At 33.9% G+C, this 72,089-nt stretch overlaps 1 protein-coding gene and 1 long non-coding RNA gene across 2 annotated transcripts; both read left to right on the plus strand.

The window, feature by feature from the left end:
* Positions 1-6,917: 6,917 nt before the first annotated feature.
* On the plus strand, positions 6,918-7,848 carry LOC131613781 (uncharacterized). Its single transcript, XR_009287621.1, has 3 exons — positions 6,918-7,374; positions 7,468-7,560; positions 7,797-7,848. It is a non-coding gene; the product is annotated as an uncharacterized LOC131613781 (long non-coding RNA).
* Positions 7,849-28,127: 20,279 nt separating this feature from the next.
* Positions 28,128-31,599, plus strand: LOC131650640 (uncharacterized). The gene is made up of 3 exons (XM_058920348.1): positions 28,128-28,417; positions 28,697-29,800; positions 30,924-31,599. Exons 1-3 carry the CDS (start codon positions 28,128-28,130, stop codon positions 31,597-31,599), a joined length of 2,070 nt encoding a protein of 689 aa, XP_058776331.1.
* Positions 31,600-72,089: the final 40,490 nt, after the last annotated feature.

Raw genomic sequence — 72,089 nt, forward strand, 5'->3', positions numbered from 1 at the left:
GGTTTACTCTAGTACATCATCTTAGATTTATCCTGGTCTAGTTATCAATAATAAAAACCTAACTAATGAATATATAATGTTCAAACGCAAGAGCATGAACAATAAAATAAGATGTTAATTTATAGAGAACCAATACATCTTTAAATATGTAAATAAATGTTATTTAGGAGAATATGAAATTAAAATCACTATTGTTTTTTAGGCAAGAATCATCTTATTATTAAAAGATTTAACAATATTTGTAGTGGTTTTAGAATTTATTGATTATCTTTTTTACTTATTCTTTATTTTTTTATCGCAAAAAAATTATATTCTTTTAATTTTAAAAATCTATAAATACTTTACAATCTTAAAAATTTGTATTATAAATTTTTTGAAATCCAAATAATTTTTTTGATAATAAATATTAATTTTTAAAACATAAAAGTCAATATACCTCTACAAAAAAATCATAAAAATAATCCTTTAAAATCACAATTCAATACACTCTATTTTAATTATTCAAAAAATATAATTTATTATTTTAGTTATGCCAAAATGATTCAAACAATGCGTTTGGTCGAGAACAAACCCTTTTCCCCTCAAATTTACCACAATGTTCCCCCATTCAATTGGCATGAAACAACAATCCTTTGTGAGTTGTACTCTTGATGTACACAACTTGTAACTATATCATTATTACATTGCCGAAAGGTGGTATTAAAGGTCCCCACAAAAAATAACAAAATGTACCAACAATAGCATTAATTAAAACAAAACCACCATAGTAACAAATTGAACCATCAAATTTAGCTAACTACCCTTTCACAATCTAATGGGAATGGCAAAGAATATCATAGAGTAAAACTTCACTAGCTAAAAAGAAGAAGCTACAACAACAAGTACTACTACCTATTGAGTAAAAAAGAAAAGAAGATCCAAAGGAAAAAAGACTAGAAAAATTAGGAGGAAGGACCACTCTTAATTAAATCATAAAAAGCTAAGCAATTAAAGCCAAAGCAAACATAGCTTTGGTGCTTTTCATTGCGGGCCTAAGCTAGCATGACAAGTCTTTGTCTACTCTACTCTTTTGCCTTCAACTTCTTTAGCCACTCTTTCTATTGAGGATAAGCTATTCTAGCTAGCTAGCAGCAACGAGGTAGTACTAAATTAGGCTCACAAACACATGCAAAGATCCTAAAAAATGTCACATACAATAGTTGTGTGTTAACTTAAATGTTTAATAATTAGTAAAGTATATACAAAAGGAACCATCTTAATTAGCCTCCTTAAATTAACTCACCTATAAAGGTTGCATTTTTTTTTTTGTGAGGTATAAAGGTTGCATATTTAGTATGCAATAACTAGGTTTTGTTTCTTAGTCCAAATCTGTTTTTTCAATGATTAAAAATGAGCGTAAATGCTAACTTTAACTTGAATTTTCAAATTATAAGTGTTTATTTGGCTCTTTTATGATAAAAACTAGTTTTGTAAAATTGGTTTGAATTAAAGTTGAGTTGAATGTGTTTGGCAACACATTTAGCCATTGGGTCCAATATAAAAAGCGTTTCACTTGTAATACATAGTGTATGTTTGGATTGGCTTCTACAAGTCCCAAAAGCACTTCTAGCCCACTTTAACTTGAAAATTGATTATTTTTCTTGTTTGGATACTTTTCCAAAATCAATTCTCCTCCTCCAAAAGTAATTCTACTAGAAGCTACAATTCCTAGCTTTTGAGTTTAGTAGAATCAATTCTATATTTATTATATATTATTTATCACCACTCTTTTAAATTTTCCTTCTTTACCCTCTTTAATTTTCATCAATTACTTCTTTTCTTTTTAATTTGTATTAGAATCTATTACCATTTTAGTAATTATACAATTCAAAATCAATTTTGCTAAAACTATCCAAACAACATTAATCGATAACAATCACTTCTATATCATTGTATCCAAACATAAATCAATTCTTCTAAACTCAATTCTATTAAAATCAATTCTATCAAACTCAATTCTCTCAGAATCAATTCTGTCCACCGCCAATCCAAACACACATGGTAAATACAAAGACATTTGAGATACTGGGATGCGAGTCCAAGTTTACGATTTCTCACTTTTAAATGATTTATGTTTGAATACATATATTAGTAAAAATGAATAAAACAATAAATTTGAGTGTGCAAATTAAAGTTGAGATTGTTTACACTTAAAAACAATTAAGTTGTTAGTTGAGAACCACAAGCAGTAACATTTAGTCGAATGAAGAGTTGTTAAATATAAAATAATTGAATACGTAATAGATTAGTCTTTCTCAAGTCTTAAGATTCATGAAGGTCATGGGAGTGTCAGAAGTAGTCAAAGACATGTGAAACTAGATAATTCATCATTTTTGCCCGGATTTCTTGTTTATAGTGTCACCAATTAAAGAAGATATCTTCATGGAGACACATTCTCAGGAAAGATTGCTGGTATAAATAAGAAAAATAAAAAATCCACGAAAGTAAGAGAAATAGGTTAAACTTGAGACACTAAATACACCTAGCAACGAGAAGAAATACATAATATATGTGACAATGGTTGAAAAGTGCCGAATTTTATAGACCACGATCTTTTTGAGTTGTAGGATTGGCTTTGTCTATCAATATTAGACGTGTATATTTCATGAAACACGCTATTAATCAAAATTAAATTATTTTTATAAATTTATCTTTTATATTTTTCCTCTAATTTTTACTGATACATTTCTTGATTTAGTAGCCTGAAAAAAACTTAACTCCATAATTAACACTCTTGGGAGGAGTTAAAGAATTCGTAGTTAAGAATTCACCCTATAAATATTTAAAAAAATTAAAAAATTATAGCTTTTGATTAGACATTATTTTTCTGTTTAGTCCATTTTATCATCTCAAATTTATTTAGTCAAACTAAATCGCACAATTATTTAAAACAAGTAATTAAAAATTTAACTATTAATTATATTAACAATATTTTTTTGTACATAAATATGTATTAGTCAAAAAAGAATATGCTTTTCTTTTAAAACAATATTTAAAGAAATTCAAACATTCCTTTAATATCCCAAAAATTTTAATTTTTTGAGATTTTTTCAGATATGCATATCCGAATTAATCAAAATCCCAATTTTTTCGGAGATGCATCTCCGAAAACACCCATTTTATTTTCGGAAATGCATCTTCCAAATTTGGGAAAATTTGAAGAAAAAAATACTCGGAGATGCATCTCCGAAGCAGGATAATTTAGGGTTTTCAGCGGAGGTGCTCCCCATAGAGAGGTCTACAAAGAAATTCTCTATTTTATGGCTATATATATATATATATATATATATATATATATATATATATATATATATATATATATATATATATATATTTATATATATATATATATATATATATATATATATATATATTTTTTTTCTTTTTTCTTTTATGGGTTTGTGATTGAAGTAACGATTTATTTTAGCAAAAAAAATTGTGGCTTCAAAATATATTTGAATTTTTTAGATTTGAGGAATAAGATGGATAGATGAAAAACACTAATTAAAAAATATTTTTGTCGCTAAATTAGTCATAAAATGGACCTAAGTCACGTGGCATTTCACGTCAGTGCCATATAGTCTTATATTAACTTTAACTATTGGAATTGACGGAAAAGACTGACATGATTCAGTTCGCAGAGTTAAGACATCAAATAGTTTTTTTAAGTTGAAAAAACAAATAGGACTCGAGTTAATGGTACGGGACGGAAAAAGATATTTAACCATTAAATACTATAAAATTTGTTATAAAAAAAATCATATTATCTTAATTGAATACTATGAATTTATTTAATAAATTTGAACAATTTAATCGAATACCACACAATTATTTCTTAGTGAAATTGTTTTAAAAAATTCTTCAAAATCCTAATGGCATAAATCCCTTAAACTCTTTTAGCCTCTCAAATCATGTCATAAGGCTTGCTACACCTTCGAGAAGATTTACTAAAAATTTCGTGTATGATCTTGTTACATGAGAATAAAAATTGAATCGATTAAAAGTATAAATAGTTAAAATAGTTATGATTTGTTTATATTTTAAATAACAAATATGATATTTTTTCTGCTTTTAAGTATACAAAAGTGGAGTATTTATTTAAGTAAACGAACTAGGCCCAACTGTTTCCAGATAAAATGGGCTTAGCCTTGTCTGGCCCATATTCTTCAACAACATAATCGACTGATCGATTCAAAATATGTCAATTTTAGATTTTTAGGCATCATGTAGGCTTTTAAAAATATTTTTCTGCTTCCGGAGATACACATCAGAAAATACTCTTTTTTTTTTTTACTAAAATAGCGTATTTTCGGAGAAACACCTTAAAAAAAAAAATTAAGTTTTAACCAAAAAATAGTGTTTCATAATGTGTATCTCCGAAAAATAAGGAGCATAAATAAAATTGCGCTAAATGCTTAAGAATATCGTGTGAATTGGGATATTACCCAATTTTATCCCTTTTCTCACTTATCTTTATTCTACTATATTTTTTATTTTCTCTTTCAATATTTCCAGACTTACCACTCTCATATAACATTTCAATGTATAAAAGTTTTTTGGAAATTATGTGGTTATCTTTGAAAAACCTAGCTAAGGTTTTGATAGCATACTATAAAGTTTTTTAGAAAACCTTTAAAAAAACGTATATTAATTTTTTTGATTTGTTACTTTTCTATATTAATATTTTGTATTTTTTTAATAGATATCAAATGGTGTGTTACACACATCCACTATGTTTAGACACTAGTAGTAATGTATTTTAAATTGATCATATATTTGATATACAATAAGCAATATTATAGGCTCTTTTATTCTAGATTTTAAAATAATTTTTAAAAAGATGTATTACAAAGAATTTTTAAAAAAATTTAAATGAAAATTTTATTTAAATAGTTTCTTTACAGAATATTATTTTAGCTTTTTTCTAAAGATAAAAATTATATTATAAAAGAAAAAATACAAAATATCAGGGTTAGATCCAGAGCTGGCAAAATGGGTCGGGCCTTTCAGGTTGGACCAAAAAAATAAAGGATTTGAACAAAAATTTAGAATCTATTTATCATCCGAGCTTTTTTAACCTGGCCTATTGAAGCCCGAACTCTAACCGGTTTAGTCCGACCGAGTTGAGGGTAGCCCATTTATTTTATAAAAATTAAAAGAGAAAATAAAAATTCTAAACACAAATATCTGTTAATCTGTCAATTTAAAAATATAATATAAATAGTAAATTAATAAGAGATTTTCTTTACAGACCCCCCTATGGGAAGAACCTCCAGCGAAAATCCAAAAATACGCCTACTTCGGAAATGCATTTCCGAAGTAATTTTTTTTCATATTTTCCCAGAATTCGGAGATGCATCTCTACAGAAAATTGGGATTTTGATTATTTCGGAGATGCATCTCCGAAACACCAAAAAAATTGGGATTAATTCGAAATGCATATCCGAAAAAACCCCTCAAAAAATGGTCAGAGGTTTTTTTGGATATGCATATCCGAAAATATTCCAAAATTAAAATTTTTAGGATATTGATTAATTCATATATTATAAAATTGATATAATTTATAAGTTATAAATAATAATAATGATAATTATACGGATGATATTTCTATTCTAATTTCAATTAAAATTAATAAATAATTTCATATTAATAATTATTAAAACTATAACTGATACACAGTAATTATGATTATATAAAAAATAAATACATTAATAATTTTTCAGCAAAATTTTAAAATAAAAGAGATCAAATAAGAATAAAATTATTTACTATTTTATTCATATTTTAATATAAATTTCAAATTACATAGTTTTTCAAAATAATAAATAAAAATAAAAAATATAAAAATTATTTTAATAATTAATTATGATAAAAAAATCATTTTTCATTTAGTTTAAAAAAATTAAAAGAAAATTTTGTCTTAATTTTATTTAAGGAATAAATAAATTATATATTTAATTCTATATAATTCAAAATTTACTGTTTTAATTTATATAAGTTAGTAAAATAATTTTTAACTTTAAAATTGTTTAGGAAATTTTGTTTATAAAATTATTTTTTATAACTATAAAATTATTTTTGAAAATTAGTTTATAAAATAATTTCTTTTATGTATCATAAAAAAATAGAAAATAAATATCTTTATTATTATTATTATTAATTTTTTATATAAAAATAAAATGTTAATTTAAATATTTATTAGGTTAATATTATTATTATTATTATATCTTGATTATAATGATATATATTTTATAATATATTTTAATTAATACAATTAATTATACAATGAATTGTATTGATTCACATTTATTTTAATTTTTTAATAATTATTAAATTTTTTCGGAAATGCATATCCGAAACATTCCAAGACCAAAAAATAGAATATTTCGGATATGCATCTCCGAAGGCATCCCTCTCTAAAAAAAAAGTTGATTTTTGAAATGCATCTCCAAAAACACATTTTTTGGGTAGTTTCATAAATACATCTCCCAAAACACATTTTTTTTGGTATTTTCTGAAGTGCACTTCAGAAATCAACTTTTTTTAAGACAAAAAATAATTTCGGAGATGCATCTCCGAAATATAGAGGCATTTTAAAAATTTTGCCGCGAATTTTCAAGAAGGTAGGGGTCTTTAAAGAAATTCTCAATTAATAAACTTTAGGGGAGGACATCTACTTTTAATATAATAAAGTACAATACATATGAAATTCTTTCAATATCCCTCTAATCTTTCAATTTGAGGGTGATAATCGGGGACACAACGGTAATTGGATCTCCTTTAATATTTTAATTAAAAATATATATTCCTTAATCATTGCATACCCTTTCAATTGTCCATCTTATTTTCCATCATTAATACTAACGTGAGGAAAGGTATTGGAATTGTGCAAATCTTCTTGGTTACAGCAAAACCAATTCAACACTTTTTCAATTTTTACACGTTTCTTCATTCCAATACACACATTTTTCATCTCTTTCCCTCTCCCTCTCTCTCTCTCTCAGACAAAACTTAACCCTTCTTTCTTTCTTTCTTTCTTTCTTTCTTCCATTTTCACTCCTCTCTCTTTTTCCTTCAAACCCTTGAACCACCGCCTGTTTACGGCCACCACACATCCGCCAACACTGTCACTCCGCTGCGCGGGACCAAACAACAACCACCACTTTCAGATTATACGCGATTATTTCTCTTTTCCTTTCACTCTATTGATTTCAGGGTTTGTGCTTCTAATCCTCATTGTTTTGATTTTCGATTTTAGGTTTTGCCATCAAAAAACATGTCTTATTGCTTATTTCTGACCACTGTGAATCGTATCCCTTGCAAGCTTATTATAAGGTATGTTTCTATCATGGTTTGTAACGACTTGATTTCGTTTTTACATTTTGCATCATTTTTTGTTCATTTTTGTTGTTTCTCTGTGTGATGTAGAGTATTTGAAAGAAGAAAACACTCAGATCCTGCAACAACAAACAAATTACATGAGTTTCAATTTTTCAATCTCTTCTTATTGTTGATTTAAGGGTATCTCATCACATACCTTACTGATTTTTCAATTTCTTATTATTTATTTTTATTTTTCTATTTCATTATTTAATTGTTCTTCCATTTTTGTAGTTGTCTTTGGCTCTACTGTGAAATTTCTCCATCTTTGGCTCTACAAATTTAGTTTGTGAAAATATTATAGATGTATGCTTGAAAATTGATATGAAGAGAAAGCAAATTAAAAGATATCTCATTCATGTTTTTTAACTTCATAGATTGCAATCATGGTGTTTGGAACAAACTTCATAGGTAAAGCAAACTGGAAGCTGTGAATACAAGATTACTCTCTAAGATGTTTTTGATTTATGGCAAACTCAAATGAGCATCCAAACAACAAGGAGGAATCGGAAAAGCAAAGCATTTAATCACTCATGAAAGCACAGGATGATCTACTATGCATAAAGGTTGACTCAACACAAGCTGAACAAGGAAAATGCAGAAAATCAGCAGTTAGGTCAACCTACTGTCAACCCAGGTCGACCTAAAATGAAGAAAAATACATATACTGCTGCTAGGTCGACCTACATAACAACTAGGTCGACCTAATCTAAGAAAATGTTCCCAAAACGCATCAGAAGAGGATTCTGGTCGACCTACTCCTTCAACAGGTCGACCTAACTGGGAGCAAACTTCAGCAAGCACTGCTAGGTCGACCTAAGCACTACAAGTGGTCGACCTAATTGATCAAGAAAGTTCAAAAATCAGTTTTTCTTGGTTCTAACTGTTATGCAATCATATATATTGTGCAAGGGTAATTATTCAAGTAACACCAACGACTGAAAGATACACAAATGCTTCTCATCTTCGTTCTTCATCATCTCCAACACAATTACACATAATCATTCTTGCGTTGCGGTTTAGTGATGAGTTCGATAACGTCCATGGAACGGAATTGAAGATTCCTAGTGGGTGAAGGTTTGTGGGGTTTGTTGGTGAATAAAATCTGCGGGTTTTGTCCTCCACGACGGGTGGTTCTTGGGGGTTTTTATCAAGAGGCGTTCATTGAGGATTCGGCTGAGTGTAACGATTGAGGAACGGGGAGTTCAAGGAATCAAGACACTGCAGAAGGGAATCGAAGTGAAGCTCTTGGATAACCTTGATCTTGGTCAAGATTAAGGGGGAAGAAGATTCAAAGGATCGACATAATTGGTTTATCGTTTATCGCTTTGTTATCTTCTTTGTATATACTACTTTCAACATTAATGAAAGATTACCCAATTTCAATTTGGAATTGGGGGCAGACGTAGTCGTAGCGAGGACGGTCGACGAACTGCCTAAACAAATATTGAAATTCTGGTAAGACAAAACCCGGATGTCATATACGATGTCGTGACATCTGGTCTGTCATCAGTTTAGCTGAGGCAGTACATACAGATCCCTCAATTATTTATTACTTCTAACATCCAGAAGTCTGGAAGTGTTGGAATCACAGAGATTCTGTGTTAGCACAGTCATTAAATCACACACTGATGTCAGGCACGATGTTATGACATCCAAACTGAACTTACAAATAAACAATGCAGAAACATAAACAACACAACAGAATTGTTCACCCAGTTCGGTTCAATCAACCTACTCTGGGGGCATACCAAGCCAGGGATGAAGTCCACTATTAGCAGTATCAATTCAGAGCTAAACTCCCAGTTTACAACTCCTCACTTAATCACTACCCAATGACCCCTCTACCTAGGTTCTCCCTAGATATGGAATATCTCCATTCCACTCCCAATCATACCAATGATGTCTAGCAGTCAACACCTCAGCCACTGCATCGACGGCTTAATTACCAACATTCAAAACACACAAATAAACATATCTTAGAGTTGCTTCAAAGCTTCCTCCAAGCACACAACTCCACTCATTGCTTTACAACTTCTGAGTGAATAAAACAAACCTCTTACCTACAGGCTTCGAGGCACAAATCAGTGACCTTCCCACAAACCGGGAGGTTCACCTACACGGCTAACCCTAATAGTTACATCTTTCTAAACGCCGGCTAGCTTACCAAACTAGGTTACAAAGTTTCCTATTTATAACCTATTCCCAACTGGACTTGGGCTTAAAATCGCAGCACTCCATGCTGTTACAAATCAGCAGATTTCTTCTGCTACAAACAAGGCCTTTTAATCATAAGTTACCTAATTTATCTCCTAAATTAGTAACTTCTTAATCTTCAATCTTCAGATTTGATTACACAATATTCTGACTTGATTCCTTGACCTTTAAATCTGCGCCACATAGGATTACATAATATTCACATAGAATATTCTGTATCTTTTAAAACCAAACTGAATCTTCCTTCCTCAGTTCTGCAGGCGCGATGTCATGGTTGAAGTCATGACATTCCTTGTAACATCTTGATGTTGTACCTGTTCTGCATAAATCACAGCAAGCAGTATTCTTCACTTCAATTCTCTGCTTCTCACATATCAGGGTGCCAAAAAGCCAGCCCATGATTTGTTCTATTACTGATGTACAATCAGCACAATCTTTAGTTTCCCAAAATAAAGACTGAGATAAATAAGGAAACATAATAGAAACAGAACAGAAAACATAAGAGCTACTGCTGTCAAACACTGATGTCATGACGTCGAGCATGACATCCAACTCACAGCATGTATTAGCTTACACAACCAGAACCTGCATAACCTTTAACACTACACACCACATGTCATGACCTTAGTCAAGACAACAGAATACACATGAATGTTTTACCACAAAATGCAGCCAATCAAAACATCTACAATCTCCCCCTTTGGCAAATTTTTGGCTAAAACATTCTGTCACCACAGCAGCACAAAAACAACTAGCAAACTACCAGTTATGCAAAGCACATCAAAACATCAGTCTTGCTGAACAAGTTCCACAAGCTACTACATAACATGAACAGATCCATCTTGTTCAATATGATCTGGGGTGACACTCTCTTCTCCCCCTGTTTGGCCATAAATGTTGCCAAAGCAACGAACATCTCCCCCTTAAAAGTTACTCTTCATGACATGACCACCTTGAGACAGTAAATTGCAACTGTGAAGAGCCTTACAACACTTGTTGACATGCAGCCACTAGACGAGTTCAAGATTTGTGGATACCAGACGCACATGATTAGATTCAACCATTCCCAGAAAAGCTGACTGTAATGATACATCTTGTTAAATAAACCTTTTCATAAGAAACTTCCTCTAACTAAGTTAAAGAAGCTCCTGCTGACTTGGACCACCTTCATTATGATGATAGAGTATAACAGACCAAGATAATTTTCTAGAATTATATCTTGAACTAAGAAGACACTCCCCCTATCTGAGATAATTTGTGCTTCATACAGGAAAACTTGTAATAATGAATGGAAAATATAAGACGCATCTTCATATCTTCAAGAGCGCACCCTCTGCCCAACTAACTAGCTGACACACTTCACTATTACAAAGTAACTCCTTTACAAAAGATACTCACATCAGAATTTAGATGTTATAACATCTTGTATAACATTAAGATACAGATGAATAGTTCAGTACATTCAACTAACTCCACTTCTCTTTCTTCAACAGATTCAAGTCTACCACCTTATCTCCACCTGAAATAATCAACAAATAACCCTTTGACACTTGATGCTTCCATAGAAAGGTTGCCACAGACTCAACATAAAGAACTGCCACTTCTTCCACTTGTTGATCATAACCCTACCAAGTTGCACTCTGATCATGGTCTGCCAAGATAATTTGAAATCCTCCTTGATATGATGTTTCTCATAATGATTAACATACTCTCGAATTAGAATTAGAAGAATCCTTTTTATCTACAGCTATGTTGATCATCTCACCAAACTTCTGTCTTCATAGTCATACTCACTATTGAAGTCTTCATCATGAAAGTAAACACGAATTGCCAGAACATGTTACCATCACCTACACTGATTGATGTCTTGTCATACTTCATACCCCCCCTGAGAATTACAACATAAGGAAGTTTTGAATAATTGTCCTTAACCTGAAGCATTCTTCATTTGGAACTGCCACACTTTCCAAATTTGGAATCCTTAGTTTGCTTGCTACACAAGATCCAGACTGCCACTTCATGTACCTTGAAGTAGAAGAAACTTCTAAATAGCTCTTGAACATGTCTTCAACAGATAGGTCTGAACCTAATCTTTACTGGTTTCTTCAAGTGTTGTGATGTAACATACAAAACAAAGCATCACATACATCTTCTTCTTCTTCTTCCACATAGTTGATGTAAATATCCAGCTCCCATCAAGATACTCACCATCTCCTATATGTTTCTTCTTCTTGAATCAACTCACCAGCCAACCATTGCCTTTCTTAATGCTTAATTGAAGATAACACAGAACTATAATTGATGCATAGTTCAAATCAGACCATGGACACTTCATACACATACTTAGCTCCCGACAGAGTATATGAATCTGTATTCAGGTTGTACATCCAATAAGTACTAAGTCTCCCGTCAAAGCACCTATTAGTCACTCAAATAGAATTTGCTGCTCACACCAGGTCCTTCTAAATGATCTCTTCTTCATACATGAAAGCATTCTTCTTGACAATGATGTTACAACATCTGTTATGACATCATTCATTTAGACTCTTTGGATTTTTTCATTCAACATCTCCTGTATGACACTTGGGGGAAGACAAAGAAAGCACGACCAACATCATCAACTCAGCTACACATCAGTCATGATTAAGGGATAATATATGCCATATCTCAATAAACTTTTCTTCAGACTTCTCTTCTGACTTTGAGATAATGGATGCCACAATCTGTACCTCATGAGGAGATTCCCTCAACAAGGTTTCTGGAACAGATTCACGTATGACATAACTTCTGAAAATACCTCAGATTACACACAGTAATCTGACTCCCTTGAATCATCACACAATATTCAAAACCATATTTCACTATGCACGATACACAGTATTCAGTTTTCAACACTAACTGTTCTATGGTTAAGAAAACAATTCACACATCTGGTTCCTTTGATCAAAAGAACATACCAGATATAAGCTCATCTTGTATTTTCATAGAGGTCTTGAAAAGAAAACCTGAATGAATCCTTTCACTTACACTGAGCTCTTCTTCCAACTCCCATAAGCTTATGCCTGAAAAAAACTGACATTTGGGATGGAAGGTTCAGTTGATTGTATTCTGACCAATCAACACAAAAAGCAGATGTCTCCTCTTCCAGATCAGGAGTAGGTTCCAAACAAATGTACTCACACTACATAAGTTCAGCACCAGAACATCTGTTCTTCAACTGGTAGCTGCATACCAGTATGCCATCAGTTCCTTCTTCTTGGAACACACAATTCTTGACAATCTTGAGGATTATCAAACAACTTTGCAGATGAGTATGAGGAACACTGATCATATGAACCTCTTCTACCTCAATAACCATGCCTTTATGAGTGGACTTGAGAAAAAAATCTCAAGTATCTTTGACACTTGTACTAAAGTTGAAAACAATCTGCTACAAATTCTGTTGAAAACCATATAACCCTAGAGATCTTCTTTCAAAGATAGGATTATGCATCAGATGCTATGCAGCAGAAAATAGCCATATATCAACAGAGATTACACAATGCTTACTCCCAGAACCAGTTGTAAGCATGACCTCCTAGAATTGCAGCTGAACAATCCAACAATATGCTTTCTTCTTCTTCAAGTAACACAACAAGACCTAACCAATATTCTTGCTATATGCTGAATAAAACATCCCAAATTCTTCACTCCCGCATGAATCATTTGGATATCAGTAACACCATCTTCCCTTGCCAAGAGAATACACCTGTTATGGTCAGTTTGGTCCAGTCTTCCACACATAGGTCCATCCTCCACTTCTAGGGACCATTCAATATGAACATGAATGTTCAAACAATCAACTACCTCCAACAACCAGAAAGTATCTCCCATGGATCTCATCCAGAAACAGACAGGATGCCTGCTCTGATACCAATTGAAATTCTGGTAAGACAAAACCCGGATGTCATATACGATGTCGTGACATCTGGTCTGTCATCAGTTTAGCTGAGGCAGTACATACAGATCCCTCAATTATTTATTACTTCTAACATCCAGAAGTCTGGAAGTGTTGGAATCACAGAGATTCTGTGTTAGCACAGTCATTAAATCACACACCGATGTCAGGCACGATGTTATGACATCCAAACTGAACTTACAAATAAACAATGCAGAAACATAAACAACACAACAGAATTGTTCACCCAGTTCGGTTCAATCAACCTACTCTGGGGGCATACCAAGCCAGGGATGAAGTCCACTATTAGCAGTATCAATTCAGAGCTAAACTCCCAGTTTACAACTCCTCACTTAATCACTACCCAATGACCCCTCTACCTAGGTTCTCCCTAGATATGGAATATCTCCATTCCACTCCCAATCATACCAATGATGTCTAGCAGTCAACACCTCAGCCACTGCATCGACGGCTTAATTACCAACATTCAAAACACACAAATAAACATATCTTAGAGTTGCTTCAAAGCTTCCTCCAAGCACACAACTCCACTCATTGCTTTACAACTTCTGAGTGAATAAAACAAACCTCTTACCTACAGGCTTCGAGGCACAAATCAGTGACCTTCCCACAAACCGGGAGGTTCACCTACACGGCTAACCCTAATAGTTACATCTTTCTAAACGCCGGCTAGCTTACCAAACTAGGTTACAAAGTTTCCTATTTATAACCTATTCCCAACTGGACTTGGGCTTAAAATCGCAGCACTCCATGCTGTTACAAATCAGCAGATTTCTTCTGCTACAAACAAGGCCTTTTAATCATAAGTTACCTAATTTATCTCCTAAATTAGTAACTTCTTAATCTTCAATCTTCAGATTTGATTACACAATATTCTGACTTGATTCCTTGACCTTTAAATCTGCGCCACATAGGATTACATAATATTCACATAGAATATTCTGTATCTTTTAAAACCAAACTGAATCTTCCTTCCTCAGTTCTGCAGGCGCGATGTCATGGTTGAAGTCATGACATTCCTTGTAACATCTTGATGTTGTACCTGTTCTGCATAAATCACAGCAAGCAGTATTCTTCACTTCAATTCTCTGCTTCTCACATATCAGGGTGCCAAAAAGCCAGCCCATGATTTGTTCTATTACTGATGTACAATCAGCACAATCTTTAGTTTCCCAAAATAAAGACTGAGATAAATAAGGAAACATAATAGAAACAGAACAGAAAACATAAGAGCTACTGCTGTCAAACACTGATGTCATGACGTCGAGCATGACATCCAACTCACAGCATGTATTAGCTTACACAACCAGAACCTGCATAACCTTTAACACTACACACCACATGTCATGACCTTAGTCAAGACAACAGAATACACATGAATGTTTTACCACAAAATGCAGCCAATCAAAACATCTACAAATATCGTGTTCTTATCGCTTTTATCTTTTTCTTTTTATTCTGCTCATAATTGGTATAATTGCTAAATTGATCAATGATTCAAGTGTTAAAATTGTGAATTAAAAGTTCTGCATAAACATCACAATTCACCACATCTTGAATTAGCATCAATTTGAATATTGTCACCAAGTGTTTGTCTATTTGCTTAATCCACCTTACTGCATTGTAAATCAAAGTTTGTCAATCTAGAAGTTAATTGATATTCAGTTGTGACACGTATTGATTCGATAGCATATCTCCTTATCCGGAATTTCGAATATCTTGTGGTTTTGTAACACATATAACCCTTTGCAATAGCGGTCCGGAATAGACGCAAGTCGATTCAGAACCGCTTTCGCTATAGTCTGTAAAAATCCCGGAAAAACTGTGTTGGATCTATTCACCCCCCCTCTAGATCCTTAGGCCAGCGTCTAACAAGTGGCATCAAGAGCTCTGGTTTATTCCGTGCTACGTGAAACACTTATTGGAAAGATGGCTTCCGGACCTAAAGGGGCTCATAATAGAGCTCCAGTTTTCAACGGCGAAAACTACGGCTATTGGAAGGATTGTATGTGTGTCCATATCAATGCAATTGATAGGAACATCTGGACAGCTATTGTCAATGGTCCATTCCAGATCACCATGACAAATGCAGCTGGTGCAGTTGTTCCAAAACCAGAAGATACTTGGAATGCTGAAGATGAAAAGAAATATGCATACGATTGGAAAGCGAGAAACATTCTAATCTCAGCTCTAGGAGTTGATGAATACTATCGCGTTTCCCATTGTAGATCAGCTAAAGCTATGTGGGACACATTGCAAGTTGCCCACGAGGGAACGGATGATGTCAAACTAGCTAGGATCAATACGCTAACTCAAGAGTTCGAACTTTTTCACATGGAAGATGGTGAAACCATCGAAAGTATGCAGAAAAGATTCGTTCACCTGAAAAATCGATTAAATTCTCTTGATAGACCTGTTTCCAATGCAGTTGCTACTAACAAAATCTTAAGGTGTTTGAACAGGGAATGGCAACCCAAAGTTACAGCAATTAAGGAAGCAAATGATCTCAACACTTTAGACATTACCACTCTTTTTGGTAAACTAGAGGAACATGAACAGCATCTTAAATGCCTTGACATGCATGAGAAGAGGACAAAGAAAGAAAAGAACATGGAGAAAGAGGTAGAGAAGAAGTCAATAGCTCTAAAAGCTTCGAGCTCCAATACCTCAAAACGAGAGCCAAAGGATAGTGACACAAGTGATGACGAAGACTCCGATGATGAGGAAATGGGACTGTTTGTGCGAAGATACAACAAATATCTAAAGAAAAATGGAGCAAAACATTCCGACAAAGGCTTGATCAACTATAGAAAGCAATCAAACATGTTCAAACAAGATGACGACAACAAAGGAAAGATCAAAGGTCTTTGCTTCAATTGTGGGAAAGCCGGCCACTACAAACCGGATTGTCCATATCTTAAGAAAGAAAAGGAGAAGAACCAAAGCAAAGGTCATAACAAATCTAAAAGAGCTTACATAGCATGGGAAAGTGATTCATCTAGTGAAAGCCCATCAAGCGATGAAGAAGAATCAGCAAACCTATGTTTCATGGCTTATCAAAACAAGAAAAAGAAAGCTGTAAGTCATCTTAAACCTGAACTTGTAGATAAGGTATCTCATTCTCAACTAAAACTTGCTTTTGAAGAATTACATAGAGATGCAATTAAAGCTTTCAAACTTTTGGCCTCAAATAAGAAAATATTTTCATATCTTGAATCAAAAATTGAGAAAACCGAAAAGGATATGGAAGCTTTAAAACAATCTATGCTAGACATTCAAAAGGACAAAGTTGAAATAGATACCACATCATGGTTTGGTTGTGAGACATGTCACATTTGGCAAAAAGAAGTGAGAGATCTAAAAGCCAAGTTAGACAAGGCTCTACAACCAAAAGTGACTTTTGCGGTTGATCCAAACAAGTTCAAAAGATCGTATACTCCTTTATATAGTAAATACACTTTTGTACCAAAAGTATCAACTAGCAAAACTCCATATTCTCATCATATTACCTGTCATTATTGTTGCAAAAAGGGACATACCATTGAAAAATGTAAATTTAGGAGAATTTTAGTTCCTAAAGGAGTATTTCAATGGTTGCCTAAGTGCAACAAATTGTGTACTCACCATCCAGGACCCAATGAAGATTGGGGACCTTCCACTCTAATTTAATCTCGCAGGAAAAAGTGTCTTGACATCGCCGAACGGTGGTGGTTCCTTGACAGCTGGTGCTCAAGACACATAAAGGAAGACATACCAATCTTGGTATGTCATCTATAAAGACAGACTGAAGAACCATACTTGGCAAAGGAGATGTAGGTGACCTGGCCATCACAAATGTATAAGATACATCACAAATACAAGTTAACCCGAAAAACACAAAAGACTCATTACTCGATGTGCAATTGGCAAATTGCATCACAAGAAGATTTAAACCTATTCTAAGCAGAATAATGTTTGGGACCCTGTCCCGCATCCGGGAGAACATCAAGTAATCGAGACTAGATGAGTTTTTCGCAAAGTCAAGCAATCAGTTATGAAACATTGTATCAAGACAAAGTATCATCAAATCTAGGAGTGTGGCACACTGACAAGAGGATTCCACACAATGATGACAAAACACCTACATATTGAGAAAGCGGTAACATGTTTACTGTTCACTTCCAAAAATTTTATTGATGCTATAATATGCTATCAATTAACATGCTTATAGTGACTTCATGTGTTCTTATCTACTCTTCTCAATTAACAATGCTATAATATGTTATTGTATGTGTGTTCATCATTTTCATTCATAACATACAATGTTTGAGCATTCAAGCAAATGACAAAGCAAAAATACATCATATAGAAACATTTCTAAGGCATTTTCATCATTTAAGGGAACTTAGGTCGACCTACTCTGTATTTGAGTCGACCTACAGAAGAATTTTCTTTACAGAAATTAAAAAGGTCCAGTTGCGTCGACCTACTCCTAATTTAGGTCGACCTAAATTGGTCATTTTTCATGTTACTTCTGTTAGGTCGACCCAACCACACTTTAGGTCGACCTACTGCGTTAAGTTTTCCAAATTTGGGCCTGTTAGGTCGACCCGACCCACTCTCATTCATTCAAAACATTCCATCTTTTCATCCCCTCTCATTCTCTTCACTTTTGGTACGGCTAACCCTAACTCCTCAATCTCAAATCTGTTCAAAATCATCCTTCTCATACAAAATCATCAACAACTATGCCTCCAAAATCAAGAAAGGGAAAGGAAGTTGCATCTGGATCATCCTCACAACCGGTAAGTGCTGTAGCCCTTGTTCATCCTGATTGTAGAGATAATTTTGAAAAATGGCAAATGAAAAGGAAGGTAGTGAAGCAGTATATTTTCAACCAACATGTTGCTAAAAATATGCATATTCCTGAAGTTGTGAGTCTTATCGAGCATCAAAATGTTCATCCCCTTTTGGAATGTGCCACACCATACTGTGAGAACACTGTTAGGGCATTCTATGCAGGGTTCACAAGAGAGGCAGGCTGTAATTTTAGGTTTAAGATGGGGTCAAGATCTCATATCGTTGACAAACGTGCTTGGATTAGTATCTTTGGTCTCAACATTGTAGGCGATGAATTACGTATAGAAGATGGGGACGTACCGGGAATCTATGATCATGTGGCCTACATGAAGTCCATCCTCAAAGATCCTTCCGTCTTTGACAAACCTAATGAAACATTAACAGCCGGTCACCTGAAGAGAGATCCTAGGCTTCTAAATTGGGTCATCTCAAGAGTCATTCGACCACGAGCAGGTGGATTTTCCAGAATTGAAAGGAATGAAATTGTGTTGATGTACTTGATCCAAAACAGAACACGTGTGCACTGGCCACACTTTCTAACTGCTAAGTTTGAGGAAGTAAAGCAGAAGACTATTGCTCTTTGCTATGGCTCAATCATACAAACAATTGTGAACCATTTCGGCCTGAAGCTCGATGGATTATCATACATTAACATGAAACAGAACCAGGACTTTTCCCAAACAACCTTAACCCTCATGGGATATCATTGGGATCCGAATAGGGGAACCTATTATCTCATTCAAAAGGGGACCGGAAGAGTCATCTACAACTATGATGATCCTACAGAATTTGGTCACACTGCAGAAAATGAAGAAGAAGGAAATGATCAAGAGATAGCAAATGATGATGATCATACCATGGAAGACGCAGCTCAAGACATGGATGCAAATTGGAGATATGTTCCGCCACAACAAGAGGATATCCCTTGGGGATACACAGCTCCACCTCCTCCTGATCAATCCAACATAATTTCTATGCTTGAAGCTATGAAACTCCAACAACAACAGAACTTTGAAACTCAACAGCTTCAATTTCAAACAATGCAGCAGCTTCAACAAGATAGATATGAGGAACAACAACGTCAATATCAATCGTTGTACGGCTTGGTTCAGGAACAAAAGAACGATTTTGAGACATTTGCATCCAACTCCGTATTGAGGCAGAATCAGTTTGAGGAAACGGCATTGCATCGCCATGCTAACATAAGCCAAAGCTTCAACACTCTTAACATGTCTGTGCTGGATTTGTTGGAACAGGTTGAAGAAGATCGACCTCATACATTTCAAAGAGGAAGAGGAAGAAGGGGCAGGCGTTAGGACATATTGTCTATCATATCATCATTTCATTGCATTTCATGTCATTAAGTTTTTTTTTTGTTAAAAACAGTATATGATGTAGTACTCTCTGTTTTCTGTTATTAATCTCTTGAACTACTATGTATGTTGTTGGTTCTCTTTAAAATATGTTTAGCTCTTATGATTTCACCATTTACATGTTGTCTATCTCTATGACTACCGGTATTCTTTATTTCTCTTGTTACTCTCCTACTCTGTTTTCTTTGTTTCTCTCTTTTTGATGTTGTCAAAGGGGGAGATAGATACAATAGATGCTGAGATATAGATGCAATAGATGCTGAGTGTACGGGGGAGCTTTGTGAAGAGATTGCTTGGTTGAGAGATTGCTTGGTTGAGAGATAGATGCTGGATGTACGGGGGAGCCTTGTTGAGTCTTTATCATTTACTACCAAAGCTTTTGACTATTGGTTTGCCATCATCAAAAAGGGGGAGTATGTGAATACAAGATTACTCTCTAAGATGTTTTTGATTTATGGCAAACTCAAATGAGCATCCAAACAACAAGGAGGAATCGGAAAAGCAAAGCATTTAATCACTCATGAAAGCACAGGATGATCTACTATGCATAAAGGTTGACTCAACACAAGCTGAACAAGGAAAATGCAGAAAATCAGCAGTTAGGTCGACCTACTGTCAACCCAGGTCGACCTAAAATGAAGAAAAATACATATACTGCTGCTAGGTCGACCTACATAACAACTAGGTCGACCTAATCTAAGAAAATGTTCCCAGAACGCATCAGAAGAGGATTCTGGTCGACCTACTCCTTCAACAGGTCGACCTAACTGGGAGCAAACTTCAGCAAGCACTGCTAGGTCGACCTAAGCACTACAAGTGGTCGACCTAATTGATCAAGAAAGTTCAAAAATCAGTTTTTCTTGGTTCTAACTGTTATGCAATCATATATATTGTGCAAGGGTAATTATTCAAGTAACACCAACGACTGAAAGATACACAAATGCTTCTCATCTTCGTTCTTCATCATCTCCAACACAATTACACATAATCATTCTTGCGTTGCGGGTTAGTGATGAGTTCGATAACGTCCATGGAACGGAATTGAAGATTCCTAGTGGGTGAAGGTTTGTGGGGTTTGTTGGTGAATAAAATCTGCGGGTTTTGTCCTCCACGACGGGTGGTTCTTGGGGGTTTTTATCAAGAGGCGTTCATTGAGGATTCGGCTGAGTGTAACGATTGAGGAATGGGGAGTTCAAGGAATCAAGACACTGCAGAAGGGAATCGAAGTGAAGCTCTTGGATAACCTTGATCTTGGTCAAGATTAAGGGGGAAGAAGATTCAAAGGATCGACATAATTGGTTTATCGTTTATCGCTTTGTTATCTTCTTTGTATATACTACTTTCAACATTAATGAAAGATTACCCAATTTCAATTTGGAATTGGGGGCAGACGTAGTCGTAGCGAGGACGGTCGACGAACTGCCTAAACAAATATCGTGTTCTTATCGCTTTTATCTTTTTTCTTTTTATTCTGCTCATAATTGGTATAATTGCTAAATTGATCAATGATTCAAGTGTTAAAATTGTGAATTAAAAGTTCTGCATAAACATCACAATTCACCACATCTTGAATTAGCATCAATTTGAATATTGTCACCAAGTGTTTGTCTATTTGCTTAATCCACCTTACTGCATTGTAAATCAAAGTTTGTCAATCTAGAAGTTAATTGATATTCAGTTGTGACACGTATTGATTCGATAGCATATCTCCTTATCCGGAATTTCGAATATCTTGTGGTTTTGTAACACATATAACCCTTTGCAATAGCGGTCCGGAATAGACGCAAGTCGATTCAGAACCGCTTTCGCTATAGTCTGTAAAAATCCCGGAAAAACTGTGTTGGATCTATTCACCCCCCCTCTAGATCCTTAGGCCAGCGTCTAACAGAAGCCCTTACTTTCGGTAAAGCCTTTCCATCATTGGTGTTTATTTGTCTTAAATATCTTAACCACTTTTGTATTTGTCTAAAAACTTCATCTAACTTGGCTACACAAGAAGGTCCCTATGTGACATATATTGGCATCCCTTAAAGTAATGACATAATACATGAATGAACAAGAAGTGATTTTGGATATGGCTTCACTACAAACTTTTTGATTTTTTTCCTTACCTTTTCTTTTCCAGGTCAACAAAATGATGCAAACACTCTAACATTTTCTCAATATGATGCAATTGTTGCTGAACCTGAACAAGAACCAAAATCATATGGAAACTCACCACTTCCCTTAGCTGTAGATAGAACAAGAAGAAAAGATCCTTTAGATGGCTTCATTGTATACACTAATGAATGGAATATAAGTGACCACCATTATTGTGTTGTAAGTAACTTCATTCAACCCTTACTCTTTTTGTTCTTTTTTAGTTTCATGTTTTGTAGTATGAACATAGTTAGGTTTTTTTAAAGTGATTTTGGTTTTCTTCACTCAAACTTGAACTTTTTTATATTTGGTCTTATGTTGAACAAACTTGAACTCTTTGAAACTTCAATTAAGTTCTTTCTCCATTCATTTGTTCATAAATATTGAAATATCTAAGTCCTTCTAATTTACTTTAGCATAGTTAATCTTAACCTTTTTAGACCCTCACTAACACACCTCAATTTGAATATTTATATATCATACTTCAACTAATATATATATGTTTGTGCCAACCATCTATAAGTTTTGATTTTCAATACTCCTACCTCATTCCGTTGTCAAACTAAAAAATGTTATATTTGCAGTTCTTTTTGGCACTGAGTTGAATTACATGAGCTGAACTTAAGAATATTTGCAGTTCTTTTTGCCACATTTAGTAAATCCTTTCAAATCTTTTCAAAGTATTTTTATATATTTAAATGATTATGGAGACCAGAATTTTAATTCAAATTCAAAAATTTTGATTCAGAATGTTTTTTATATGTTACTTTATTGATTGTGTTTTGAGTTTGTTTTATTGGTTTTTGTTGAAGGGGATTTGAAGAAAATGTTGTCAGGACCAATTGGATTACATAATCAAGATCAAAAGTTGTTTTACAAAGACAAATAAAGAGATTCAAAGGCTTTTTTTGACATAGTTGGTGTAAAGAGATTCCAATTAAATTAAGCTTGATGCGACTATTGACAATATATTTACCACTTGAAGGACATCTTGCAGAATGTAGTTTGTTGCTGTTAGTTAAATCCTTTCCCTTTATCAAAGTACACAAATATTTGGAAAAGTAAGCTGAAGATGGTTTAACTATATTAAAAATAATATATGCGGTTGGTTTACACTATAAACTATGTTAAAAATGTATTTCGTTTAATGTATTTAACAACTGCAGTTGAGATACTTTCATTTCATGCAGCATGTTGTTTTAATTTTAACTAAAAAATTATAAGAATCCTAATTGAATACTTAGCTAAAGTAATGCAACTGCTGCAACACCACAATGAAAAAATGATACATATAAATATATGAATGCGTTTAAATGGACTGATTTTAATATCACTGGCAATACATCACAATGAAACAAACTCAACATTCAAAGTGACGAACCATATGCACTCAAGTGATGTTCTATGAAAAGCAGCTTTAGCTTACTTTACCTGCAACAGTCCCTATAACATTAAATTCATGTCACTGTCAAGAAGACAAGCTGGAATGGCAGCATTGCCATATTTTCCATCTTTCATGTTTTTAGCATAGAAAAAAGTATATTGGAGTGTAATAGAGTCAAAAATCAATCACTTTCAATGGTTAAAAAAGCGGTTCCCCAGGTCAACTATACTACATAGGTCTGCTAAACCCACCAGACCTGTTAAAAAAGCGGTTCCCCAGGTTAAAAATTAGTCACTTTCACTTGGAGATGGAGAAGGTAGAAGCTATCTATGCACACAACTTTTTGACAATTTCGGTTTGATACCTTCAAAAAGCTACACGACATTCTAGCTAATCAATTTCAAACTTCACACTAACCAAGCCATTTCCTAACATGGATGTATTGATGGGAAGCAACTTTCTACTTCAGAAGAATGTTGCTTTTTATTGTTCAAACGTGAAATATTAAACTAATTTACTTAGCAACACTTTAAAATTGCTCTTTCTTTTTAAATAAAATAAGAAATTGCTTCTTCTTAGCCAAGATATCAACAACCAATTATTTGGTCACCCTTTCTCTTAGCATCAACATACACTTTTATTTGTGATTAAGTTTCATAAAACTTTTAATACCACTACAATAGGAAGGAAAATTATAGTAATAAGCTAAAATTAAAACAATAGTTATATATATATATATATATATATATATATATATATATATATATTTATATATTAATCCGTCCAATTTGAGTTTAACTACATAAACTTACTTTTGATTCTATATATTATAGAAATAAAAAATTGTATTTCTTATAAAAAATCAAAACATATACGTTTTTTTCTTATCCGTGTGTATAAGCAATCTTCATTTCCCGTGCTTTCACTATTTTTCTTCTACTTCATTATTTTTTATTTCAATTTTCAACTCCATCTTTTCTCCACAATCAATTCATTGTAACCTGTACTTAATTATTTTTATAGTAATTTAAATTAACTTATGATTTTTTATAGGATCACTATAAATAATGGTTAATTGGATTTATCATTCTCTTTAATATTTTTTTTTTATAAATGATGTTTTATCAAAATTTATATCATTAAAATAATATTTTATGATCATTATGGATTTATATCATTAAATCATTGATCACAAAAAATTTATATCATTAATTTATACCATTAAAATATGTCATACGATCACTTTGAATTTGGTAGTATATTTATCAACATTCATTTTTTATTATTCTGTTTATCTCATAAAAAATGTCATATTTTGTATCATACAGTTCATCTGTAAATGAGCACCTTTTGTTGGTTGGATTTATCAGAAAAGTAGTTTTGCTTTTATTTTTATTGTACTAAAAAATATTAATACTTTTTATTTTTTAGAAGGATTTAGTATTATTTTGTGCCTTTTATATTTATTTATTGTTTCATTCCATATATGGTAACCTTTCAACTATCCATTTTTTTCCATCATTATTACACGCCAAAAACTTTTTTTGGAATTGTGCAATCTTCTTTGGAATACTGCAAAACCTCTTCCACGCTTCTTCTATATAATTATAACTATACATGATGTGATATCTAATGGTTTATTAAAAAATATTACAATGCAGACATCTAAATTGTGTTCATATGATAGATGTTTTTTTAATCTTATTATAAAAAAATTACTTTTTTATAATTATATATATATATTTCTAAAATTTAAGAGATTCAAAAAATTTTAAGATTATAAAATCGTATCATTTGAATCATTAAAAATGTGTAAAATCAGATTAAATAATAATAAATGTTCTAAATTTTTCTACCAATTTATTTTTAAAATTGAAAAAATCAAATGAATCAATAATAAATCTCCATATAAATATATAAAAAAATTTATGTGTGTTTATATTAAGGGATAATAGTGCATATTTTAAAACCGTATTCTTAATTCTAAAATAATTATCTTATTTGTGAAAGTATCTCTTCACATTTGAATTGGTCCCTTAAACTGACTTATCCCATAATTTATATTTTAAAATAATTCATTTAACAATATTATTATTTTTTATAAGATAATGAATTAATTATTGAATATTTACTGTCATGATGTTTTGCCCAATTTATTATCTCAAAATACTCCTTTTGTAGTCTAATTTGTTAATATCTTTCGTTTTTAATTGTCCAATCTTGGGTAATAATGATAAAATTAAATTGCATAAGAAAATAGGTTGCAATAAATTCTTCTTTTTTCATTGCAAGTTATTCCACCCAGCCATTATCTATAGTAATGATGGCTATTCATAATAATGATGGCCTATAGCATGCATGTGTCACTAGCGTGTAGTAAACTTTTCATACAATGTTTAACTCTTGGTTTTTCTTCCCATTAAATAAAACTATTTCTTTGTTTATTTTATTTTATATAAAAAACTTCTCTAAATATAATTTGAGTTGAGTATGTGGGGTAAACCGCCCTGTTTAACTCGGTCCACGTAAATCCATAAATTAATCGAATTTAGCTTTATTTATCTGCAATTATTAACATTTTCTAAGTAGAAATTTAAAAAATAGGAGAAATTTGCATATAACGCAACACAAAATATTTATTCTACTTCTCTAACTATAATGGGTTAATTATGATAAAATGTTAACATTTATACTAAAGAAATTGCTACTAATATTTATTTTTTTATAATAAAAAAACATGATAAAATTATGATTGATAAATACATAAATTTCTTATGCAAAACATACATTTTCGACGGGCTGAAACTTCTTATAAAATTACATTTATGAGACAAGTATGATTGATGAATACACAATTTCTTATATTTATTTATTATTTATAACATTGTGCTATCCGTGCGAACGCACGGGTAGATACTACTCAGGATAGATTTATACGATATTGTATGATGCATGCGAACGCACGGATAAATGACTATTTTATTTTTTATTTTTTTACTAAAGTATATAACTCTAAGTAGATTAAATTAATATTTATATGACAATTATAATTTCAAATGTTTTTTCACTTTAATTTGCGTATCTTTTATATATATTTATTAACAATCGTTATATATTTATTTATTGCTTCATTAATCTAAACTACTAACAATAACACTATATAATTATACTAAATATAGTTTTATGTATAAATATTATTTATTTTTTTATGTTATTTTTTAAAATATATATAATATATTAATTATAATTAAAGATACTATTAAAGTATAATAAAAGATATTATAAACTTCCATTATCAAAAAAATGTTAGCAATTTTTTATGATAAAATTTAACATTTATACTAAAAAATTGCTATTAATATATTTTTTTTTACAAAAATAATATGATACAATTATGATTTATAAATACATAGATTTCTTATGAAAAACATACCTTTTTCGATTGACAGAAACTATTTGTAAAATTACATTTAACATGAGACAATTATGATTGATGAATACATAATTTCTTATATAAAAAAATTGTAATTCTTTTTGTATTTTATATACATTTTTAACCATCACTATTATATTAATTTACTATTTATAATGACATTGTATGAACCGTGTGAACGCACGGGTAAATGATTTCTTAATTATTTTCTTTATTTTTCTACTCAAATATACATTTTTCGACGGGACAAAGCTACTTAATGTGTATATATTTTATTTACATTTTTAACCATCATTATATTATATTTATTTACAACTGTGATAGATAAATGCTTAATTATTTCCTTTATTTTTTATATGTACATATTAACCTATAACTGATATTTTTGGAAAAATAAATCTATTAAATATATTGAAATTTTTATTTAAAATAAGTAAAAAGATTTCAAATGCTTATAATAAGATAGGGGTATGAGTGACAATAAACAAAATTTGGACAAAAAAGTTTGGTACCTGTTACCAAATCAAATAAATATAATCACATATATTATATTTATTTATTATTTATAATATTGTGCAATACGTGCGAACGCACGGGTAGATGACTACTCACGATAGATTATAGCTATATTGTATAATGTGTGCGAACGCACGGGTAGATGACTACTTAATTATTTTATTTATTTTTTCTACTAAACTATATATTTCTAACTAGATTAAATTAATATTTATTTGACAATTATAATTTCAATTGTTTTTTATTTTTAATTTGTGTATCTTTTATATATATATATATATATATATATATATATTTATTAACCATCGTTATATATTTATTTATTGTTTATATCGACTTTACGTGACCCGTGCGGGCGCACGGGTCCTTTACTAGTTATACATTAAAGGCTTGGAGCCCAATCCACTCTCTAATATCCATTCATTCACCACCACATATAAAAAAATAATAAAATAAATAAATACACAATCTATTGTACATTACACGATAGTTTCAGTGATAATCTTGAAGCTGACAAACTTCTCAAGGTAATGATTATTATGTTATATGAGAATTTGTGTTCTAAACAATGTTTATAATTTGTTTGGTTTGTGTTTGAGATATTTTCCCAATAAATGGAAAAATGAATTTGTGTCTGAAAAAATAATTTGCTAATACATGGGAAAATGAATGTGTTTGATAAAGGAATTTGTTGATACATGGGAAAATGAATTTCCTAATATAAGTTGTTGTTTTAGGATATTTGTTCAAATTGTGTTTAGTATATATGTAAGTTTTAACTCTCATTTTACATAGCTATAGTAATGTGTTTGTCATTGAAGTGGGTGCTTAATATGACATTAGAACAGAATGAAAGAATTGCGTCCTATTTCCTTGTGTAATGTAGCTTACAAGTTGGTTTCTAAGTTGTTAGCTAACAGAATGAAGTGTTGTTTGGCTAAATGTGTTTTTAAGGAACAATCTGCGTTTGTTAAAAATCGGTCTATTTTAGACAATGCAATGATGGCCATTGAGATTATTCATGCTCTCAAAAGGAAGACTTCGGGGAATAAATCTTATATGGCTCTGAAGATTGATATTAGTAAAGCCTACGATAGAGTGGATTGGGGTTTCTTGAGGGGTATGTTAAGAAGATTGGGGTTTGCGGATAGGTGGATCCATTGGGTGATGATGTGTGTGACTTCAGTTAATTACACGGTTCTTGTTAATACTGATAGAGTTTGACCAATTCAGCCAGGAAGAGGATTGAGACAAGGGGACCCACTGTCTCCTTATCTTTTTATTCTTATTGCAGAGGGCCTCTCAGCTCTTATTAAGGGAGCTGTTTCTCGTGGGGACATTCATGGAGTCCAGATTTGCAGAGGGGCACCTAGTGTGTCCCATCTGCTTTTTGCTGACGATTATTTTTTATTTTGCAGGGCTAATATTGCGGAGGTCGCTCACCTAATGGAGTTACTTAAGACATATGCCACTGCGTCAGGTCAAGAAATTAATCTGGCAAAGTCGGAAGTCTTTTTCAGTCGCAATCTTAGTGTTCCAGCTCAGGAGGATATTGCAAAAATTATGGGTGTCCGTCATGTTCTTGGAACAGGTTCATACTTGGGTTTGCCTTCGATGATTGGTCGTAGTAAGAAGGAAACTTTTGCTTTTATCAAGGATCGCATTTGGAAAAGAATCAATTCTTGGAGTGGTAGAGCCTTGTCTAAAGCAGGTAAAGAAGTGATGATAAAATCGGTTTTGCAATCTATTCCGGCATATATTATGAGTGTGTATATTATCCCGGATGAGGTGGTTGATGACATAGAGAAGATGTTGAATTCTTTTTGGTGGGGTGGTGGTAATAATAACAAAGGGATTCAGTGGTTGGCGTGGGAGAAGCTCTCTTATTCTAAGAGGGATGGAGGTTTGGGGTTCAAGGATTTTCGAGCTTTCAACTTGGCTATGGTGGCTAAACAAGGGTGGAATTTTTTAACCAAGCCCCACTCTTTAGTTTCTAAGATCTTCAAGGCACGGTATTTTCCTAATTCCTCTTTCTTGGATGCTAATGTGGGTTCTAACCCGAGCTTTTTGTGGAGAAGCCTTTGGAAAGCTAAAGATGTTTTGCGGTTGGGATGTAGGTGGAGTATTGGAGACGGAAGCCAGATTAGGGTCGTAAATGAGCCGTGGATTCGAGGTTGTAAAAATGCTTGCTTAGGAGGTCCGTATACTCAAGGTGTGTACAATCTTTATGTTCAGGATCTTCTTTTGCCTAATACTAAACAGTGGAATATTCTGGTTGTCGAATCTTTGTTTGATAATGTGGTTGCAAAAGAGATTTTGAGTGTTCCGTTGGTTGAGGATGTGGTAGTCAATGGGCTGGTTTGGAGTGCAGAAAATAGTGAAAATTATAGTGTTCGATCAGGTTATAGGCTCTGGAGGAATTCTATCGCTTCTCGCTCAAATTGTAAAGTTGTTGGTAATTGGGAGGATTTGTGGAACATCATGGCTCCTCCTAGAGTCAAACTAGGGGTGTTCGCGGTGCGGTTTGGGTGGTTTTGAAGAAAAAAATCATCCGAACCGCAAGAGAAAAAATCGTGCGGTTTGGTTTGGTTCGGTTGGCTTTTTAAAAAAATCCGAACCAAACCAAACCAAACTAATTCGGTTTGGTTCGGTTCGGTTGGTTCGGTTTTTTACAAATATTTTATTGAGCCATAATACACATATAGATGACAACATAATTTTGTATTTAGACATTCATACACTATCAAATAACAACAAAACTCGTCATATTTTGACAACAATTTTCCATTTAATATGTAAAAATTAAATTAGAAAAAAGTAGAATATTAAATATAAAATAATAACATACAAAAATATAAAAAATATTATAATGAAACAAAATAATATAAGAGACAAAAGATTAGTGAAGGTGAAATAGAAAAAAAATGTGTTGAGAGATTAGAGAAGAAAATGTGCGATAAAAACGAAACTGAAATACAGAACATTTACATAAAAATAGAAGGTGAAAAAGAAAGAATACAAGAGAGTAGAGATTATAGAAGAAGAAGGAAGATATATGTGGCAAAGAAGGTGTGATAATGTTATTAGAGATTTGAGAAGATCGGGATTAAAATTATATGTGTAAGGATGAGAAAATTGTTGGTAATCATAAGGCTAAGGTATAATAGGTTTAATTTTTGGTTGGATGTGAGTTAAGTAAAATTTAGGTTGTAACATAATGCGGTTTGATTCGGTTTGGTTCGGTTTACAAAATACAAACCGCAAACCGAACAAAACCGTGCGGTTTTGTTAAAAGATGACCCAAACTAATCCGGACCAAATGCGGTTTTTTGCGGTTTCGGTTTGGTTTGGTTTGGTTTGCGGTTTTCTATTGGGTTGGTTTGGTTTTGATCACCCCTAAGTCAAACACCTTTTGTGGAGAATTTGTAGAGGTTGCTTACCGTCGCGGATTAGGCTCCGACAACACTATGTCCAATGTACATCGGAGTGCCCAGTTTGCGAAGATATGGACGAAGAGGATTGGCATGTGTTTTTTGGGTGCTCCACCATTATCCAATGTTGGCGGGCAGTAGGTTTGTCGTCTATCATAGAGCCTCGTCTTCAACATTTTAGTGATGCTAAATCACTTATTCTTGATGTTTGTAGTAGAGAAGACCGTAGGGATGCCGGTCGTTTTGCTATGATGGTAGAAGTGATTTGGAAGAACCGTAATAATATAGTTTGGAATAATGAAAGGGAGGGCATGGCTCGTTTAGGCTTGCAAGCCTATGTTAATTGGCAGGATTGGTTTACAACCCAGATTGCTCAGGAAAGGAGCAACAGTAATCACCTCCCTGTAGTGTGGTCTCCTCCGGCTGATAATTGGGTCAAGTGTAATGTTGATGCCGACTTCAATAAGTCTTATCGTTCCACTAACAGAGGTTGGTTCTTCCGTGACAATTTGGGTAGATTCATTACCGCAGGAATTGCTTGGGATATTGGTAGTATGTCAACCATCGAAGCTGAGGCGTTAGCCTTGAAAGAAGTTGTTCAACATGCTATCTCCTTGAACTTGAATTTTGTGATCTTTGAAAGCGATTCTCAAGTGGTTATTCAAGACATTCATTCTAATGTTTCTGGTTTGTCTGAGTTTAACCTTATCCTCCTCTCTATAAAGTGTCTGTTAGCTCTGATTCCAAACTTTGAGGTGAAGTTTATTAAGCGCCAAGCGAATATGGTTGCCGATACGTTAGTTAAGGCGGTCAATTCTTGGTCTAGGCGTAGTTTCGTTAATGTTATTCCTCCTTGTATTGACTTTCCTTTGATAAATGATATGAGTTAAGTTTGTTCTTGTCAAAAAAAAGTGAACTTGTCATAAATGTGTACTTGTCACCACTTTCTGTTCTGTTTTAAATAATTATGTGCTTTTTTTCTTTAGTGTCTTAATATGCATAATTATGGTGCTGAAAAAGTGTTGTGTTAGATGATGGTGTTTAACTTCAAATTTTAGAAACTCCTCAACTTCAAGTTAATTAACTTCAAGTAGCCAATGCACAAGATAACACTAAGACACCAAGGGAAAAAAAGAAGATGGCATTATCATCTGATGTGTGGAACCACCTTGTAAAGATTGTATTGGTGGAAAACAAAAGTGTAAATGCAAAGGTTGTGGTTCTATTTTAGATTGTAAAGCTACATGTCGAACCACACATTTAATTCGTCATGTTGATCCTTGTAATTTTTCTTCTTGAGAAACATGGTGATTTGGGGGATATGTTTCTTGATGCGGAAGGAAAATTGAAAAGAATAGAGTTTGACCAGAAGGTTAATCGAAAAATTATAGCTGAGACGATAATTACACATGGTGCCCCATTTAATATAGTTGAGTAGAATGTCTTTAGAAAATATCAAAAGTTCGTGAATGAGGAGTGTAAGTGGATATCTAGAAATACCATTAAAGTTGATGTAATGGAAATTTATAAGATTGAGAAAGAAATGTTAAAGTCTAAATTGGTCCAAATTCCAAAGAATTTGTCTTACCTCTGATTGTAGGACTTCATGAACAAATCATGGCTACAATTTTTAACTTCTCATTTTGTTGATGTCAATAGGATGCTGAATAATAAAATCATCGCATCTGCTCATTTAAAACCCCGACACTCGGGATCCCAATTAGCATTGAAGGTGATGGAACTCTTACGAGAATAGGGCATAGAAAGAAAAAAATTCTATCACTTTAGAACACTCATCTACAAATGATAATATGCAAAACTATTTGAAAGAGAACCTAGGATTGTCAAGTAGCTTCTTACTTAACAGAGAGTTCTTTCACAATAGATAATGCTCACATGTCTTGAACCTTTTTGTTCAACATGGAATGAAGGTACCAAGTAATGCATGACATAAATTATCAGCGTGCCTTTTATAGTTTAAGTTCATGTGATCCAAATTACAAGTTATGTCCTAGTATTGTTGAATAGAGAAGAGCGGAAGTACTGTGTGAATTTTTTAACAAATTTGATATCTGGATCTCCCAACATCAAATTTGTATATAAGATAAAATGTCTTTTAAAATCAAATTTGACTAGTGAATATTTTGTGATCAAGAGTGTGACCAAAAAATGAGAGAGAGAAATTTTAAAATTATTGGAACGAATATAGTACATTATTGGCCTTTGGGGCTATATTGGATCCAACCAAGAAGCTCAATTTTTTGTCATTTTCATATAAACAAGTTGATCCATTAGAAGCTGAAGGGAAGTTGAAGATTGTTAAGAATTATTTGTCTAGGTTGTATGAAGAGTATGTTAAAAATGGTAGTCATTCTTCTAATGCAAGATATTTACAACAAGCTAATTTTTCATATGAGATAGTCAGAGCCGACCTAGAGCCAGAGCAAGCAGGCCCACACCCCAATGCCTCAAAAATTAGATTGTGAGATTTAGTAATATAATTAAAAAAATTTATATATTATTCGTTGAAAATAAACACAGTACTGTAACATCGTCTCAGCGGCGCGCCACCATTGTTTTTTGCTATTATGTTGTGCGCTCGATACTCCGATGAGGCATATGTAATAGTTTTTTTTTCAAAAACTGCCAATAATAAAAAAGAAATGTTGCATAGAGGAATCAAACCCATGCTATTAGGGAAATGAGAAAACTCCCCTTCCACATGGTCGCTGATGTATAAATTATATTTTTCCAGAACCGAATATATATAATATGTTTTTCCATAATTAAATATTTAAAAATTATCACATGACTAAAATTTAAGGTTAGTTGTTTAATTTTTTATTAGGGGCCATTTTTATTATTAGTCCTGGACCTCTAAAAAGTTAGGACCGGCCCTGGGGATAGTAAATGCAAAGATACCACAATCATTGTATGTATGTTGATGATCTCTCGATAAGTGTACCGATAACGTCGAAGTAATAATAAAAAATTTGTCTCCACAGGGAGTGTAATTTAACAAGAAAAATATGTGCGAATTTAAGTAATTAAGGATGGGGTTTCATTAGAAAAGTGGTTCTAAAATGAGAAATTAAAAATATGAAATTCAAGATGCGAAAGGCGATTAGGTCTTTATTATTGAATCCCTTTATTTTTATCTTTGGATGAACTGTGTATTTATTTATTTTCAATTAAATTATTATTTCACTGCGAATTAGCAAAACCGCTACACCAATTCCTTCGATTCAAAGTTGATTAGACATACTAAGTGCGTTAATTCAAATGATAAACGATAATCCCCTAACTACTTAAGTCAATTCAAAGTTAAATTAGACGTACTAAGTGTGTTAGTTCATAAGCAACAACCTCTAATTTCCAATCCCTAGTTAATTACAAAGTTGAATAAATTGCCTAGATTAGATAAATAGACTAACGGTCAAAAATCCCTAAATATCTAGATCTATTTGTATGCCCGTAAGCGACAAAAAGCATTAAATACAAGAACAATTTAAATAAGATAATATCATTAAAAGTACTCGACAAATCTCAAATAGACATATGATCCAACAGAGTAAAAATAAGGTTCATCTCAAAAAGACCTAATCTAGAGAAGCATAATTACTCATTGATAAATTGACAAATACCATGAGTTGCGAAGTATTCATCATCACAATTTATGGAAGAATTTCCCTCCAATATGCTCCAAAATTGCCCCTTGAATGAACCTACTCGTCACTTTCTCTCTAAAATTCAGAACCCCTACAAAAGTAGTTAAGCAAACCTTTAAACAGAAAAAAATCATGTCAGCCAAAAAGCGCTTCATCGCGCCGCGATAAGTCAGTATCGCACCGCAATGCAAGCCTCATCGCGGGCGCGAGAATTCCATAATCAAATCCTTCGTTTTCTTCACTTTTTCTTCATAAATTTCATTAAGTCTTTGTTCTTTCCTTGCATTGGCTTTTTGATCCATTCTTCACACCTTTATATGTCTTTCGGTCATTATTCTTCTGAATTCATCAGAATTTCCTCATAAAATTACATAACGATGACTGTTATCACAACCCCAAACTTGAACCGTTGCTTGTCCTCAAGTAATCCGTATGCACATAGAACATTTCATCAGAATTAAAATGCTTACCCTTACTAATGAATGTCACCTTTTTCTGATCAACACTTTGGTTCCCTACTTTAATCAAATTAACTCGAAAAAGTTCTTTCGACATACAAATACTCAACTTGTCTCTCATCTCATAATTTTGCACTAAATTTGACAGGCTAATCACTCAATCAGCATACAAAAGCATTTATCCATGAATTTGAAAGAAAAAAAATCGAATCAATCAAAGTCATATTTAAACATATATTTTTGAGGTCTTTTATAGGTTATAATGCGGCTTATGTCAGGGTAGGATAATTTAGGATAGTATGCTTAAACCTTTGGAGTTAGGTACCTAGTTTTTCTGATGTTATCGAATTCCTTCCATCTCACTCTTTTATAATGCACTTGGTACTAAAAAAATTCTTATTATTGGACCTATTTTTCACCAAAATAAAAATTTAATAAGTTATTTTAACTTTTTATTCTTATCTTTTTTTTCTTTCTTTTTGACCAATTTCTCTAGTGCGTACCCTAATCTCAAACATATTCGTTGCTAACTTTCAAGAGCAACCACAAACTTAATTTTTGCGCATCAGACAAAGAATATAATTATTTCTACCTAACTCCAAAGTGGATGGATAAAATTTATCTTTCAAGTCAATGGCTATGTACCATACCCCAAATTTGTCCGGCCTGTTTTTTTAAGTTCATCTAATACATATTCATTTGCCAAAGTTTTTCATTTTGTAGCCAAGTGCATTTTTATAATCAAATAAAGTCGTCGTAGATCATTGTTGAAAAATTATTTAAATCATTACATTATTCCATTTAGAATATTCATTGGTGATTATCATGTATCATGGTAAAAATTCAAAGAAAGTCAACATTTCACATGTTGAAGACATTGACTAAAATTGCATTTCTCCATCATGCATTTTGAAAAATAAATTCATGATCATTTGATTTATCATCATTATATCCATTTAAATTTTATTAATCATTTTCATATGTCATAAAACAAACATTAAGTTTCTAGAAGTCTCAAAATATCTTTCATTTATTACATCATTATTCACTATTTAATTAAATAGGCTTATAGAATGCACTCACACATTTCCCACCTCCTTTTTCTTAATTCCTAAACTATCCTTTTTAGAGCTTATAAATAAACACATTATCCTTCACAAATCTCACCACCAATCCCTCACAAAACTAAGCCAAAACTCTCTTCATTTTTTTTTCCAATTCACTTCTTTCTTATCTTTATTGAATTTTACTTTAGATAGACTCTAATGCTTGCTATTTATTTAATTCTATTACATTTTTATTCTTGTTTCGTTTATTTAGTACCTTAATCATCACCATTTTGCATGGAAACTCAATTGATTTAAAATCAAGAGTTAACAAGTGTTTTTATCCTCCATGAGCAAAAGTGACTTAGAGTTAAATATGTTTTTGATCCCTATAAATATCTCAAATTTCATTTATTTTGTTGTTGTTTCACCGAGAGTCAGAACTGTTACGCAAAAACGATTAGCATCGCGAAAGTGAGAGCTTATGTTGTTGTTGTTCAACGCGAGCAAAATCAAAATAGAAAGAGAGAGCTATCACTGAGCTATCATCAAAGAGAAAACAAAAAACGAAAATTTGAGGAAGAAGCATACCTGGGTTCGTGGTTATGTGAGCTTCTTCCATGGCCGTCGTTGTTGTTGTTGCTCAGTGAGGCGAGTCTTTGCTGTTGTTCTTCAACGAGAGAGAAAACGAGTGAGAGAGAGGACGAGTTGCTGTTGTTGTTTGTTATGAGAAGATGAAGTTTTTTTTCTTAAGTTTGTTTTCCAGCAAAGAACGTGAGGTGAGAAAGAAGAGGCGTTGCCTCTTGTTTGTTTTCTTTAGGGTTTTTTCAACCCAACCTTGCGTTGAGAGAGAGAGAGAGAGAGAGAGAGAGAGAGAGAGAGAGAGAGAGAGAGAGAGAGAGAGAGAGAGAGAGAGAGAGAGAGAGTGAGAGAGAGAGAGAGAAAAGAGGCGGATCCGGGTCACACTGGCCCGACCCGGTCCGGCCCACATAGCCTTTTTGTTTTTAATTCAGTTTTATACCATTTTGGGCTACACCTCCATTCAGCTTAAACACCTCCTGGCCCATTCAATCAGTCTTTTTAATTAGTTCTCTTCTAATTTTTTTTAATAGATTTTCATATAAAAAGACTAAGTATTTTAATTTAATATAGGATTTAGTTTGATTTTCTAATCCTTATTAAAAATGCCAAAAAAATATATTAGATGCATATTTAAGTTTATGTTTCTAATTATTTTCTTCTTTCACAAAAACTACAAAAATATCTTCTCTTAGAATTAATTTCATTTGAATTTGATATTTTCATATTATTTTGTGTAGTTAATCACTTAAATTTCTATTTGATTACTGTTGCACATTATTGGAATTTTCTCACTTCATCTGAGACGTCGAGATTATTTATCTGTTGTCTTCTGGCTTTGTCTGTTTGTTTGGTCTTCCATTTGATGTAGAAGTCCTTAAACAATTACTGGATGATCATGGAATGCTGTAAGTTGTGAGCTTATCCGACGTTCCTTTCTGCTGGTGTGGATGCTTAACATCTATTGAGATCCCAACTTATTCCAAGCATATCACTTGAGGATAAAGGTAACACCTCAAACTCAGAAATCCAATTTCTCATTCTTCGAGGTAAGCCTAAAACTTCATCACTGTACAAAGAAATTACCTGCTTGTATTCAATTTCACTTTCACATCAACTGTTTCTCATAAACAGTAATCAAATCTTCTAGGCATCTTGAATATTAAAGAGTGTAAGACCCAGCACTTTTTTTTGTACATACAGTTTTCAAAATGCAATAAATCCTTTCTTTTCAAATAAACAATAAACTCCTCATCTGTTTTTTAAAAAAACTTTCTTCTCGGTATTGAAGGGCATTATTCCTGGTGAAACTAGTGTCCATCTTCACTTCTTCTGTTTTCAAAATAAAATTTCAAAACTGTTTTCAATAAACAAATTCAACTGTTTTCAATCAACTCTCAATTTGTTTTCAAAACAACTTCAAATTCAAATCAATTTCACATGGGCCTCTCCTTGAGTCTAAGTCCCAAAACCTTTTTTCTTTTTAATACTGTTACCAATAAACAACTAAGCTAATTGTAAAGCTTTGTACATACATCTTTCAAAGGCCTCCTCTTCATTCAGGTTAGGCTTTACAACTTTCAATTTACAGCTTTCATTTAAATTACTATCAAATGTAAACTGTATATACACTCTTTAGAACTCCGTCTGAGAAAAACCTTAGGACAAATAAACTGTATATATATTATAGGACTATGACCTAGGATTGAGAATGCCTTCCCGGTGAAGGCTCTTTCCTAATTAGATTTCCATAGTTCCAACCTCAAGATGAATTATTCCCGGTGAAACATCTTGAAAAAAGCCTTAGAATAAAAATAGGGCACATCCACCCAAGAGGAATTATTCCCGGTGAAACCTCTTACCCATTTGCTTAGAGACAAACTAAGTTCAAAGCCAACATAGCTTTCTCTTGTGCTATAACAAGGACCCTCGATTTGCCTCCTCTTGGGCTTACAATACAAGGACCCACAGGCTTCTTAAAAGCATATCTCACAGCTTCCTCTTGAGCTTGTATACAATGACCCATCAGGTTTCTTATAAACATAGGAACAGGTCTTTAGCTACCTTTTATCCTACCCTGGTGAGATTCTTCTATTCTTCAAACCAGACTTCAAACAAGCCAAGTATGTCTCAATCTTAGTATTGAGCTCACCTTTTGGAATGAAAGACATGGACAATCTCTATCACCCATATTTTCAATCTCCAGTAAGTCTTCTCCTTAGTAGAGTCATGCTGTCATATCTGTTTTCCTCAACAATGTCAGCCTTAATCTTGGGCTTTAAACAAGAAGTATAAATCAATAAATCCCCTGGAAAGGGTCAGCCTCCATTCATAAGTCCATAAATCAATAAATTCCCTGGAAAGGGTCAACCTCCATTCATAAGTCCATAAATCAATAAATCCCCAGTAGGGTCAATCTTCAACTCTGGGCTTTCATTCATCAATCCCTGCTCAATAGGAGCAAATTCCTCAGTAGGGTCAACATTCATCAATCTCTACCCAACAACGTAATCCTTAGTAGAGTTAGCCTTAATTATGGGCTTCGTACAGAACACAAATTCCTTCAGTCAAAGTCAATCCCCAGCGGAGTCATCTCCCAAGGTCAATCAAAACTCTTTTAAGCCTCAAGCTTGGGCCTTGTACAAGCCAGTCAAAAAATCTAAATCTTTCTTACAGAGGTGAGACATGATTCATCTCTATGAATAGACTTTTCAATTGTTATACCACATTCAAACATAACAAACATCATTTTTATAAAAAGAACATTTCCCATTTAGATTGATATAAGACTGCATGCTCTGTTGACTTCACGTCCAGACTGCTGTCTTCCTCTAATGGTTGGAATCTTTTACTTTATATAAGATGATACTGGCATACTTGCACACACACAAGTAAGGTCCCTCTCTTATCATAAAGTAAACCTTTCATTATGATTGTTTTTTTCATATAAGATGATACTGTCATACTTGCACACACACAAGTAAGGTCGCTCTCTTATCATGAAAGAACCCTCATTTTCACTCACTTTTAAAATGTTTGTGGTAAAACAATTGAAATATCTCTCCGTTAAGATGACGACTTGTCTCTTTTCTGCAAACAGAGATTTAATTCAAACTTCAACCTTGAGTTCAAACAAGGCACCCAAAATCAATTCATTTTCCTAATTAGTTCCTCAAACTACAAAAAGCTCTGACTTCGATTAGGGATATGTAGGCATGAGATTCACAAGGAATCTTAGCGAGCTAATAAAAAACCAAAAACAGTCAGTTCATCTGTCTTTCAATTCAATTCAATTCTCTCTCCTAACACAAAGGAGAAACTTTCCCAATCAAGCAACAAACACAAACACATAGACACAAAGAAGGTTCCCGTAGAGTATTACGGATATGTAGGGTGCTTAAAACCTTCCTTATGTATAACCGACCTCCCGTACTCCATAACATCTATTTAGGTGAAATCCCTTCACCTAGAAAACTCTTAGGGTTTATTTGAGATATTTTTCCTCTTCCTCCTTGTAGGATAATTAAAAGTTCGTGTGCTATCGTAGGAAGAACTAGATTAAAATTCCTCCAACAAAGGCGCCTCTCACCTTTCAAATTTCGCGTGAAGGGTCTAGTGTGCCGTCCTCCCAAGTGAAATGAGGAGATAAAAAAACGACACCACAAGTAGCATCACGACATCATGGGTATATCACAAAGGAGAAACAGTACAATTGTTAACAACTTCAACGTATTAGCAACAATTATCAACAACGACTTAATAAACGGTTCAGCTCTACCCGCAACTCCACCTATTTACAACAACTAGATAATACACCGTGTCAACTAAATTATACTACGACCGTCTTGCATTATTATCAACAAATCCATCCTAGTGCTGGTATTGTGTTACTGCCAGGTAATATATACTATCTTCTGCTAGCTACTTACCAGTTTCCACCATCAATTACTATATTACTTAGGTTTTCCTGCTAATTGATTTTATATCACTATTACCAAAACATTCAACTGCTTAATTTTTATTTCCCATTAATTACCATGTACATCTATTACTAATCAGCACTACTGCTAATTATCACCATAATATATTATGTCATGATTCTTACTAACTACATGTTCATAATTTAGCTAATTAATATTACTTCCATGCACAGAGACCATTTAAACAAAATACAAGTGCTAAATGAATGATGGCCCTAACCCTCACTACTAGGGTGACCGCCCCATTTCTTCCTGGTACATGGAGCAAGTGCTCCCTTTCTTTATCATGGGGGTGGGCGCCCCTTATTCTCCTTATAGGGGGTGGGCGCCCCCCTGTGTCCTTTTTTTTTAATTAATCACTGTGATGATCTCCCCTTAATATTGTGGCACTCGTCCCTGCTATGTGTATCAAAAATTCACCGTTTTCCTTCAAAACTCATTTGATTCTTCTGTAATTTCCTACTTCATTATTCCTCTCTAATCAAAATCACAGCAAGCGAACAACTACGATATCACGAAATATTGTCTGACAGCCATGATTTATATTATTTGCAATACGACTGCGACAACAAAAAATTTTGGACAATCAACACAATTTCCAGGAACAACAACTTCACAGCATTATACAATCCATATATAACAACACATATAATCGTACGAAATAGGGACAACAAACAACACCAACACAGACAACAACAACACCAAACACGGAGTAGTAATTTTAACGACCCAAAACCCCACATATCATCCATCATATTCCAGGTTATAGAGTTAGAACCCCACCCTTACCTTGGATTGGAGGCCACTCTATAATTCTCCGTTCGAATCCTAGCCTCGCCATAGCTTCCCAACATTTGCCTCTTCTTCCATTTTTCCTCTTCACGACAACCGCTACGTGTAACGCCCAGAATTTAATTAATTATTTAATTAAATTGATCAAGGATTTATTCATTGGAATTAGTTGAAGTCAAGGTTTATCGGTATTATTCTACAAACGTAATGGATTAATATGTTGATTTGAGCAGTTAAGTTATGGTCAGATTAATTAGTCGGATTAGTCAGAGAAGTACAATTGCGAGTTAGTATTGTTAAAGTTATGGGTCGATGGTAAATGTGGAATATTATTGGAAATAATATTCGGTTATGTTGTGTGGTTGATTATTTATGTGTGTTATTTGGCTTAATTGAGAAATTAAAGAGAGATTATGAATTGGACCTAAGTGAAACAAATATGACATAAGAGATTGGATTGTGGGCTAAGCCCAGTTAAGAAAAGAATGATAGTAAGAGTTAGGGTTTTAGAGGTTTGGCCTCATAACTCATTTTTGTGGAGAAAGAAGAGAAAGAAGAGAAAGAAGGGAAGGAAGAGGGAGAGCTATGGCATGAAGAGGAAGAGCTCCATTGAAGGAAGTGAAGCTTTTGCTAAGGTAAGGGTGAGGTTCTTACTTTCTAAGGGTTGGCATGATGATGTTTATGGTGGGTTAGATTGTATGTTATTCTCCATGGATGTGCGAGTTCTAAATGTTAGGTTTTGAGTGAAATCATTTGGGTAACGTTGTATGTATTGATGGAAATGACATGTTATAATGCTTCTTACAATGATTCTATGTGTGGGTTTTGAATTCTAGTATGTTTGGTGGAAAGAATGGAAAAACCTAACTTTTGGGATTTTGGGTGAAATTCATAGATTTGTATGATTAATGAGGTTTTGATGATTATAGAGGTCCTTGTCACTACGCCAAAAAGGTCATTTAATAGCGCTTTTTTTATGCTTTAATAGCGCTTTAAAGCGCTATTAAAGCCGCCGCTATTAAAAGTTCGCCACTTATAATAGCGCTTTATAAGCGCTATTAAATGCTTGTTTTAATAGCGTTTTTATAAAAGCGCTAACATAGTCCGTTATAAAAGCACTTTAAGTTCGCCACTTTTAATAGCGTTTTTTTAGCAAGCGCTATCTTCACTTTTTTAAAATGCTTTGTTAGATGCATAAGTATAATAGCGTTTTATTATAAAATGCTATTGTAGATAGATACATTTAATATCACTTATTTAAAAAGTGCTATTATATGTATTAAAAAAATTTATTTATTTAAATTATTTTTTTATACCTGCTTTTTGAGTAAATATACTAAAAAATATAACTAATATTCTTCTAAAAATTATAATTATGAACAATATATCATATAAAAAATGATACTTAATTTGTATCAATAAAAAATACTATTTAGTCACAAATTAATTATATATATATATATATATATATATATATATATATATATATATATATATATATATATATATATATAATCAAAAGATATTACAACCAACTTAAAAGAAGTATATGGCAGCATAAATGCAAGGCTTGCACATTATAAAAGCAAGCGTAGAACCATAAAAAAACACTTGGCCAGAAAAACTCATAAGTTATCCAACGTCGAGGGCATGAAATGTTTTCCCACTTGTTTTCCTGTGGCACAAAACAGAAAATCAATTATGTATTGTATAACAAACATACTAGTCATATTCTAGCTATAATTAAGTACACAAATTCTAGACATCTAATCAATCATCAACAAAAGTATTTGCCAATTTTAACTATCCTGCCAGCCATATCTCTTCTCTCATATTTGATATTTTCTAAAAAATGTCATCTGAGCTCCTGTTAACTTTACTTGTCCAAATGAGTCTGCTCACTACCACTAACCCGCTTACTACATCCATGAGCAATAGTAACGTATTCCTACAATCCCTAAACACTTATATTCTCTAACAAGACACTCAGAGTCAAAAGATACCTATTTAGCATACTACCATTGCTGGAAAAAAAACAACATATACATAGATATTGAAGAATCATTCAGGAAAATAAAACATCTTATATAAATTTGATTGTTAGATATGGCAAATAGGAACATATTGATGTCCATACAAACACTGAATCATCCTTCATTCCTGGTTAGTGTTGTCTTTAGAAACCGATCTCATACTTAATACATAACAAGATAGCGCTTATGGTAAAGCGCTAATAAAGGCCCTATATTTTTTTCTATGTATAATAGCGTTTATAATAGGAGCGCTATTACAGATTCAAGTAATTTTTATTTATTTCTATTTTATGATAGCGTCCGTGACAAAAGCGCTATTAATAAAGGCCCTACAATTTTTTTTTATTAATTTTTTTAGTGAAAAGTAGCGTTTATAGTAAAAGTGCTATTATTATTTCACGTAATTTTTATTTTTTTCTAACTTATGATAGCGCCCGTGACAAAAGCGCTGTTAAAAGTTTTGGAGTTACATATTTAATAGCATTTTACATATAAGCGCTATTAAATAAGTGATATTATTGTTCAAAAATGTAGTAGTGTATGTGTTGCATATATGATATGTATGGGAATTTCGTGTGTAATTTTGAGCTAGAACATGAATTCGAGTGTTGGGATGAGAAGGGGGATGTGCTGAACGCGTACAGGGAAATGTTCCTGCACTGCGATCGCTGCGCGAACAGAGTAGTTGGTAGGCTACTGCCTTGTAGTTCGCGGCGTGTCTGTAGGGTGGCGGCGCGACTGTAGGCAGATTTGAGAAAAATTCGAATGTGTGTAACTTTTGATCCGTAACTCCGTTTTATGGTCGTTCGAAGCGTTAGAAAGCTAACGCAATGAACTATACCATGATTCAATAAAATGATTCATAGGATATATTCTCCTATCATGTTTATTAGGATTAAGTGATGAACTATGTTGTGTTAACATGTGAAGTATGTTCTTTGCTAGGAATCCATGTAACCATGTTGCGGTATAACTTGATGTATGTTTTCCTTATGACGATACAATGCTATTGAGATGATGATATGCACTTCCCTTATGATGAGATAATGAGATAATGATGCTTTATAAAGAGTTAACAATGATTATGCTTTCATTAAGTAGTTGAATTAACCGTGTTACGTCGTTACTTGAATTGTGTAATGTGATGTTTGTTGTTAATATGTGTTATTTGAATGTTCTTGTGGAGAATGATTATTTGATGACTTAATTATGATGTGGCTGTTTTAATAACGTGCATGTATGTGAATATGTATTATGGCTTGATGAAATGTGAATAACATGTATTGATATGATACGTTGTAATTGTCCATATTGTATACCGTAATGAATTGATGAGGATGTGCACGAATGTATTGGCAATTGTTTACTACAAGTTTAATGAGATCTTGAATTGGTAATTACTATGAGTATGATTATAATTGAATGATAACATGTTACTTGAATTGTATATTGTAATACGTGAATTGGTGTTGATTTATAATAACATTGTTGGCATGATATGTGATATGATATTCATAATGAGTGTGAATTGTTACATACTAATTGTTGTAACATGTTGATATTTATTGTTGTTGTGTGCAATATGTGGAATTTATCGTTGTTGTTGTAGATCCTATGGTCACTATTGATAAGTTGTATTATGTTGATAAGAATGAAGTTGAGTAGATGTTGTATGTTGATATGATGTAATGACGTGATTGAGATGTGGTAAAATACTATGATACGGTTATTGCCATAGAACCTTGGCATTGAGTTGATGTTGTTTAGTTGATGTGGTTATGTTGTTTAAGTTGATTATGTCGGTTAAGTTGATTAAGTGGTTTAAGTTGTGTTTGTGGATGTGCATCATTTGAGACGCATCCATTGCATTGTTTGAGACGGCCCTTGTGGCAAATGTTTGAGACGGCCCTTGTGGAAAATGTTTGAGACGGCCCAATGGCAAACTGTTTGAGACGGGAGTTTTACTCCAATGGTATCACATGCATATGCATAAGTTTGAGTCACATTCGAGTCGCATTTGAATTGCATTTGAATTGTGTTTGGATTGTTGAGATGACGAGGTGTTTGTTGTGACGTGATAATGATATGTTTGTGTGACGTATTTGATATCATACTTGTATATTTGAATATGTGATTAATGACATCGTTGCCGTTTTGAAAGTTGTATTATATTGATAAGTTGTTTTGCGGTGAAACTTGTTGTAAGATATTATGTGATGCGAAGTGGTGAAATTATGTATGATCTATATCTCCTATATTATTTATCATGCATTCCTTTATATTGTAAGATATCTCACCCTTTTGCTGATATTTCCCCTACCATGGGAAATGGGCAGGTACTCAAGATTAGTCGTGGATGTCCGAGGTTATCTATGTGAAGTCTTTATGTTGCTTTATGGCAAGTCGAGTTGGTGTCCATTGCTCTGATACGTAGCCCTCGGGGGGATTAGTCGTTATTATATGATTATTGTATTCCATGATGACATTTGTGTTAAGTTGAATTGAAAGGTATTTATAAGTTTCAGTTGTAAGTGGTGAATAAAGTTTTGTTCCGAATGCTATGTATCTTTATTAAATGCAATATAAGTATGTTTGTTTGGTTAAGTCGAATTGTGACATCCCATCGTTTGATGAAGATTTTTAAATGCACTCCGATTTTTCGCTTATAATTGCAGGGTAGATTCGGGGTGTTACACTACGTTCTTTCTCCAAACCCTCATTTTCTCTTTTTCTGATAGCACTTTCACTACAAGAAAAGTGGTTGTTAGCCACGTGAATTAGTGACGTGATTACCATGTGGCTAAAATAAGGCAGTTGCGACGTGATAATCACGTCACTATTTTTTTTATTAATAAAATAATGAAAATAACATCACATTAGTTGGGTGTCAGCATTTTTTAAAACAAAAATATTTGCAAAGTGTAAATCACGTCGCTAAAGAAAAAGTAAAATAAAAAATTTAAAATGGCGCAACTTTCAGAGAGTGGGAAGTTTGAAATTTGAAAAAAATATGTTGTGACATGTTATACACGTCGCAACAATTAAAGTTAAAAAGAATCTGACCGGATTGACCTAGTGCAGACATGAATTAAATGAGGCATTAAAGTTTAAGACCGTTGGCACTTGTTGCGACGTGAATTACACGTGGCAAGTTGCGACGTGAAATTCACGTTGCTGATTGGTTTATAGGACAAACACGTTACAAGCTTTTGCGGTGAAGGAATCTAATTCATGATCGTTGGGTGTGTTGCGACGTGAATTCCATGTGGCAAGTTGCGACGTGAAATTCACGTCGCTGATTGGCTTATAAGTAAACGCGTTACCTTTTCCTCTCAGACCCAGCTGCTGCGTTTTCTTCCCCATTTTACTCTTTCTCTCTTCCAAACTTCCATCTCATACCCATATTTTGCCTATTTATCTCATACCCATATTTTTTATACAAATTTTCACTACAAATTTCTTCCATTATTGTATCAAAGGTAAGTTTCATACACAAATTTGTATAATTTCTTTTTTTTAATTACATTTTTAAATATGTTTGTTAACTTAGATTTTAATGTTTTTGTTAGGTTTTGAAGAAGATTGAAGAAGAAGAAGAGGATTGAAGGAGAAGGAGATTGGAAGTTGAAGGAGATTGAAGAAGAGGTATTTTTACCTTTTTTTTTCCTTCAAATTTAATAGATTAAATGGTTAGAATGATAAAAATGTATATGAAAATGTTTAGATTTGTTTTTATAATCTGTTTTTTTTTTTTTTTGAAATCTTGGTATCCGGCCTTGCGACCAACTAATCCAAGAGGGACCAATCCCACCGTCCACTAGCGGGGGCCCCGTTTAAAGTCAGAACTTTGTTCTGTATGGACTGACCCACACAAGTATTGATAGCACCTAGCAGGATTCGAACTCAGGATATTAAACAAAATATATGTTTTTTATGATATTATTCTTATAAACAGAAAATATTAATAAAAAATATATAATTTATGTTATTGTTCTTAAAAACAGAAAATATTAAATAGAAAATAATTTTTTTATGTGCACTATATATTAAATAGAAATAAAATATATGTTATATTATTGTTATTAAATTGAAAATACATTTTCTTTAAAATTAAAATATATATTAAAAGTAGAATATATATTATATATGTATATTTAAAATAAACTAAAATATAATATGATTATATGTTATATTTCTTAAATTGTAATATATGTTATTGTTATTAAATTGAAAATACATTTTTTTAAATTAAAATATATATTAAAAGTAGAATATATATTCTATATGTATATTTAAAATTTAATAAAATATAATATGATTATATGTTATATTTCTTAAATTAAAATAAAATACAATATAATTATATGTTATATTTCTTAAATTAAAATATATTTTATTGTTATTAAATTGAAAATACATTTTTTTTAAAATTAAAATATATATTAAAATTAGAATATATATTATATATGTATATTTAAAATAAACTAAAATATAATATGATTATATGTTATATTTCTTAAATTGTAATATATGTTATTGTTATTAAATTAAAAATACATTTTTTAAAATTAAAATATATATTAAAAGTAGAATAGATATTCTATATGTATATTTAAAATTTAATAAAATATAATATGATTATATGTTATATTTCTTAAATTAAAATAAAATAAAATATGATTATATGTTATATTTCTTAAATTAAAATATATGTTATTGTTATTAAATTGAAAATACATTTTTCTTAAATTAAAATATATATTAAAATTAGAATATATATTATATATGTATATTTAAAATAAACTAAAATATAATATGATTATATGTTATATTTTTTAAAATTAAAATATATGTTATTGTTATTAAATTGAAAATACATTTTTTATAAAATTAAAATATATATTAAAAGTAGAATATATACTATATATGTATATTTAAAATAAAATAAAATATATATTAAAATTATAATATATATTATATATGTATATTTAAATATAATAAAATAAAATAAAATATAATATAATATGATTATATGTTATATTTCTTAAAATTAAAATATAAGTTATTGTTATTAAATTGAAAATACATTTTTTTTAAAATTAAAATGTATATTAAAAGTAGAATATATAGTATGTATGTATATTTAAAATAAAATTAAATATAAATTATTATATGTTATATTTCTTAAATTAAAATATATGTTAAAAGTATAAAATATAATATATGTTATATTTATTAAAAGCATGTTTTGTTAGTTAAGAACAATACCATGTAATGTAGTATTTTCTTAATAGCATGTTTATTAGATTTTGTGTTAAAAAATAGAATATATTAGTAAATATATATAAAAATATGATTTATTACATGTTTAGTTAAAAAAACTAAATATTTATGTCATGATATATTCAATATGTTTTTATGTATGTTAAATGTTTAGTTAATGTATATGGATATAGAGTTAATATAGTTTTAAAATAATTATAAATTTATAGTTGATGTAGTTAAATGTTTACTAAAAAGAGAATGATTGGATATATGTGTAGTATGGAATATTATTTGTATTATCGTAGTTGTATGTACGATAGAGTGGAACCAGAAAGACGTGCACTTAAACCTAATTTTATAGTAGGAGTTAATGGGTTTATCACTTGGGCGTTTGCTCAAGAATGTTGTCGAAGCGAAGGAGGAGTTAGGTGTCCTTGTCTTAAATGTGGATGTAGACCTATAATTAGTGACCCAGAGGAAGTTGTCAGGCATTTTCATAGAAGGGGTTTCATGGAAAATTATTGGGTTTGGACGTTTAATGGTGAAAAATTGTCGAGTAACGTACTAGAGACTAGTAATGCACATGCTTCAAGTAGTCGCCCGCCTATGGAATATGAGGAAAGACCGCCTATGGAATATGAGGAAAACTTTAATCTGATTGCTGACATGGTTGAGGATGCTTTTGGTGTGAACGTGACCTATGATCAACCTGAAGATTTTGGTAGGGAAGAGTTGCCGAATGAGGAAGCACAGAGATTTTATCAGTTGTTGAATGAGATGAATACACCGTTGTTTTATGGGTCGTCTGAATCAAAGTTATCTATGCGTGTGAGATTATTGGCCGCCAAGTCAAATTGGAATGTTCCTGATCAGTGTTTGAAATTCTTCGTAAAAATGATGTTGGACTCAACTGCAATGAAAGACAACTTGCCTACAACATTTTATGAAGCAAAGAAGTTGGTGTCAAAGTTAGGCTTAAGAGTAAGAAAGATTGATTGTTGCATTAATGGTTGTATGTTGTTTTATGACAATGAGTTTGGTACTCAAGATGGATTATTGGAGGAATGTAAGTTTTGTATGAGTCCAAGATATAAAGTTTGCAGTAGAGCCATTAACACTAATCAAGACCGTGTAGCAGTAAAGTCCATGTTTTATCATCCGATAATACCAAGGTTAAAAAGAATGTTTGCTTCAATGCACAGTGCAATTCAAATGACATGGCATCATACAAATAAAACAAGTCCATGCACTATGCGGCATCCATCTGATGGCGAGGCATGGAAGCACTTTGATCGAATACATCCTGATTTTGCCGCAGAACCTAGAAATGTCAGACTTGGATTATGCTCAGATGGTTTTATTCCTTATGTTCAAGCGTTGGGAAGTATGTATTCTTGTTGGCCAGTTATTGTAACCCCTTACAACCTCCCTCCTGAGATGTGCATGACAAAACCGTACATGTTTTTAACGTGCGTCATTCCAGGACCTTCGAGTCCAAAAGTCGGGATTAATGTGTATTTACAATCTTTAATTGATGATTTGAAGATATTGTGGATTGGAGAATGGACTTATGATATATCACGTAAACAGAACTTTACTATGCGATCTTCCTTGATGTGGACCATCAATGACTTTCCAACATATGGCATGTTGTCTGGTTGGGGTACACATGGCAAAATAGGTTGTACGTATTGTATGGGATACACCAAGGCGTTTATGTTGGATAAAGGGGGGAAAAGCTCGTGGTTTGACTGTCACCGCAGATTCCTACCAAAAAATCATCCATATAGAAAAAACAAGACAAATTTCAAGAAAGACGCACAGATAATAGATTCGCCTCCGCCTCGATTGTCACCAGGTGCTGTATGGGATCAAGTTTGTGAACTACCAAAAATTATAGATACTGGAGAGGCGTCTAGGATTGAAGGATACGGGGTCGAACACAATTGGACAAAAAGAAGTATATTTTGGGACCTCCCGTACTGGAAAGATAATTTGTTGCGCCATAATCTGGATGTTATGCATATTGAGAAGAAATGTTTTGATAATGTATTTAACACCGTGATGGATGTTAAAGGCAAAACAAAAGATAATGAGAAGGCGAGACAAGACATGGAAATTTGGTGCAATCGAAAAAAGTTGAAGTTAAAGCCTCAACCGAATGGAAAACTATTGAAACCAAAGGCTTGTTTTAGTCTGACATCCCAAGAAGCCAAAGCGGTTTGTCGATGGTTAAAAGAATTGAGAATGTCTGATGGTTATTCTTCAAATTTAGCAAGGTGTGCTGACGCTAACACTGGGAAGTTACATGGTATGAAAAGTCATGATTGCCATGTTTTTATGGAACAATTTCTACCAATTGTGTTCGGTTCTCTACCCAAACATGTGCTCAATCCTTTAACTGAAATTAGTCAATTTTTTAGAGATATTTGTGCGTCAGCTTTAAAAGTGGATGACATCATTAAGTTAGATCGAAATATTTCAGTCATTCTATGTAAGTTGGAACAAGTGTCTCCGCCTGGTTTTTCTGACTCCATGGAACATCTACCCGTACATCTTGCCTATGAAGCTTATCTTGGAGGACCTGTTCAATATAGGTGGATATACCCGTTTGAAAGGTTCATGGGTGATTCAAAATGATCAGTGAAAAATAAAGCTAGAGTTAAAGGATCAATATGTGCACATTACTTGCATCGAGAAACATCACATTTTTGCAGTCATTATTTCAAACACATGATGTTAACTCCAAGAGTCATACGAAATCCTGTCAATTTTAGTGAAAGAAGTCAATTCACTTTATCAGTCTTCGGGCTTCTAGGCCGTCCATCTTGAAAGAAGGGTGTTCATTGGTTGACCCAACAAGAAATGCAATCTGCCCATGTTCATGTATTGATCAACTGCGTTGAAGTTAAACCATATCTTGAGTAAGTATACTATAACTTTTAATTTTCTTTGTAGTAAAAAAACTCATTACCTTTAAACTTACAGTGTGTTTCTTTTTAGGGAATTCAACAACGCCTATTTTCATAGTACCGGTGTACAATCAACATCTGGTGTCATTCATGCTCAATTTCCAGCATGGTTTAAGGAGAGATTGTCTAGCATTGTTGCAATGACTCCAGAAATACTCCATTTGAGAAACTTGTCTCAAGGCCCTATTCAAAGCGCAAATGAATGGCACACATACTTCGTGAATGGATATAAATTTCATACTCATACATGGGATGAAGGGAAAAAGACCATTAGTAGTGGTGTTTTTGTGAAAGGAGTTACAGATGGTGGTGAAGATGACTTCTATGGTTTTGTTAAACATATCTACGAGTTTGTGTACAATTACATGGACTCGAAAAATAAAGTTGTCTTTTTTTATTGTGAATGGTATGGTCCAACTAGAGGCACAAAAATAGATAAGACATATGGTACTGTTGAGATTCAAATGGACCGGAGGTACAAAGAGTATGACCCTTTCATAATGTCACATATTGTTAGGCAAGTTTATTATGTTCCTTATCCTTCATTTGTGCCACGTAAACGAGGATGGTATGCTGTAATAAAAACAAAACCAATTAGTCATATTGAAACTGACGATCTAGTGGAATAGTGGAAGATTTTGCTCACCAAGTTGATGAAGTGGAACAAATTAATGATGTGATTGCAGATGAACAAACTACAAGTTTGTCTGATACAATGGTTGAGGGGCATCTAGTTGATTCATCTATATTGTTGGTTGATAATAATGTGGATGAAGAGCATGAAGATTTTGGATCTGGGGATAATATCACATCAGATGATGAGAATGATGTGGATGACGAGCATGGAGATTTAGAATAATGTGTTAATGAATAATGTGTTAATGAAGATTTTGTAATTATACTTAATGAACCATGTATTGAATGTGTTAATGAATATGTGTTGTTGAGAGCATATTTTTGTAATTTTACTTAATGATCCATCTATTGAATATATTTATATTAATTGTGTATTCTCTATAAATAGGTAAAATGCCACCCCGACTTGATAAAGGTAAGGGTGTGAGTGATAGTGGTAAGAAGAGGTCCCAACGCCCACGAGTAGTAGTATGTCAGTCACCTCAGTCAGCCATATGTCCTCCTCCACATAGTCAGGTGTATCCTATGTCCATGGCTAGTACTCAAGCTTTTACGCCACTACTCTCCTATCCATTTCCATCTGTCAGCCCGTCTTTTCTTAGTCCACCTATACCACCACCTGGTTATCCATTCCAGCAAATACAGATGCCCCCATCCTTCCAGCAAACACAAATGCCCCCATCCTTCCAGCAGACACAGATGCCTCCATCCTTCCAACAGACACAGATGCCTCCATCCTTCCAACAGACACAGATGCCCCCATCCTTCCAACAGACACATGTGCCCTCATCCTTCCGGCAGACCGGAGGATCTAGTTTTCCACCTCCCATACAGACTAGTCGCACCCCACTCTCCACATGTGCCCCTATCATTCCAGGATACTAGAGGATCTAGTTTTCCACCACCCACACATGATGATGATCGGGTGGAGGATGAGGATGAGGTTGGGGATGATGAGTTGGATGGGAGTGATCTTCGAGAGGATGATGATCCGAGCCAGATTCATATCATTGAGGGGAGATTTTTCATTAAGCCCGAAGGAAGCTCGTAAGTTTCTTATTTATCAATTTGTATTTAAATATATGTTTCCATTTTTAGTAACTTTATAATTTATGCTAATTCAATTAATGTTGTTTAGATTCGCGTCGAGTTGGACTGCTGCCAACATTATAAGTTATATAATTCAGCAGAATTATAAAACATTTCTAAAGACTTTTAAAGATGTTAAGGGCAAAGATAAAAAATATTGGTTTAAGCAATTTCAGGCATACTTAATTTATTGTTTAAGTTGTGTTATTTAAATGACTTTTTCATTAGAGTTATCTAACTTTTATTTTAATGTCATACAACATTGCAGGAAAAATGTGTGTGGGAACCAATGAAAGAGAAGCAGATTAAAAAAAATTATTATGGCAGAACTTCAAGATGACTTTCTGACATGCTACGACGTGTTAGAAAGTGTTGGGAACTTCATGGCATCTGTCCCAATTAGATAGGAGAAGAAGTCTTTAACGAGCTTCTTAAATATTGGGAGAGTGATGAGTTTCTGGATAAATATGAAATGCAAAGAAGATGAGAGTATCTGAAAAAGGGGGTTGCCTTAATGCTGTTGGAAGTATAAGCACTGCTGAGCATCTTCGACGTCTGGTAATAATTATTACTATTTTTTATAGTTATAATTTCATTTAATAATAGATATTATTAATTATAGTTAATTTTATTATTTAGGCTAAGGAATTGAATAGACCACCTCTGATGACCGAGTTGATTGCAAGGACTCGGACAAAGAAAACAGGAGATTTTGTTGACGAGCGTAAACAAAAGGCTATGGTAAGTTATTTAATTGACGTTGTTCAAATTTTTTTAATTTGTTGGCAACTTTTGTGTCGTGATTTTCATGTGGCAAGTGAGAAGTTGTGGCGTGAAAATCATGTGACAACTAAATTTGCGACGGGAAAATCACGTGGCTATTTTTCATATATTATTTAGTCAATTTTATTTTTTAAATTATATTTAACTTAATTTTTTTGTATGTGTAGGATGATTATCAGACATTACTTGTACGATTTTTGAATATTAATCCTCAATATACTCCAAGACCGGGAGAGCCGCTTCATCGGGATGTGGATTTTCATCTTTGGAGTGAAGGCATTGGCGGCAAGGGGCCTAACGAGTGTTTTTTTTGGTGGTGGAAATATGGCAGGCACCTTGAGACCGGATGATAGAACTCTATTCCAAAGACTTATGGACGGGGCAGGAGGTTCACGTCTGATGAGTGCTAAATTGTTGTAAATTTGAGTGTGAATAATTAGCACTCATCGGCTTAATTCATTTGTTTTACATTAATAAACCTCAACTTTAGTCAATATTTGGTATAGTTTACGTTATAGTGTATATATTGCATTATCGTGTAAATATCATTGAATTTAATTATTTTCATCTCATTTTGTAGGTATTCAAGCATTGATATTTATTCATAGTTAGATAGAGCATTGAATAAGCTTTCCAACGCTTCGAACCAGACGCAAATCGGAGTTACGGTTCTCAAGTTATGACCGAAACAGTGTAGATTTTTTATGTTTCTTGTGTGTTCTGCCGAGCGAATTTTGGGCTCGCCGGGCGAGCCTGGCTGACCAAAATATGTGAAAAGTTGTTGTGTTAAGCCGCCGGGCGAAGCCATTTTGCCGCCGGGCGAAGTGGTGCTAATAGAAACACGTTTTAAGGGCCAAAAACACAATTTTTAGGTTATGTTTTGGGTATTTTTGAACCCCAACTCATCAACCTTCCATTTTTGGTAGATTTAGCTTGGAAACAACATTTGGGACTTGCAAATGGATGATTCGGGAGTTAATTTCTCGTCAATCGGCAATGATAAACCGTGAGATGTTTGGTTTTCTTCTTTTCTTTTCTTTGTATTTCTCTTTTATTGAGTTTGTATGTAAATTACTCTAAACACATGGATGTTTGTTACTCTTTCTACTAGTTGTATAAAGTTTGCTTTATAAATCTTAATCGGTGTTTTTCTGATCTTTTTGCTTAATCGCTTCAGATTTATGCTATAATAGAAATATGCTTTGTGAATCTTGATTAGGAGAATACGTGTTAGTTCTAGATTCTAGACATAAGGTTTGGGGTTAACATCCACATGATATCAGAGTTTAATGCTTCTGTGTTGTTCGATCGGTTGAGACATCGTCGAAAGAGCAATATAGTTGAACTCTCGTCGGTGTTGTAGAAAGGGACATTGATGTGAGAGGTATGTGATGATTCTGATGAGTATTGTAGATTGAGTTCAACATAGTGATAAATCTAAATTTGTGAGGATTAGTTTATATTCAAACCAGATAAGCTATTTTCTATCAAGAATGTATTTATTTTATGTTCATATATTATATTTTCCATTTTTACTTAAAACCCATTTAATTTAAACTCATAACTGCGAAAACTGTTGAATGGCAGTTTGATATCACTAATCTCTGTGGACATGATAAATTCCCGGATAAATATTTCCAAAACTTTTGTTGCTTGCCGCTTTATCGCTACAACAACATCCCGTAACTTTGACACCAGAACAGCGAGAAACTGTATGACAATTGGCGGTAAACGAGGCGAGACGCGATGCGGCGGAACGTGAAGCGGCTTTGAAGGCCCAAATGGAGGCAATGCAGAGTGAGCATCAGCGGCAATTGGAGGTCATGGCGGAGAGACAGTCGGATATGGAGGCCCAAATGCGGCAATTTATGCAATCATTTGGTGGAAACCAAAATGCGGGTGGTTATGCGCCGACTGATCAGGAGGGCGGAGATGATGATGAGTTTTTCGACCCAGACTGATTGTTGATTTAATTTAGTTTTTATTTTATTGTTACTTTTGATTTTGAATTTGTGTAAAATATTAATTAATTTATAATTATATTTTGTAATATTTGGTTTATAATTTTAGTTTATTAATTTATATATTTAGTTTATTAATTTAATTTATCAATTTTAATATATTTAATTTATTAATTTAATTTAATATATATATATATATTAATTTGAAAAAAAATAAAAAATAATTAGTGACGTGATTTACATGTCACTAATCAGTGACGTGTAAATCACGTCGCAACCTTTAAACGTCTATAACTTTTTTTAGTTAATAATTGCAATATTTAGTGACGTGTTTTTCATGTCACTAATTAGTGACATGAGAAACACGTCGCAACTTAAAGATTCTCTTTCTGAACAAACCTGCTACACCTGCTCTGACTTAAACTGTGTTAATATCTGGTCCAAATTTAGTGACGTGATTTTCATTTCACTATTTAGTGAAGTGAATATCATGTCACTAAAAGTTGTCACCTTGTCTCCTACGACGTAATAATTCACGTCGCAAATTTTGGTCTGTGAAGTGTTTTTTCTATTTGTGGCGTGATTTTCACGTCACTAATGAGCTTTTTTTTTTGTAGTGTTTTAAACCCTCACTGATACTTCAAAATTTTCTTTTATTCTAATTACCAATATAATTTTCGATTCGGTGTTTGGGCCTAACCTTCTCATACCTCCACTTTGCTACTTCTAACCATTCAAGGTCCATCATAATAATAGTAGTATTATTCTAATACTATTTCTTCAATTTAATTTAACTAATAACACCACAGCTTAAATCAACATTTTACAATTACTCACACTTCGACAATTAAATCAGAAAATATTCAAAAATATTTAATTAAATGAATAATTAAATATCGGGCATTACAAAACCCAGAACAGAAGAGAAGTCCAATCAAAGTAAAGGCACTCAATGTCATGAATGTGAATGCTTTGGGCATATTAGAGCAGAGTGTCCTACACATCCCAAGAGACAACATAATGTGATGTCTATCTCTTGGTCAAATGATGATACACATGAAAGTGAACTTGAGAATGCATATGCTAAACTTGTAACTGCCTGAACTGGAAGGTGGGATTATGATGAAGACGTATATGTTGAAGAAATGTCTTATGATGACCTGACTGCTTCTTACAAAGAATTGTGCAAGAAAAATGAAGAGTTATGTCAGCTAGGAGAAAAATAGAAGGAAATCACAGTTCAATTGCAGACTAAAAAGGAAGAATGTTTAGCTGATATCTCTGATCTTCAGGATGAACTGACTTTGTTAACATCAAAACTTTAAAATATGACCAAATCCATAATGATGTTAAACAATGAGTCTGATGTGTTAGATGAAATTCTTCAAGATGTAGAAGTAGGTAGAATAGCTACTAGTATAGGGTTTAATTACCAGTATTTAAAAAATAAAAAGAAAACCCTATGATGAGATTTGTTCCTGCTGAAGTGAAGGATGAGAGCATAATGTCTAACCAAATGTTGCAACATCTTGCCAGATTTCAGGAAACTCAGACCAGAGCCAAGCTCCAGCATTGGAAATGTCTTTATTGTGGAAAGTATGGTCACACAAAACCATACTGTTACAGACTATATGTTTATCCAAAACGTTCTACTCAACCTATGGCTAATCATGTAAGGATTAAAACTAGAAAGAAGTGGAAAGTGAAGGATGATGTCACTAGTCTCATAACTCATACCTCTCTTAGAGTCTCATCTAGAAAAGACTGGTATTTTGATAGTGGATGTTCTAGGCATATGACAGGAGTGGAGAATTTCTTGGTGGACATTGAGCATCACACCACTAGTTATGTTACTTTTGGAGATGGTGCCAAAGGGGAAATTAAAGGAGTTGTAAGACTAGCCTGTGAAGGATCTCCTATGCTTGATAATGTCCTTTTTGTGAAAGGTCTAACTACTAATCTAATAAGTATCAGTCAGTTATATAATAAAGGTCTTAAAGTTAATTTCACTAAGTCTGAATGTGTGGTCACTAATGAGAAGAATGTAGTACTGATGAGAAGAGCCAGGTCTAAGGATAATTTATACTTATGGACACCTCAAGTAATTACATGTTCCTTCACATGCATGATATCCAAGGAAGATAAAGTCAAACTGTGGCATCAAAAACTTGGCCATTTGCATCTGAAAGGTATGAAAAAGATTGTGTCTAAAGAAGCTATCAGAGGCATTCCCGAACTTAAAATTGAAGAAGGAAAAATTTGTGGTGAGTGTCAAATTGGAAAGCAGACCGAGATGTCACACCATAAGATTCATCATCTAACTACTTCAAAATTTCTGGAACTTCTACATGTGGATTTAATATGGCCTATGCAAGTTGACAGCCTTGGTGGAAAAAGGTTTGCTTGTGTTGATGTTGATTAGAGAAAAATCAGATGTCTTTGAGGTCTTCAAAGATCTATGTCAAAAGCTTCAAAGAGAGAAGGAAAGTGGGACTGTAAGGATCATAAGTGATCGTGGAAAGGAATTTGAAAATAGAAAATTTGTTGAATTTTACTCCTCTGAAGGTATTAGCCATGTTCTCTTCTCTCATCACCCCTTAGCAAAATGGAGTTATTGAGCGCAAGAATATGACTCTACAAGAATTAGCTAGAGTCGTGCTTCAAGCTAAGCATCTGCCATATCATTTTTGGGCTGAAGCAATGAATACTGTATGTTATATTCATAACAGAGCCACTTTGAGGAGTGGCACTTCAACTACACTCTATGAATAATGGAAAGGAAGGAAGCATATTGTCAAATACTTTCATGTTTTTGGAAGTAAATGCTACATTTTGACTTATCATGAACAAAGAAGAAAAATGGATCCCAAGAGTGATGAAGGAATATTTCTGGGTTATTCTACTAACATCAGAGCCTATAGAGTCTTTAATTCCAGAACCAAAGTCATGATGGAATCTATAAATGTTATGGTGGATGATTTAATCGTAGAGAATGGGCATGATGTCGAAGAAGATGTTGGAATATCATTCTAGATGAATGATGATTCATAAAATATGGTAGATGTTGATACCAATACTTAGGCTACTAATATTGAACCTGATAATAATCAAGCCAACAAAGATCCTTCAATTAGAATTCAGAAATATTATCCTAAAGAACTCGTCATAGGAAATCTTAATGAAGGGATTACTACTAGATCAAAAGAGGTGGTTTCTAACTTTTGCCTTGTCTCAAAGTTTGAACCTAAGAATATGAAGAAAACTTTAGCGGATAAATTATGGATCAATGACATGCAAGAATAATTCGGTAAGTTCAAGAGGAATGAAGTATGGGATTTAGTTCCTTGGTTTAATAGAACAAATGCCATTGGTACAAAATAGGTGTACAAAAATCAATTTAATGAAAATGGAGTTGTCACCAAGAATAAGGCTAAACTTGTGGCTCAAGGATACACTCAAATTGAAAGAGTAGATTTTGATGAGACTTTTGCCCCAATTGCTCGTTTTGAATCCACCAGACTACTATTAGGAGTGACATGTTTACTGAAGTTCAAGTTGTTTCAGATGGATGTGAAAAGTGCCTTTCTGAATGGGTACTTACATGAAGAGGTGTGTGTTGAACAACCAAATGGGTTCATTAATCCTACTTTTCTAGATAATATGTTCAAACTGAAAAAGGCTCTTTATGGATTAAAGCAAGCTCTTAGGGCTTGCTATGAAAGGCTGACAGAATATCTTGTCAACATTGGCTACAAGAAATGAGGAATCAACAAGACCCTATTTGTTAAGGAGAAAGATGGAAAACTCATGATTGCTCAGATATATGTGGATGACATTATGTTTGGAGGGATGTCAAACTAGATGGTTCAACATATTGTCAAGCAAATGCAATCTCAATTTGAGTTGAGTCTTGTTGGTGAATTAACCTATTTTATTGGACTTCAAGTGAAATAGATGGATAATTTTATCTTCATCTCTCAAAGCAAGTATGCTAAGAATATAGTGAAGAAGTTTGGTATGTGTCATACCCCAATTTTTGACCTAAGATACCACCTCATATCATTTGCATATGCATCATTTGCATCTCTAACAAATTGCATAGCTTGTGTTTGTTACTTGTGACTCAGCAGGATTTAATCATGAAATCACTCATCAGTACAAGTAATAATCAACCAGGGTTTTGTTCTCCCTTCATCTCAAAAGAACTATCTTCATCAACAATCAACATTTGGTCCTCAGAGATTCATTTCAACAAACTCAACAGCTTTGAATCGACTGAATTAGAGTTTTGACTGAAGACAGCATGCTCTTGACTTTTGCTCAGGGTTTGACCTAATGACTTGGGACATGACCTCAAAACCCCAAGTGCATCATTTTGACCTAACCCATTGGCTCAGAACATCTCCTACACAAAGATTGATCACCAAATCCTCAGATTAGGGTTTTGAACTATCAGGGACTGAAATCAGGGATCACATTTGGGAAACCCTAAAAATCCCCAGGAAGTCAATCAAAGGTTTCAATCATCTTCAAATAATCCCTATGACAATATACAATGGAAATTACATCTCAATTCAAGACCTACAGGCATCAATTTCATCAGGTCAACAATTAGGGTTTTTGACCTAATTCACTGAACAACTGACTTTTTAATCAGGACATGGTGCCACAACTCAAATCATGGCTCAATATCCTCTAATGCCTCAATATGATCCATTCATACCATTCATTTGATGAGGATAGCCTGTTTCATTTGAAATCTCCAGAAACGCGATTCGTCTGAAAAAGTCAACTGTACAAGATCACCATTGACTTTTGGGGAATTTTGGTCAACCATGACTTTCGAAGTTTTGAATCATCAATATATGATATGAGAAGTCATTTGATCAAGAAAAATCAAGAAAATCAATCAAGAATCAAAAAGTCAAAGTTTGACTTTTCATACTTAGAAAATTTTCTAAGTGTTTTTCAATGGTTTTTTCCAAACTTTGGAAGGGAATTTCTCAAAATTTCACCTACAAACTGAAAAAAACTTCCAACATGAAAGTTGTAGATTTTGATCCAATAAACAACTTTGACACATATAAAATTTTTCCATAAGATCAACCATTTAAGAGATATGGTGCTTCAAAGTTGGTACTTTTTGAAAATTTCACTTAAAACTTCATTTTCTTCAAAGTTCATGGATCTTTTTCACCCATTTCCTTAAAGGTCTTGAAGAAACTTTCAACTAGGATTTTGAAGTGTGTAACATGAGCTTTCCAAAATGTCCAAGAGCATGAAAAAATATGGAGCATAGCTATGGTTTTGAATTTTGACATTAGAGGTCATTAAGCATGAAATTTCAAGCCATTTTCACTAAGTTTCTATACTATATGGCCAATGATCCAAGCAATGATGCATAGAAGCAATGATTGAATGATCTTTTCTGATTTGAAGATCAGAATGGAAGAGGATAGGAAGCTTGGAAATTAACCATGGTTTAGTTACTTTTAACCATATGCATTAAATGCAAAAGATGCCATTTTATCTCTTAAGCCAAGTCATCATTCTTGATCAACTTGCAAGAGCTCTTCATTCAGAATCCTTGGCCTATAAATAGAGATGCAAATCACTCTTCAATTCACACCAAAACCTCACAATTATAGGTTTTCTCTCTTCTTTCTTGAATTACAAGTCATGTGTTTCAAAGTGAGGTAGAAAACTCAACCTCCAAACCTTGCAAGTTCTGAACAAAGTGATGCTTCCCACAACTTCTAAATGTCATATATGATGTGTCTGAATCACTCATACACCCCAAAACACCTGAAAACTCAAAATCATCATCTCACCTCCAAATATGCATAACATGAGACTTATCATGCCAATTTTTGTTCAGGCTCAATTCTGTCCAAACTACCACTTCTAACATCATCCATACATCACATATGAACTATCCAAGCACTCACATATGATCTGTAACCTCATAATCTTCAAATTCGATTCACACTCCAAGGTTATGCAGATCGGGTACCACAGCTTAGCACAGATGAATTCAGATGGTTCCAAGCATCCAAACATGTTCCATAAGGTCCACTGAAGGTGTTCAGATCAAGAAACAACATCTGGAAGCCCTCATTTGCAGAATTCGATCCTCACTTTTGCCGTTTTTAAGGTAAGAACACTTGAACTTCAAACTCTATGAATCACGCATCATAAATGAAATATGAGCATACCATCTTGTTTCTGCACCTATGAGGATCATTAACCCTCAATCAATTGCATCATATCATGATCATACACGATTTCACTTTGAATTTCAGTTTTAGGGTTCTTCGTGTTCATCACAAAATTGACCCCCTTAGAGTAAAAATAAATGAAATTAAAGACCACCATCGTGATCCTTGTGAAAAACCGAGTGAATTAGACCCTTCACTTGATCAAAACAATCCAGTTTCAAAGATTTTCAAAATCAAATGGGGATGGATGTTCTTGGCGCGCTTTTTGTTTAAAAAATTCAAATTTTCGTTTCTTAATATAATTAAATGGACGCGTGTATGTAACAAGCCACAAGCGTGGCTCAGTTGGCTTTTGTTTTGAGAAACAACCTCCAGGTCGTGGGTTCAACACCCTTAGGGACCAAAACCTTTTTTTTACAACTATTTTTCTTTCATTTTTCACACAACTTCATTTAATTATTTAACCAATCAAATCAACTTATTTTTTCTTCATTTTTTAAACACTTCTTATTTAATATACATATTTTGACAATATCAAAAAAAATAACAAAAAAGGATTTATTTAATATACTTTTAATTAAGTTTAAAATGACATATTTTTAAGTATTTTTAATACTTTAAGATTTGTTTTTTCATTTGATTTTTTCAAACATAATCACTTGTAAATATTTTTTTATCAAACCCTAATCACTTAGGTCTTAATTAAGCATTAAAACTTGTTTTAAACTTAATTAAGTTGATTTCTTTCAAATTCAAATCGTTTTAAAACGAGCGATCGCGATTCTTTTCAAAAACGATAAACCATTTCTTTTTGAAACTATTGATTAAACCTTTTTAATTGATCAATTGATTTTCAAAACGAAGTGGGACCTCTCGAATATTAGAGAGTATAAGACCCACTCTTTTTCCTTTTTACAGTTTTTCTTTGTACAGAAAACTTTTTCAAAACAATACTTTTCAAACAATCTTTAAACAGTTTTTCTTTGTACAGAAAACTTTTTCAAAACAATACTTTTCAAACAATCTTTAAACAGTTTTTCAAAAGCGAAACCTCGCGTCTGTAAATAAACAATCAACCATGTTTTGTAAATAAAACACGGGCCTCCACGTAGGTATAAGTCCCAAGCCCCTTTTGTACATACTCATCCCTGTACATGAAATTAGGTATTTCATTGTACACAAACCCTTTTTGTACATACCTCGATCAATTTGATTTTTAACTTTGAATAACAAACCAAAAATGAAGGTTTTTCTTTAAATCTTCCCAAAAATACCATGGGCCTCCATGTAGGTATAAGTCCCAAGCCCTTTTGTAAATACCTGTTTACATAGCTTTGAATAAACTCAAGTGGACCTCTCCCCGAGTGTGAGTCCCGAGCCCCTGTGTATACAAATGGATCATGCCTACAGGTATATTTCCTTCATAAACTCCATTATATACACACACTTTGTCATATATAATTGTTCATACCTGTTCATGTTTGTTAATACTTGTTCATGTTTGTTCATATGTGTGATATGTGTGCTTGTTCAACTTAGTACAACACTAGGTTCCCCATAGCCTCCTATTGGGCTTCGTGCAAAGAATCTCCACTAGTTTAGGTTAGGACATAGAGTATGGTTTCCCGGTGAAATCGCTCTAAGAGCTCAAACCAACTATACCATGCCTCCCCTTGGGCTTTGTACAAACGAGTGACCCTCCCATAGCCTCCTCTTGGGCTTACAATGCAAGGACCCTCGATAGTCCCTCCCATAGCCTCCTCTTGGGCTTACAATGCAAGGACCCTCGGATAGCCTCCTCTTGGGCTTCGTACAAGGACCCACGGGCTTCTTATAAGCATCCCCAATATCCAAATCAAATACCCTAGGAGATTAGACATTTATCATCTCTATGATAGGAGTATCTCTTCTATATCATCACAAACAATTAATTTATCAAACTTCTTTTTGCCACAAGGCTGGCTAATCAATCAAACCTTTTTGCCACCATACTGGCTGATTAATCAAAGTTTTTGTCACAAGGCTGACTTCATTGAAACTTTTGCCACGAGGCTGGCTGATTAATCAAAACTTTTTGTCACAAGGCTGACTTCATTAAAAGTTTTTGCCACAAGGCTGGCTAAAAAACATCTTTATCATTCTAAGCACCCTAAGTGGCATGGCCCCGGGCTTATAATGAAAAGATTTTCAAACAAAACAAACAGATGTATGTGATGATATAGATTAGATACATCGAACATTTAGATGACATTTGTCTCTTATCCTTTGCTTCCACTAGCATAAGTGGGAACTACGATTGCTCTGACTTTCTCAACATCCCTTTGAGAATACGTAGGCACAAGGTCGTATCCTTGGCGAGCAAAACTTCTCCCTCAAACCACTCAAACCTTAGCACCCGTAGACCCCGAGCTACAGATGCTCTGATTCCCTCTAAGGGATATGTATGCAGAGGATCGCGATGATCTTTGCGAGCATAATCAAACAAACACCTTAGGTCCCACCTATTTCACAAGAACCTCACCCTAACAAGAATGGAATAAATAAAGCAAAGAAACCTATAGAGTACTATAGATACGTTGGGTGCTAATACCTTCCCTTCGTATAACCAACCCTCTTACCCAAAGATCTCTCCCCCACTTTTAAGGTTATTGCAACTTTTTTCCTTTTCCTCTTTTGGAAACAATAAAAAGTTTGGTCCGTACAAAAGAAAAATCATTTTTTGAGCACTCGAGCCCAAAGAAGGCATCAGGTGTCTCATCCCGAAAAAAGACAAACGATTTTTCCCCGCGACAGAAAAATGGCGACTTCACTGGGGACCATCTTTTTATTGTTTTCAAAGGAAGGGTTAATTCTATTTGCTTTATTTTTCATTTCATTTTTTGTTACATGTGTGATTCTTTGGTTCTGTTACTTGTGTGGTTCTGTTACAAGTGATACATTATGGACAAATCCTAACCCGGATTAAGTACACATAAGAAATTAGGTGGAGGGTATAGTCATGTGCAGGCGCACGTGAGAATCCTTCCGCTCAGTGGAGGTTCCTTGTTTGTAATATATGTTTAGCGAGTTAATTGCGAAGACATTATTGCTTTCATTGAACTGTAGAAGCTGAGAGACCGTAGAACCCCAACCCATCCTGGCCTTATTAGGTTGTGGTGCAGAAACTATTCAGGTGAAGACTTGGATTAGTTGTAATGCGGAGAACCACACTCAGACGAGTTTTTCTTGAGAATATTACTGGCTCATGAGTTTAATTGTGGAAAGTTGGTAATATCCGAAAGAAAAATGTAGACTCTGACGTATCAGTAGAACATGTTTTGCAGGTGATTAACTAGAACTATCCCATGTTTGGTTCTCTGACCTCATGCTCGTGACGCTGGACCTTTGAACCTGTGTGTACCATGTTTGTGTTACCATGTTTGTGTTACCATGTTTACAGTACCATGTTTGAACTACCATGTTTGCCTTACCATGTTTGAATATGTGGCATCCATGCATCCACGCATTCATACATCCATAAAAAAATAAAAAAATCTTTTTCCATAAAAACATGATTTTTTTCCAAACAATTAGAGAATTTCCTTTGCAAACATTATAGGATTAGATTATGGAGTGGGTAAAAAGGCATACCAAGAGGTACGGTTTCAAAGAGCCTAATGTGGAAAGACTGAAAGAGTTAGCGTCTTTTGTACAAGATCCTTCTGATTTTAGGAAAAGCCATGGAAAGCTTTTGCCTATTTTGAACACTCATGTTGATGAAGGGCTTCTCAAAACTCTGGTTCAGTTTTATGATCCCGTCTACCGGTGTTTTACCTTTCCAGACTACCAGTTGGTACCGACCTTGGAAGAATATGCCAATCTTTTAGGTATTCCTGTGTCTGACAAGATACCTTTCAATGGTTTGGAAGCCATTCCTAAGTCACACGTCATTGCAGCAAGTATCCACATGAAGAAATCTGAAGTAGAGAGTAATTGGACTACCAAAGGAAACCTTCCAGGTTTGCCTTCACAGTTTCTAATAAAGAAAGCCTTTGACTTCATCGAGACTGGTAGCATGATAGCTTTTGAAGCTGTACTAGCCTTGCTCATCTATGGGTTGGTTTTGTTTCCCAATATCGACGACTTCGTTGATATCAATGCCATAAAGGTCTTCTTGAATGGAAATCCCGTTCCGACTCTGCTTGGTGACATGTATTTCTCTGTCCATCATAGGAATCACCAAGGTGGTGGAATTATTGTATGTTGTGCACCTCTATTGTTTAAATGGATTGTTTCACACTTACCTAAGTCTCCCATTTTCACAGAAAACCGGGAAGGTTTACGTTGGTCTCAAAGACTTATGTCTCTTACTAATAATGATATTCAGTGGTATACCTTGGCTCGCTGCGGTACAGAAACCATTGAAAGCTGTGGAGAATTCGCCAACGTACCCCTCATTGGTACACAAGGAGGAATTAACTACAATCCGGTCCTAGCCCGACGACAACTCGGGTATGCAAATTCAACTAAACCCATTGGCCCTACAGTGGAAAGTTACTTTTATCAGGAAGGAAATGATCCTCAGGGGTTGAAAACAAAAATGGTGAAAGCCTGGTACGACATCCGATGGAAAGAAAAAGGTGAGACAAAGAACTGTGTCGCTACGAACGCCTACACCTGTTGGGTAAAGAAAAGAGCAAGGGAGTTTCAAATGCCTTATGATTATGAAAAACCCATGTTCCCTGTGGTGCCTCAACGACCCAACATTCCCACTATGGAGGAATACCAAGACACTTTGACCAAGATGAGGATAGAAAAAGACGCTTGGAAAGAAAAGTTTCAAAGAACTGATGTGGAAAATAGAAAGTTGAAGAAACAAGTGAAAGAACACGAAGAAACTCTCTATTATCAGGATGGATGGCTCATGAACAAAGATGAGAAGATCCGTCGGAAAGATGCCGCAATCAGAAGATACATCAAAGAAAGCAAGAAAAAGCTTGAAGGCTCGACAAGCAACGCTCCGATACCTGACAATTGGAAGAATGTGGTTGACGAGCTGAGAGCTGAAAAGGCCGAATTGAAAGCTCGCTATGGGAAAGAAATCATGAAGCTCAAGTTGCACAATGCATTTGGTTCTTCGTCTGATGAAGATGCTTAGGATTTATTTAAATTTTCATGTATCATTTGATTCTGTAAGGAGCTACGCTCCAATGTTGTAACATTTCCCATTATTTCAATAAAAGAATAGTTTGTGTTCAAATGTTTGCAAGGAAATAATCTTTAAAATGTTTGGAAAAATCATAAACCTCTTTTTGCATACATCATTCTGCATATCGAGTCTGTTGTATAGAGTCTTATCTTTTGGATCTTTCTCCAATAGATCGTCAAGCTGTCGCGTCTCAAAGTTTCTCGACCGCGCTCGCAATCAGATCACAGATACAATACTCGTTCAAACAGAAGAAGAGTAATGGAACACTCTGAACGAGAGAATATTGAGCTCCGTGGTACAGTGACCACTCTTCAGGAAAAGTTGGAAAGTCTTACTACTCTGGTTGACTCCTTAATGGCCGCACAAAATCAGCCGCCGCCACCCAATAGTCAAGCAACAGTAACATCTGAAGTCACTACTCCAGTTTCTACAGTTGCATTCGGTATTCCATCTTTCTCCATGCCAGAAGGTTGGGGCACGCCTTTCAGCTTTGGTACAGGTTTCCGCCATAATTTCTCTGGGGTTCAAACAGCTACAACTGAAGCGCCTGCTGCACAAGGTTCAGCATTTACTCCAAATCAGGGGGTAACTTTTTCTCAAGTCACTATGGCACTTTCTCAACCCACTATGACAGTTCCGACTCCTACGGTTCACACTATTCCTTACGGAGACAATGAGATTTATCATGATCAGGGTGATAGCACAAATCAGCGTAATCTTGTAGAAGATCTCCAAGAACAATTCAACAAGATTCAGCTGGAAGTCAAAGCTATTCGGGGAAAAGATTTGTTTGGAAAGAACGCCCAGGAGCTATGTTTGGTTCCCAGTGTACAAATACCAGCTAAGTTCAAGGTCCCTGACTTTGAGAAATACAAAGGAAGTTCTTGTCCACAAAGCCATCTTGTGATGTATGCCAGAAAGATGTCTACTTATGCAGATAATCATCAGTTGCTTATCCATTACTTCCGAGACAGTTTGACTGGCGCCGCACTGAAGTGGTACACAGGCTTGGATAGCACTAATATTCGAACATTCAATGACTTAGGCGAGGCCTTTGTCCGACAATACAAGTATAACTCGGATATGGCTCCAGACAGAGATCAGCTTCGATCCATGGCTCAGAAAGACCATGAAGCTTTCAAAGAGTATGCCCAACGATGGAGAGAAACTGCTGCTCAGATTAATCCACCGTTAAAAGAGAAAGAGATGACAAAGATCTTCCTGAATACTCTCAGTCTGTTTTATTATGAACGCATGATTGCTAGTGCTCCAAGTGATTTCACCGAAATGGTAAACATGGGGATGCGTCTAGAAGAAGAAGTCCGAACCGGACGTCTAACTAAAGAAGGTGGATCTTCAAGCGGAACCAAAAAGTTTGGAAGTGGTTTCCCAAAGAAGAAAGAACAAAGTGTTGACATGGTATCCCAAGGAAAGCCAAGAGGAAATGTCAATCGCCAACGACAGGTAGCTGCTATTGCACCAGCCGTTAACACAGCACCGAATCCGGGATTTACCCCGCAGTTTCAACAACAACAGCCTCGACAACAGGCTCAACAGTTCAGCAATAATCAGAATCGTGTACAAAGAGCTCCACAGTTTGATCCGATTCCAATGACCTACACAGAATTGTACCCTGCTTTGATTGAAAGAGGTCTTGTTCAGACTAAAGCACCACCACCAGTACCTGAGAAACTCCCATGGTGGTACAAAGCTGAGGTCTCATGCCCTTATCATCAAGGAGCACCTGGCCATGATCTTGAGCATTGCATAGCTTTGAAACATGAAGTTCAGAGGTTGGTAAGATCTAATCTCCTCTCTTTCAGAAATTTGAATCCAAATGTGCAAGCAAATCCGCTGCCCAATCATGGAGGGCATGTTGTAAACATGGTGTATGGATGTCCTGGTCCGTACCGAGTCTATAATATCAATTACTCAAGAGCCGATTTGGTACAAATGCACGCCACTCTCTGTCGAGGGCAGAATTTTCGCCAGCATCACTATGGTTCCTGTAGAATATGTTGCGTGGATCCTCACGGGTGCTCGATTGTGAGAAGAGATCTCCAAGTGCTGTTGGATAATGGTACTATTCAAATCTACAGAAATAGGGATGAAAATGAAGTTAACATGATAGGATGTTATCCGCATGAGCTTTTAGTCTCAGATATCAACTCGGAAATGCCTACAGTTAACATCATCGTTCCTCATTTCAACATGCCTGAGCGCATGGAAGTTACTTATAACAAGCCGAAGGTTCCTATTACTCCTTTGATCATTTGTCTACCTGGACCCGTTCCTTATGACTCTGACAAGGCAGTTCCATACAACTACAATGCTACAATGATAAAGAATGGACAAGAAGTTCCTTTACCTACTCTTTCATCTATCGTGAATATCGCTGATGTGAGTCGAGTAACAAGAAGTGGACGTGTGTATACCCCACTACCTCCAAAGCAACCTGTTGCTCCTGGTACCGGACAAAATCCTGTCAATGTCCCAGTGGGAAATCCTGTGGAAACTCCTGTCAGTAATACAAACACTGATGTTGGTCAATCCAGTGGAACCAATGTGAATCCTGACTTTGATGAAATTTTGAAGCTTATCAAAAGAAGTGAATACAAGATTGTGGATCAGCTTATGCAAACTCCTTCAAAAATTTCAATACTTTCATTGCTGTTAAACTCTGAAGCACACAGGGAAGCCCTGATGCGAGTCTTGGATCAAGCTTTTGTAGACCATGATGTGACTGTTGACCACTTTGATGGGATAATAGCCAACATAACAGCTTGTAACAATTTAAGCTTCTGTGATGAAGAACTCCCCGAGGAGGGTAGAAATCACAACCTTGCTCTGCACATTTCTATGAACTGTCAGTCAGACTCTTTGTCCAATGTACTGGTAGACACCGGATCTTCCTTGAATGTTATGCCAAAGACGACTCTTGCTCGCTTGTCTTACCAAGGAATGCCTATGAAGTTCAGTGGTGTAGTTGTCAAAGCATTTGATGGATCGCGAAAATCTGTTATCGGCGAAGTCAACCTTCCCATGACAATTGGTCCACATACATTTCAAATCACTTTCCAGGTCATGGACATTCAGGCTGCTTATAGCTGTCTGTTAGGACGACCATGGATCCATGAAGCAGGGGCAGTAACTTCTACTCTCCATCAAAAGTTAAAATTTGTAACAAATGGAAAATTGGTAACGATAAGTGGAGAACAAGCCTTGATGGTGAGCCATTTATCCAATTTCTCTTTTATCAGTGCTGATGATGTGGAAGGAACGCAGTTCCAAGGTCTCTCTTTAGAAGACGAATCTTCCAAAAAGAAAGCATCGATATCTTCTTACAAAGAGGCGGTAAAAGTAGTGAAAGATGGAATTACCACTGGCTGGGGGCAAGTTGTGATCCCTACCAAAAATGAAACTAGAGCAGGTCTCGGATGTTCACCAATGTTCTCAAACTGCACTAAGAAGGATGAAACTCTTCGTCCGATCAAAGAAACATTCATTAGTGGAGGATTCCTTAATCCAATCCCTCAAGAGGTTAATGTCCTTATCGAAGAATGCATCGAAGAAGGTCTACCTGATCCTGAAGAAGAATGGAAATGTTATCTCAATGACTCGGGATACATATCTCCGGAAGAACCATATCCTCCTTCAGAGAAATCCAAAGGCAATGAAACTGAGCCTGTTCCTGCAGAGGTCTGGGACACCTTGGGACAACCAAGTGGAAAATATGATTACATGGTGAAATACACTGCACCTGAAAGTTACAAGATTGCGATTGAGGATATCCAACCAACTAGATGGGGAGATTCCTTTGAATATAATAGTCAACCAGAAGAGGTTTATCAGCCATGTCAATTTTCTCAGCAGCCTGAAGTTACTGAAGATTTCGGATTCAACGCATCTGCCAAGATTAATAATCCTGATGATGGTTATTATCACATAAATGCCATTTTTGAAGATGAAGGGGAAGATGATCCCGCAGCTGACTCAGAAAGTGTCGCTGACAATGAGTCTCTTCATCCTGAAGACTGGGAAATACATCCTGAAAATTCTGAAGATTGTGACTCGTCTTATGCTCTTCAAGAAGTAGAAGAAGACCGTTTCGACTCTGCAAAGAACAAGGTTGACAAACCAGGACCTTCAAATCCTGCTCGACCAGCGGTCAATGTCAATACTGAAGATAATTCTGGGGAGAATTTTCCTGAATACATAATACACAGAGGAGTTCGTTGCTACTGGAAAGCTGTCGACGTTCCGAATGTTGTTCGCCGCTCAAAGTAATCACTTCGCTGTTATTTTGACCTCCTGCCTTACCCAAAGCAGAGAGATGTTTTATAGGGCTTTGCTTTCAAATGTTCCGCCCAAATAACTTTGTGTATAGGGCTTTGTTTTAAAAGTTTCCCTCTTTGTCCTGCCCAAGACAAATGAGTTTGTGTTTAGGCTTTGTTTCAAAAATGAATCATAAATAAAGTGTCATTTTGAATTCCCTACATTACATGTTTTATTTTTGCTTTTTCTGGAAATGGTAATCCTAAAAAACCAAAATAAAGAAAAAACTTTTCAAAAAAAAAAATCTGCATACACTCTTGCATTCATAAATTTTCTGAAATAAATATAAATCACATGTGCAGATTTACTATTGATAAACCCATCGAATGCAATAACCCTATGCCCTCTCCCAACTTTGAGTTTCCTGTGTTCGAAGC

The sequence above is a fragment of the Vicia villosa genome, linkage group LG1 (genome assembly GCF_029867415.1).
Source record: "Vicia villosa cultivar HV-30 ecotype Madison, WI linkage group LG1, Vvil1.0, whole genome shotgun sequence".
NCBI classification, from domain to species: domain Eukaryota; kingdom Viridiplantae; phylum Streptophyta; class Magnoliopsida; order Fabales; family Fabaceae; genus Vicia; species Vicia villosa.

Excerpts from the sequence above, each read along its gene's own strand:
- LOC131650640 (XM_058920348.1), top strand. The coding sequence starts at position 28,128 with ATGAAAGAATTGCGTCCTATTTCCTTGTGTAATGTAGCTTACAAGTTG. Across the intron at positions 28,418-28,696 it reads GGTATGTTAAGAAGATTGGG|GGCTAATATTGCGGAGGTCG; the intron begins GTTTGCGGATAG and ends TTTATTTTGCAG. Across the intron at positions 29,801-30,923 it reads CTAGGGGTGTTCGCGGTGCG|TAGAGAAGACCGTAGGGATG; the intron begins GTTTGGGTGGTT and ends TGATGTTTGTAG.